Genomic DNA, 72,089 nt, shown 5'->3' with positions numbered 1-72,089 from the left:
CGGCAAAGAGGAGAGATTTGTGGGTGCAAATTGTGTTGTGTAAGTTATAGATGAGTAGGAGGCTGAAAAGGAATAGGTTAGGGGAATGATTAAGGCTAAACCTTAGGCTATTACTTTAAGTAAAGTAGTCACATGCCTATGAGGGTAGGCCTTGGGCTCCAAGGAAAAAAAAACAAGTTGTCAACTTGCCATGTGCCTAGGTGATGAGGCAAATGATAATTCAAGGTGAAAAGAGGAATAACGAGGGTGGGTTTTGTTCGCGGATTTCTGCGACAGCCTTTCGTATTTCGGGCATAATTTCCTCTACATAACTCCGATTGAGGTGTTTTCGGTGGCGTTGAAAAGTTAAAAGAAATATCTACAACTTTCATTTTATGATCAAGAGCTAAATCTGTTCTTAAAATATCATAAAATTAGCATCAACGACGAAGAAGTTATTCGTCGGCATAAGGAGTGTAAGTTTAGGATGGGTATTTGGATATCATTGTCGAAAAATAATAGATTTTAAAGGATAAAATTTTATTGTGAATCATTCTTATTATTTAAAAATATGAGTTTTATTATTTAGGATGACTTGGAAATTGCGGGGTGTTACAACCCTACCCCCTTAAGAAAAGTTTCGTCCTCGAAACTTGAAATAGAAGGGTTACCCAAATCGAATAGTTGTGGATATCTCTCCCGCATAGATGCTTCAGTTTCCCATGTAGCCTCTTCAAACTTTTGGATGCGCCACAAAACCTTTACTAGTGGAACGACCTTATTCCTTAGGGTCTTATCTTTCCTATCTAGGATACGTACTGGTTGCTTCTCATAAGTGAGGTTTGGTTCCACCTCGACCACATCTGACTGAAGTACGTGGGAGGGGTCACTACGATACCTCCTTAATTGAGACACATGAAAGACATTATGAACCTTAGATAAATTTGGGGGTAACGCTAACTTATAAGCCACCTCTCCAATCCGCTCAAGTACCTCATAAGTCCCAACAAACTTTGGGCTCAACTTGCCCTTAATACCAAATCTCTTCACGCCTTTCATAGGTGACACTTTTAAGAATACCTTGTCTCCAACTTGGTACTCAATCGGCTTTCGACGCAAGTCGGCATACGACTTTTGTCGGTCCTGAGCCGCTTTCAACTTTTCCCGAATTAGCTTAACTTGCTCAATGGATTCTTGAATCATTTCGGGTCCGAGAACCGCAGCTTCACTTATATCATCCCTACACAATGGGCTTCGACATTTTCTCCCATATAAAGCCTCAAATGGCGCCATCTTAATGCTAGAGTGAAACTGTTGTTGTAAGAGAACTCAACCAAGGGGAGACTTTTCTCCCAACTGGCTTGAAACTCTAATGCACAAGCTCGAAGCATATCCTCTAACGTTTGAATAGTACGCTCCGTCTATCCATCTGTAGCGGCATGAAATGCCGTACTCAACTTTAGCTTACTACCCAACGCCTCTTGAAGTTTCCTCCAAAAATACGAACAAAATCGTGGGTCATCACGATCGGAAACTATATCTTTCGAAACACCATGTAATCTAATAACTTCTCTTTGGTATGCCATCGCCATCTCATCCAAACTCCACGTTTCTTTCATCGGAATGAAATGAGCTACTTTAGTCAACCGATCAACCACAACCCAAATGGCATTCTTTCCTGTCGGCGTCCTTGGCAAGCCCATTACAAAGTCCATGGAAATTGAATCCCAATTCCACACCGGTATTTCCAACGGCTGCAAAAGACCACTGGGTCTTTGATGCTCAAATTTCACCTTTTGACAAGTGAGGCATTTGGCCACAAAATCGGCTATCTCTCTTTTCATATTAGGCCACCAAAAGAATTTCTTCAAATCCTTATACATCTTATCCCCACCTGGGTGAACAGTATGGTGTACTATGAGCCTCTTGCATAATCATTCTTTTGAGCACATCACAGTTAGGAACACACCATCTCCCATGAAATCTTAAACTCCCATCTGCCCAAATCTTGAATTCCTTAGCTTCTCCAGCCTTGGCACGCAAACCTTCGAGTATTGTATCCTCTCGTTGCTTCACTCGAATCTCATGATATAAATCAGGTTCAGCTGTCATGGCACTCAAGTTGGCACTCCCTTGACGGACCACTTCCAAATTCATGCTTTTGGAATTCACGGAAAAGTTCATCAGGCAACACTAAAGCCACATTTAGCGTGTGTTTTTCCTTCCTACTTAATGCATCAGCCACCACATTGGCCTTACCTTCATGGTAGTGTAGCTGAAGGTTATAATCATTGATCAACTCTAACCATCTCCTTTGCCTCGCATTTAGATCCCTTTGTGTGAAAATGTATTTTAAGCTTTTGTGATCTGTATAAAAGTTGCATGAAACTCCATAGAGGTAGTGTCTCCAAATCTTAAGGGCAAAAACTACAGCTGCCAACTCGAGATCATGAGTCGGATAGTTCTTTTCAGTTTCCTTTAGTTGCCTCGACGCATAAGCCACAACCTTTCCATTTTGCATTAGCACACAACCTAGACCATTCTTTGCCGCGTCACTATAGACATCAAATCCGACGCCTTCCTCGGGTAATGTTAGAATTGGTGCTGATGTCAATCTCCTCTTCAGCTCTTGAAACGCCTCTTCGCAGGCACTAGACCACGCAAATTTTGATTCCTTCTTTAGTAAAGAAGTCATTGGTTTTGCCACCTTAGAAAAATCTTTAATGAACCTACGGTAGTAGCCTGCCAAACCCAAGAAACTTCTAATCTTACTCACATTCTTAGGGCTTTCCCAATCCACTACTGCTTGAACTTTAGCTGGATCGACACTAACGCCCTCGCCAGAAATGACATGTCCTAAAAATGCAATTTTCTTAAGCCAAAATTCGCATTTCGAAAACTTCGCAAACCATTTTTTGCTTCCTCAGAGTCTCTAATACCAAACGAAGATGTTGTGCATGTTCATCCTCATTCTTTGAATAAATCAGGATATCATCTATGAACACAACTACACATTTATCCAAAAACTCGTGGAAGGTTCTGTTCATCTGATCCATGAATACGGCTGGGGCATTAGTTAAACCGAATGGCATCACCACGAATTCATAATGGCCATACCTTGATCGAAACGCGGTTTTAGGGATATCCTCCTTCTTTACCGGAATCTGATGGTATCCCGACCTCAAATCAATCTTCGAGAACATACTTGCTCCCTTCAGTTGATCAAATAGATCCTCGATTCTTGGGAGAGGGTAACGGTTCTTGATCGTCACCTTGTGTAGCTCTCTGTAATCATTGCACAATCGCATACTCCCATCCTTCTTTCTTACAAACAATACCGGAGCCCCCCAAGGCGATACACTTGGGCGAATAAATCCTTTCTCAATCAAGTCATCTAGCTGCTTCTTTAATTCTTGCATCTCGGCGGGAGCCATGCGATAAGGAGCCTTTGAGATCGGTCCGGCACCAGGGAGAAGATCAATATTAAACTCAATATCACGTTCTGGTGGGACACCTGGAAGATCCTCTGGAAACACGTCGGTGTATTCTCGAACAATTGGAATATCATCAATCTTAACCTCCATAGTGACATCCCGAATACTACATAAGTATAATTTGTACCCTTTTCTCCTCAAGTTCTCCATTTTTAATGCGGACACCCATTTAATCCCGGGTTTAGTCGAGATGCTCTTATATGAAACCCTCGTTCCTAAAGGACTTTTGAGAATGATCTTTTGGTCATGACATACAAACTTTGCATCAAACCTTGCTAACCAATCCATACCGAGGATAATATCGAATCCAGAGAGTTTAAAACTTATAAGGTCAGCTGGAAAGTTGGTTCCACCAATAGATATGGGAACATCACGAAAGACTGTTGAACATGGTATAATTTCTCCCGTGGGGAGAGATATAGTAGTGGTAATAGGAGCACTAGGAATGAGTTGAGTCTTACTAACGAACGATGTTGAAATAAATGATAAAGAAGCACCAGTATCAAAAATTACGAATGCAGGAGTAGAATTAGCAAGAAATGTACCAGTAAGAACATCTGGGTGAGCCTCAGCTTCCACACGGTTCATAAGAAATACACGGCCCTGGGCGAGAGCCCGCTTTGAGACCTATTATTCATGTTACCCGCCCCTGAAGCTTGATTTGTCCTTTGAGGGCAGCGATTTGCTGTGTGACCTAAACCTTGACAGTTGAAGCATCTTATATCCTTCCCGGAACAACTTTTTCCAGGGTGATAAGCTCCACCACAATGGTAACATTGACGGTCACCTTGAGGAGCAGGGTTAGAACGAGCCTCACCTGAAGTGTTACCATGCTTTACCCTTTTTGCTGGCCCCTGAGAAGAAGATGATGGAGCGGGGGTTTTCTTAGCCAAACGACGTTCATGAGCTTCTTGGTCTAAGACCGCATCATAAACACTAAGGGCACGATCATAAGCTTCTTGAAAGGTCCGTGAAGGGACTGCTGCAACTGCCGTACGAACCTTAGGAGCCAACCTCAACTCATACCGACGAATTTTCTCTCTCTCAGTCGGTATTATTATAGAAGCAAAACGGGCCAATTCTATAAATTTGCTAGTATATTGCTCCACCGTCATATCCCCTTGCTCCAAATCCAAAAATTCCTGTTGTTTCTTCCAACGAAGGGACTCTGGATAGAAACGAGCTTTCACACTTTCCTTGAATTGGTCCCATCCAAACCCGGGCTGAGCCTTCAGTGATTCTTTCATGAGATCCCACCAACGATCCGCTTCTTCACGGAAATAATAGCTAGCCATATCAACCTTTTCCTCCTTAGGCATGTGAGTCACGACAAACAACTTCTCCATTTCACGTATCCAACCCTCTAAGATGACTGGGTCGGTGACTCCCATGAATACTGGAGGTTGGTGGCGGTTGAAACGCTCAAAAATGGATCTCTTCCTTTCGTTTGGTTGGGCATTGTTCTCCTTCTCCAGTAACTTCAATAAAGCTGTTTCGATCAAACGAGTTCTCTCATTTTCGCCATTACCATTGTTGTTTCCATGTCGGGTGTTCATCTACAACAAAGCAATCTGATAAACCACGTGGTAGAAACCTAACTACCACTAGCAAACAACTACTCAGCCACAAGTAACGCATAATTAAAAAAAATACTCATATGCAAGTAAGAGACCTATAATATAAACATAAATAAAGTCCTTACTTGTTTCTATCCCACTCTCTTTTACTCATAATTAATCTTTGTTTAAGTCTTATTTCAATCCGAGAGTGTTGGGAGCGTACTGGCTCTGATACCAACTGTAACAACCCCGGATTTAATAATACAAATAAGCTAGATAAATATTGCATTTTATATTAATAAAAGTCCATGGTGGCGGAAACACCATGACGATAAATCCGGGTGCTACCGAAATATATAAAGTAATAGTTAACTACGCATACAACTACTCTCGGGAATGAAAAACCCGTCCAAAATAAAACAACAAGGTTCGATTACTAAACATCATAACTATTATTTATTATATCTCTCTCAAAACCCATCCATGACCAAGAAGCACATCAACCTGAAAAAAAAATATCAACAACCACCGTCAGTGGGGAGTAACTAGGAGTCCTCCCAGCCATGACTTAAAAAAATTCAAGAAACAATTATGAGCAAATAATAAGAGACAACATATAATCCATTCAAAATATGAAAACATGTGAACTTCATGGAAAATAAATATCAAGGTATATAATAACAAATAAGTGAGTAATAATGATACCACATGATTAATTAAAATGTGTAACAACTTACAAGTTTCATGTCACTTACATGATTATATGAAATACTGTAAAAGAAGGTGGTGATAATGAAAGAGAAATAACACCAATTTACCCGAATGACATATGAAATGAGTAATGATAATATACGAGTGGTAAACACATCCAAATCTTGGACCATAAATACATAGAATAACACGAGACAAGAACGAGCACCGTCTAGGGCCAATAACCTGAAACCCTAAACCTTGGTGTCAATAACCTTACACCAAAATAACCCTACGGCAGGACACATAACCGTGAACCCGTGTCTAAGACTGGCCAGACTCTCGAGGGACATAATGTCTAGTTAAGGCGTAAATGTGCGGACCCTTAACCAGTCAAGGCATAAAAGTGCGGACCCTTGACCCCCAAACGACATATCCATAGACTCATAAGAGTATCCAAAAAGGACGGTCAACCCATAGCAGGCCAATAACCTGAAACCACGCCAGGGTACTAGGTAGGCCAATAACCTGAAACCGACCCAGTTTGGTATTGCTCTTCTCAAGTAGACCAATAACCTGAAATCTACTCGATATCTTATACTCTAGCTAAACCATATATAAAATGGAACAAGGTCCAAAAGATAACAAATGTGCACCATGAATAACCTCATGTTAACATGCCAAAATGCTCGTAACTGAGCGATAAATAATATCAAATGAAATTCAATAATGGTCTTCAAAGCTAGAGTATAAGTTCAACTTTTCCAATATAAAACAAGAGACACTCATGTCAATATATAATTTACGAAAGGCAATATCACAAAAAGCATATACATGACATTTAGCATTGTAGAAGTGACAATCAATTCTTAACATATACATTATTGTAATCTCACATTATAAACATCTTTATGGAGAATATATTCACAAGACATGGTAACATCAAATATATTATTACTTATTTCCTTAATAAACATTTATTAATTCAAATAATTAAACACCTATTAATTCTAAACAATTAAACAAAAGTTATATTCTGCCCATGCAAAATTACTAGACATTTTAAGAAGCTATGAATTCAATAAAAACATTACCTAATAAATTATTTAACCTCATTTCATATATTTAACTTAAAATAGCATTTAATAGGCGATTTCATGCAAAAAAATAAATAAATAATTAAGCAAATTGTGTCACGACTATTAATAATTTATTTTTCATAAGTATAGGACAGAATATGCATAAAAATAAATTGGAAATATTTTATTTATATTTATTTATTATTCTAACACAATTAAACCTTATTTATGGACTAATTAGTTATAAAATTCAAAAGTGATTATAAAAAATTACAAAATGGACATGAAAAACTTTAATACACTAAAACAAGTCATAGTATGATAAAACATTTAATTTTAACATTTATTTAAATATTTTACATATTTACTTGAGATTAATTGCATAAAACACGAATATATATTAAATAAGAGCAATAATAATTATAAAAATAAAATAATCAATTTAAATATTATATAAATTATAATAGGGCAGAATAAAATTAAGGAAGTAAATTTGTCGAAATTATTTTATGTTTTATATATTTATTAGACGATTATCACATAAAACCGTGATTAAATATCAAATAACAACAAATAAACATATGATAGTTATAAAACTAAAATAATCACATGCAAACTCATAAATAATGATAATAAATCAGAATATAATCAAAAATAAAATTTCTATAATCATCCATATATTTTACATATTGATTAGATTGTTAAATCACATAAAAACACAAATAAATCATAGAAAACATTTAAATAAGTATATATTCATTACAAAATATTGAAAACTACTATTTATTATATAAATCATGAATCTCATATATTTCCATGATCTTAAACATCATATATATTATCAATCTTATTATAACCTCATAAAAGCACTTGAAATTCAAAAATCATGAAAAGGAGAAAACCTAGTTACTTGATAGAGATTAAGATTAGTAAATAAGAAGGATAGTGTTATAAGATCAACCCAAATGATCTCCCTCAACCAATGTCTCTTGATCACCTTCTTGAACAAACATAAGAATGAAAAACAATTAATTAAATACTACTCTAAAAAAAAAACTATTAAAAGGATGGGAACTAAATAATCACTTACACTTACTAAGGAATAAGATGAAAAAGATGTTAGAATGGAAGAAATAAAATGTAGAGAATTGGGGTAGAAGCTCACGGCAAAGAGGAGAGATTTGTGGGTGCAAATTGTGTTGTGTAAGTTATAGATGAGTAGGAGGCTAAAAAGGAATAGGTTAGGGGAATGATTAAGGCTAAACCTTTGGCTATTACTTTAAGTAAAGTAGTCACATGCCTATGAGGGTAGGCCTTGGGCTCCAAGGAAAAAAAACAAGTTGCCAACTTGCCATGTGCCTAGGTGATGAGGTAAATGATAATTCAAGGTGAAAAGAGGAATAACGAGGGTGGGTCTTGTTCGCGGATTTCTGCGACAGCCTTTCGTATTTCGGGCATAATTTCCTCTACATAACTCCGATTGAGGTGTTTTCGGCGGCGTTGGAAAGCTAAAAGAAATATCTACAACTTTCAGTTTATGATCAAGAGCTATATCTGTCTTTCAAATATCATAAAATTAGCATCAACGACGAAGAAGTTATTCGTCGGCATAAGGAGTGTAAGTTTAGGATGGGTATTTGGATATCATTGTCGAAAAATAATAGATTTTAAAGGATAAAATTTTATTGTGAATCATTCTTATTATTTAAAAATATGAGTTTTATTATTTAGGATGACATGGAAATTGCGGGGTGTTACAAAACTTGACAATGAGTGAGTAATTTCCTTAACTAGGGTTAATAGGTAATTAGGGGAAACCAACATGGGGGATGATTCATGCTTAATTTAATATGTTTTCATAATTTATTTGCTTGCTTATTGTGATCTCAACTTATGCACATGTTATGTTTGATGAAATGCGAGCCTATGAATCCTTGCATTTTTTACCCATCACTTACCTTTTCAATGTGACTTATAAGACATAAACCAAATCGAGTCTCATTAGACCATGCATATAGTTGAGTAGGGAGGATTAAGTCGACTTGTAAGTGTTGTACAATCTAATCGATTCGGCTCCTGGACCCATACCTTCCTAGGATTGTAAGATATAAACCAACTCGATCCTATCACAACAATAATTGCTTGCTTATAATTTGAGAATATGTTTTTATGATCAATTCCCATGAATCCGCTATGACCCCATGACACCCTAGTGTTTTAATCAATTGTTTACATCTCATTTTAGTCATCTTGCTTGCTTACTTTAATTCTTATTTAGTTTAGTGATCTTCTTATCTCAACCCAAATTGTGACACCCCTAGACACCGCTACTTGCAATCGAAAATCCTACATCAATACCCGTCCCTTGGGATCCGACCTTTACATGCCTCTTTACTAATAGTAGAGTTGTTTGTGAAGTTACAAATATTGTTTTGGTCTAGGTGCTCCTAACGACAAGTAACCGAAATCTAAGCTCCAAAGCGGACCGACCAAAAATGGCGCCGTTGACGGGGACGGTGTTAACTTGATTTGATTTTCTTAGATTGTTATTAGTTGTGTCTTTAGTTGCCTTGGGGAAGTAAAGCTCCTCAAGGTTTGTTCTAATTGTTTTCAAGTTGTTTAATATTTTGCATATCTAGAAGATCACAAGGTAACTTGTTACCCATTGATCACGAAATTGAAAGGACTTTGACAACCAATAGAAGACTTGCTAGAAATACTTTGAGAGGTATTGGTGAGGTTGTAGATATTCAACCAAATACTATTGAGTTCATCAACCCTTTTGCAAGAGAAGGTGAGGAGAACCCAACACAAAATCAATCACACAATCAACCCACAATGCCTAAGTTTTCATCACATTCCGGACCAACCGAGGAGAACCTACCCAATGGTACTCCCACACCACAACACTTAACCGGAAATTTCATTGCAAAATATGCATTTATCCAATTAGTCGAAAGAAGCCAATTTGGGGGATGCCTAGTGAAGACCCTCACTCCCATATGGAAACCTTTTGTGACTATTGTGATGCGATTTCACAAATCGGTGTAACTCAAGACCAAATTCGATGGGTCTTATTTCCTTTTCCTCTAATTGGTACCGCAAAACAATGGTTGAAAAGCCTTGATAAGGCCAATCTTGGAATAGACTCTTGGAAGAAGTTGGCTCTAGCTTTCTACTAAAAATTCTACCCTCCTGAAAAGACTAACATGCTAAGAGCTCAAATTACGGGTTTTAAGCAAAGGGATGAAGAATCTTTGTATGAAGCTTGGAGCGATTCAAAGGAATTTGTCGCTCATGTCCTCATCATGGACTTAGCGAGTGGTTCTTGGTACAACAATTTTGGAATGGTCTTTATGAAGACTCAAGAAACATTCTCAACATGGGATCAAATGGTATGTTCACCGAAGTTGACGATAATCAAACTTGGAACAAGATTGAGGAAATGGCGGTCCATAATTCACAATATAGTAGACCTCGCAAGGCTACTAGAGGAGGAAAGCATGAAGTGGACTCTATTACTCAATTGGGTGCTCAACTTAGTGCTCATATTGATACCATTAACTTGAAGTTTGAGAAGGCTATGGCTAAACTTGAAGAAGCCTCAAAATCACCAAAGCATCATGTTAATGCCATGGTAGCATCTTCATCAATCCCAAGTGAGATATGTGAGAATTATGGAACTTTGGGACATGACCAAAGTGAATGTAGGGGAGCAAATGAACAAGTGAATGCTTTTCAAGCATACAAAAGTGGTACCCCTTATTCCAACTATTACAATGAAAACACCAAATTCCACCCAAATCTCTCATACAAAAGCCAAAATGTCCAAAACTCTCAGCCAACATACACCCCACCTCCCATGAGAAACCAAAATCAAAGACCCTTTTTCAACTAAAACCAAGGTTATCAAAATCAAACTCCATACAATCAACAAAATGACCAAGGTTTTGATGTTCAAAAAGCGGTCCTCCAAATGCAAAAGAATCAACAAGAATTTTTTACTCAAATGCAAAAAGATAGGCAAGCAAAAGACATCACCATCAACAACATCCTAGCCCACACAAAAATGTTGGAAACTCAATTGACCCAACTAGCATCTTCAAACTCTCAAAGACAAAAGGGGCAATTACCACCTCAAAGTAATCCCCTAAGACATGAAACGGTTAGTGCCATCCCCTTAAGGAGTGGTACGAGATATGAAGGGCCAAAGAAGCAAGTTGAGGATGAAGTTGTGGAAGCTAGTGACAAAGAAGAAGTTGTGCAAAACTCCAAGGAAGGAGAACCAATAAATCAAGAAGTTTCAAGGAAAAGTGAACAAAAGGCCAAGGAGAAGGAGCCCATTGTGATTAGACTTCCATTCCCGAGTCGTCAAGCTAAGCCTAAGTTTAATGACCAACTCAGAAAATTCATGGAAATTGTGAAGAATTTAGAAGTCTCGATTCCTTTCACGGAATTAATCAATCACGTGCCGGCCTATGCAAAGTACATGAAGGACATCCTTACGAAAAAGAAGTCAATCCGGAAGTTTGAAACTATCGCCTTCACTAAAGTGAGTAGTGCAATCCTTTAAGGGAGTTCACCTCCGAAATTTAAAGATCCGGGAAGCTTCTCAATACCGTGTACCATTGGCGACATCACGATCAACAAGGCTTTGTGTGATCTAGGAGCAAGTGTGAGTGTTATGCCGTATTCGGTTAGTAAAAGGATAGGGATGGGAAAGCTTAAATGTACCAACATCACACTCCAAATGGCCGATAGAACAACGAAGACACCGTTATGGATATGGGAAGATGTTCCCGTGAGAATTGGCAAATTCTTCATCCCGGTGGACTTTGTCATTGTTGACATGGAAGAAGACTCCAATATTCCGTTCATCCTAGGAAGACCTTTCTTACACACCGCGGGTGCGGTGATAGATGTGAAGCATGGAGAGCTTACTTTAGAAGTGGGAGCAGAGACCATAACTTTCAATCTTGACAAGACCATGAGAGCTCCCCGTTTTCATGAACCATGCTTATGGCTGATCACTATAGCCGGAAGGATGATAGGAAGAAGTCAAAATTCCAATGGAAAAAGAAAGTTGATGACGCTCCGTTCAATGAGCAAGGAAATAGCAACAATGAGAGCTTGAAAAGCTCACCCATGACAAGTGAAGTGGATGGCCTTATTGGCCAAGACAATAAAGAAGGAGAGTTGTCTCTATCAACTCAAGAAATTTATAATGATCAAGTAGACGAAGTTTGCGGTCTTTGGGATGATGAGTTCGAAGGGATATTCAATCCCTGTATTGGTAATGCTATGAATCAAGACCATCAAGGAGAATAACAAGTGCAAAGATCTATTGAGGATCTTTATCATGATAATGAGCAAGCTTTCGACTACTTCTTCAAGGTGTTGAGTAACATCAACAACACCTTGAACATGCCCCCTTGACATATCACATTGGATGAGAGTGTGGTGGAGTCCTCCCTAAACCACCATTTGTAAATATTCTAACTCCCTAACTTGCATTTCAATTTTTACATTGCATTTTTGTCATTTTTGGATTTATTTTTGTGCCTTGATCAAGATATTCATCATTTTGAGAGAAGTGAGGGAGGGACTTATGATTTTATTGATGTGTAGTGCTTTACCTTAGTGTGGGGATAGCAATTGTCTAGGCAATCCATGCCTTTGTAATGCCCCTACAAGGAAGAACACGAGAATTGAAGAATGAAAATGACACGGGTTACGAAGTACCCACGGATGGACCTGAATCCGTGTGGTCAAGGAGGAATCCGAGCGTCCAAAGTCACCAGACGCTCATCTGGCAGAGCTGCAGAATATAAAAAATTGGTCAGTAAGAGAATCCGAGCGTCTCAGCTGAGAATCCGCTCGTCTCATTCTGGACGGCCATCCTTCAGAAAAGACGGTCGTCTTTTTCAGTAGCAAAAGTCTGGGAATTTCTCTGTAAAGGAATCCGAGCGTCCCTCCAGAAAGACGCTCGTCCATCAAGGAAGAATCCGCTCGTCTTAGAAACAGACGCTCGTCCTGTGGCGTCTTTTCCTGGGTTAAATATTGAAGAATCCGCCCGTCCCGATGCATGGTCCGCTCGTCCTCTGCTGCGTTATCAAATATAACGGGTCTTTTTTGCCCTCTTCCCTCATTCATTCTCACTTCTTCTACATTTAAACACTACCCAAAACCCAAAAACCCCAAAACCCTCATCCTCTCCATCAACAAAAATCAAATTTCCTCAACCAAATTCAACAAAATCAAATCCAAACTTCCTCACAACAAAAATTAAGCACTCCTTTTGCAACAACAATTGATTCAAACACCAAAGTCTTCAACTTTTGAGTTGATTTTTTTAGGATACCAAGCAACATTCATTCATCCTAAATCGATTTGGGCATCACTAAAAATTGAAGATTTCAATCTTTCATTGGTATACTCAACCAAAGGAGAATGGCAAGAACTAAAGGAGGCAACAAGGCACCCCCAAAGAAGACATTTTCCAAAAGGCAACAAGCTCTTCAAGCAAAACAATTGTCAAAGGCATTGGTAGTCCATGAGGCGAGGTTGGAGGTTCAACAAGGTCCCCCTATGGAAGCTACAACATCAACAACTCCGGTCATTGAGCAATTATCCAATTATCCAGAGGTAACTTTCACTTCCGACCCTCATAGGGAGAAATTCATTGTCTTTGCTAAGAAAACCATCATGCCTACTAAGTTTATTTGTGAAGATGCATTGTCAAAATTGGGTGTTCTTGAACAAACCAAAACCTTCTTTGAGTCTATAGGATTGGGTAAATTGTTTACAATGAAGGAATTGACATACCCATCCCTCACCTTGGAATTTTTAAGTTCTTTGAAAGTCACAAGGGTGGATATCGAACCAACATCGAGTTTCGTCTTGAAAATATTGATAGACGCATAACTTATGGCGAATTGGGTAAGATATTAGGCCTTAGTGATAACCCGAAATATACAAAGACTCCTATAAAGTATGACCCCGCTCCTCTTTGGATGGCAATTTTCGGGAAGAAATTTGTGCGTTTTCATGATTGTCGTACTCTATTAGTCCATTATCCGGGCATTAGAGTATGGCATAAGGTCATTGGGAATACTTTGATAGCAAGAAATGACACTAATCACCTTACCAAACTCGATTGTATTCTTCTTGAGTCGGCCTTGAACATAAGAAGGGAATTTACAAAGCCATATAATGCTCTAAGACTTTTGGTTGAATGATGGCTTAATGTCGATTGTGGCAAAGAAGGCACCGCCTTTATGGTAAATGGAGGACTAGTTACCCATTTGGCTGAGCATTTTAACCGGGATTTCAACAAAAACAACACCTATGTGTCGGTTAAAGGAGGCCATCTTGTTGATATGGACACCATGATTCACAAGTTCAAGTGGGTCAAGCACGACACTCTTGACGACAAATATGGGTGGTTAACCAATGAAGCTAGATCTTTCACCTTAACTTCCAAAATTTGCCGATTGAATGTTCACCAACCAAACTACCTTCTCCCACTCTCCGAAGAGACCGAGTATATCATTCAACAATAAAGAGGCGATATGGACGAGCCCTCCTCCTCCATTATCACCCCACCTTACCCATTTGAATACCAAGAGTTCAAACCCAAGGATGTCGAAGTGGGAAATGATTACTTGACACTACTCATGAGGGAAATGCACAAGCAAGCTTACAATGATAAAGTGGATGCTAACAAGGCCCAATATCCGCCCCTCCTACATCTACCTAGGCAAGGACTTCTTGATCCGTCTTGTCCTTTGCCTAGTTGGGCGGATAAGGAAGTATTCTTTCCTAGCATTCCTAGTGGTAGTAGACCGGGTGGAGAGGACATGGTTGTTGAAGAGGGTGGTGTTCAAGAAGAAGGTGTTCAAGAAGAAGAGGTTCAAGAAGAAGAAGCTCAAGAAGAGGAAGAGGAAAGTGAGGAAGAACAAGCAAGTGAAAGCGGGAGTGGACACGATTCCACATCTATGGGAGTTGATGATACCTCAAGAGAAGAGGATGTTCATGATGATGATACGATGGGTGAAGATTAGCAAACTTTGGAGGCTCCTACATTCTTATACCTCCATTATGGTTTGTCTACTTCCATTGTTCTTATTTTATCTTGATCATTTATTTTGTGGAGTCCTAGCAACATTGGAGGACTAACACCTTGGCTTAATTAAGGTGTTCTTTATCTTTGTTCCCAACTTGTAAAATCCAAAATGACAATCTTTAGTTTCATGCATTGCATTCCATGTGCATAAACTCCCCCGAAATTCAAGACATTAGAAATAATGTCTATTTTGGTTTGGGGAAGTTCATGCATATGCATTGGGAGCTAATTTAAATTATGCTCTCCGCCATAACAAAAACACAAGCATCATGTAGTATAGCTTAGTATAATTTGCATTTAGTTTAGAAATCATGCATATTCATTGCATAATTTCCTATCGTATTGGCCATTGAGGACAATGCCTATACTAGTGTGGGGATGGGAAATTCTAACTTGACTTTGATTCAAAATCCAAAAAAATCAAAAATTTCGAAAAATCCAAAAACATTAAAAAAATTGAAAAAATCAAAAACATGTTCATTCCTTTTTAGTGTAGACTTGTATATATTGTGTTTGTTCATCCTTGTTCACATTGATCGACTACGCCACATCCGAGACATGAGGATATTGAAGACCGCATGGTATGATCTTTCCATTCTCCTTTTTCCTCTTTATGTTAATGACTATGTTGCTTTATTTTGATTGATGCGGTATGAAACAACGTGAATTTGGGACTTGCATTTAGGTTATTTGGCATATTAGTTGGTAGAAGCATATGCATTAGGATGTATAAATGTTAGTTGCATCATGGCATATAGTTGCATTTAGGAAAAATTTTGTGAAACCGTCTACTTGGGAAGCTTGACAAGTGTATATAGGCCCTAGTAGATGTTTTTTATTCCTAAGACTTTGCTTGTTAGAATACTTGTAAAACACCCTAGGATGTGTCATGCTAGTATCTTTTGACCGATGGATTAAGGCCTAGTCAATAGTACCTTGTGGTGTGATAACTCCTTGGCTACCGTTTATTCCAAGGTGACCCTTGAAACCATGCAACCATCATTCATCCATGTTCTACCATACATTTTGACATCAAAAGGGAATGGGCACAAAAATTGTTCAAAAATTTGAGTTCAAGAAATGAAATGAAAGTTGAAAAAGTTTGCAAATTGCATCTAAAGAAAAGAGGAGCAAAAATAGACTCCTAATGCTTCAAATATAAGCACCCTCACTACATATGGGGTGACTTTGAAAATGTTCAAAAGAAAATGCAAAAAGTTGAAAAGTTGTCATGTATTGAAATGCCAAACATCAAAAGAAATGGCAAAAAGAAAGTGTTCTCAAATGTCCAATGCCACAAGAAATTGGGAGGAAAAACAACAACAAAAGCAAACTCCCAAATGAAACTCAAATACTATCAATCCCTTCATCCATCATATCCATTTTTGTGCATGGTAGAGAGGGGACGACCCTTCTTCTTGTCTAGGCAAAAAGGGGAATTCCGCGATCCTCCAGTGTTTCTAACACCATAGGGAGTCTACTCTTGACAAAACAATTTAACGATTGAGGACAAATGTACCCTAGCTTGACACAACTTGGAGGTGATTTATTGGTATCCTTCTAGGCTTAGTATTTTGAAGAAACCATATCTATGAAGGAGTGTGTACCATTGAATTGCTTCCCTTGTAGATAATTTCCGCCACTTAGATGAGGAAAGTGGCAAATCTTTTGTAGATGCATCAATTACTTGTTTTGTGTGCTTTAATGCTTGGATGTGTCGCCATTTTGGCAAGCCCCACCTTGCCTTGCAAGAAGGCATCCTACCTCATGGTTGTCTTGTTATGAGTTGAAGGGGCGGAGTGAGACCCGCTAATTATCTCATATCGGCTATCCTAGTAGGTTAGTTTAAATAAGGGTCATAGTTTTTGTCACCTCTTTACTCGGGACGAGCAAAGGTTCGGTTTGGGGATATTTGATGTGACCAATATTTGAGCATATTTAGTCCCCGAATTAGCCTCGTTCCTATGCTTTTTAGTACATATTTGGGTCATTTACTATCTTTAGTCCTTTGTTTTGCATATTCTTTGAGGTTTTGTTTCCTTGGTAGGAGAGGAGTGCAAACCTTGCATTTTCATGGAAAAATAAAGATAAATTGATCGAATCTAATGACCAAGCATCAAAGAGAAGACAAGACTAGAAGGTCTTTGTACATATTGTAGTAGATGGGCAATGATGAAGAAATCCTTGCATCTCCGACAAGATCCCGGAGGATTGTTCGAAGAAGAAAGAAGAAAAGAAGAAAAAGGAAGGTTGGGACAAGATCCGAGCGTCTTAACCATCGGGACACCCGTCCAAAACTGCCAGAATCCGAGTGTCCAAGCTTGAAGGCCGCTCGTCCAGCCACCTGAGAATCCGCCCGTCCCGACCCTTGGACGCTTGGATTGTGTTACAGGACAACACGTCCTCTTCTTCCCTCCATTGAAGATGCGCATATTTTTGGAAGACTAGCAAAAAGGAGACCCGCATCTTTTCTGAGAGAAGCGATTCCTCAAGGACTTAATCGTCATTTAAGCCCTTAGTAAACCCTAATTTATGCACCTAATCCCCAATATAAATACCCCATTAGTCTAATTAGATGATCATGTTCTTCTTATCAATCTTTAGTGTAGTTTATATCATTCTAATCCCTTCTTAATCTTGTAATCAACTTCTAATCAATTATTAATACAAATCTCATTTCCTTAATTTCTCTTTTGTTCATCTTTTATTTTGGGTAATTGAAGATTATTTGGGTTTATTGGGAGATTGACAACCTTTCATCAATCATCAAGTACTTCTTTATTCTTTGCATTATTTGGAATCATCATTAGGTATAACTCTCTTAATCCCTTTTTAATTATTGTTAATCATCTTCATTTATTCATCATGTTTTACTTTGTTAATATGATTGACAACCTTGTTAACATGTTAAACTTGACAATGAGTGAGTAGTTTCCTTAACTAGAGTTAATGGGTAATTAGGGGAAACCAACATGGGGGATGATTCATGCTTAACTTAATATGTTTTCATAATTTATTTGCTTGCTTGTTGTGATCTCAACTTATGCACATGTTATGTTTGATGAAATGCGAGCATATGAATCCTTGCATTTTTTACCCATCACTTACCTTTTCAATGAGACTTGTAAGACATAAACCAACTCGAGTCTCATTAGACCATACATATAGTTGAGTAGGGAGGATCAAGTCGACTCATAGGTGTTGTACAATCTAATCGATTCGGCTCCGAGACCCAAACCTTCCTAGGATTGTAAGATATAAACCAACTCGATCCTATCACAACAATAATTGGTTGCTTATAATTTAAGAATATGTTTGTATGATCAATTTCCATGAATCCCCTATGACCCCATGACACCCTAGTGCTTTTAATCTATTGTTTACATCGCATTTTAGTCATCTTGCTTGCTTACTTTAATTGTTATTTAGTTTAGTGATCTTCTTATCTCAATCCAAATTATGACACCCTTAGACACCGCTACTTGCAATCGAAAATCCTACATTAATACCCGTCCCTTAGGATCCGACCTTTACTTGCCTCTTTACTAATAGTAGAGTTGTTTGTGAATTTATAAATATTGTTTTGGTCTAGGTGCTCCTGACGACAAGTAACCGAAATCTAAGTTCCAAAGCGGACCGATTAGCAAGCAAGTCAACATCCTCAAAAAAATGCGAAGAGGCACATGTTGGACATCGTTGATTAGCATGGAACTAGAGGATATGGCTGCCAGCCGGTAAGTTGAGGAAGGTAGTGAGGTGCCCCACTCTCCGTCGCCACATCACTAATATACCCCTTTTTTCTGAGTCTCTAACCCCAAGTGCTCGACAAACTCGTCAAGGGTCAAGGCATGTATGGTGGTGGGGATTTGATGTATCCATGGGGCTGAAAATCGTTTGGAGTCGCCACCAAATTTAAGGAAATTTGGGAACCATTTTTGAAAATGAGATTTGTTGAAAGTACGTGGTGGGAAGTTCGTTAATAAAACACCCACCCGCGCCCGTTGCAATAACGACCTCTACTTGGGACTATGATGGCTAATTGGACAAGACTACGATTGTTGCATGAGAGTGCAAAATACCATTTTGATCCTAACATGTGAGCTTGGTTTCTAATCGTTTAATACATTTAATCTACTTTGTCCAAGTGATTTAGCATGTTAGGTTGATTTGAACTATACTAACAAGCATTCACGGCATGGCTTAGATGGGAGTGGGGGAGCCGTTGGGGAGCTAAACTATTACAACCCAGATGATTTTCGTCGACTCGATTCGCAAACAATTGAATTAAAGATACAACTCGATCTAAATACAATTGCTGGTTCGGTTTAAACTTGTCGCCAAAAGTTACCAACCAAAATAATATTTATAACTTTACAAACTACTCTTAGCAAAGAGGCAAGTAAAGATCGGATCCAAAGGGACGGTTATTGATGTAGGATTTTCAATTGCAAATGGTCGTGTCGTAGGGTGTCACAATTTGGGTTGAGATAGGAGATCAACTAAACTAATCAACAAGATAAAAGTAAAGTAATGAAAACAAGCAAGATGATTAAAAGGGGTGTAAACAATTGATTAAAGGCACTAGGATGTCATGGGTTCATAGGGGATTCATGGGAGTTGATCATACATACATGTTCTCTATTATATAGCAAGAACTTATTGTTGTGATGGGATCGAGTTGGTGTATAAGCTTACAATCCCTAAGAAGGTTTGGGTCCCGGAGCCGAATCGATTAGATTGTACAACACCTACAAGTCGACTTAATCCTTCCTTTTTAACTATATGCATGGTCTAATAAGGCTCGAGTTGGTGTCTAAGCTTACAAACCTCATTGAAAAGATAGGTGATGGGTAAAAAATGCAAGGATTCATAGGCTCGCATTTCATCAAACATAACATGTGCATAAGTTAAAATGACAACAAGCAAGCAATTTAATTATGAAAACATATTAGATTAAGATCATTCCCCATGTTGGTTTCCCCTAATTCGTCATTAACCCTAGCTAAGGAAACTACTCACTCATTATCAAATTTAGCATGCTAATAAGGTTGTCAATTATACTAACAAGGCAAAACATGATGAATAAAAGAAGGTGATTAATAATAATTAAACAAGGTTAAGAGAGAATTATACCTATGAAGATGATTCCAAATAATATTGCAAAGAATAATAGAAGTACTTGATGATTGATGGAAGGTTGTCAATCCTCCAAATAAACCCAAATAATCTTCTAATTGCCCATAATAAAGGAAGAACAATAGAGAAATTAAGGAAAGATTAAGTTATGATTAATATTAAGAAATTGGATTACAACTATTTTTAGACTAATTTGAGAGAATTACAAAGTGATTAAGGATGGATTAAGAGAGTATTAGAATTGATGGTAATCTAGGTAGTACAAAGGGGTATTTATACTAAAGATTAGGTACAAAGATTGGGGTTACTAAGGGCTTAAATGACTATTAAGACCCTAAGAAAAGTTGAGGAAATGCTCCTCCCGAAGGAAATGAGCAGATTCCTGTGCTAGTCTTGCCACGATCCGCCCGTCCTGTGCTGTGGCATGGGCTCTCTGACTTAGGATCCGCTCGAATCCAGGGGGAGACGCTCGGCTTCAGCTGCTGCATCCCGCTCTTCTTGGGCACAAAACGCCCGGGTCTTGGTGTTGTGAGACGCCCGGATCGTGCCTGATCTGCTCAGATTCCTAGGCAGACAGCTTCTTTTCTTTTCCTCCTTAACAATCCGCAAAGATCATTTCGGGGATGCAAGGATCCTTTCATCATTGCCCATTTCACTTTATTATCTACTTAGGCCTCTAGTGTTGGTCTTCTTCTTGATGCTTGGTCATTGGATGCGATCAATTTAGCTCCATTCTGCCCCATAAATGCAAGGTTAGCACTCCTTTCTTACCAAGGAGACAAAACCTCAAAGAATATGCAAAATGGGAAACTAAAGATAGTAAATGACCCAACTATGTGCTATAAAGCATAGGAATGAGGTTAATTCGGGGACTAAATGTCCTCAAATATGAGCCACATCAATTTCTAATCATGTCACTTGACACATGACACAAACTAGCCTACTTAGGCATTGAAATTCGTGCCATATGGTGAGGCCACGACTCACATGGACTTTGTTCTTGGCCTCATCATCGTTTTGCGCACTCACTTCGATTTAGTTAGTTAAATACTTCAATTTAACCAACTAAAACAAAGTTTTATAAAATCATTTTGACTCAAATTACATTTCTTGAAATTATAATGAAATAATTACAATGATTACATAACAATAACATTTGAAAGAAACCGCAATAATTAAACAACGGAAACAAACCGAACCCTCAAAGTGGCACGAAGGCCGAGATAAATGGGCACGAAGGCCGAGGCATCACACGGCCAAAACGGGTGGTCAAAATTGACTATTCTAGTCATCGAGTGTCATGAATCGGATGTTAAGCATGCGCAATTCAACTAGCGAGAAATCGTCATAAGAAAAGATGAATTCATTTAAACTTTTAAAGATATCCATTTAAAATCCTATGTCGAGTTTTGTATGACCTATGAATGTCTAATTCATTTAACATGCTTTCTACATATTAATTTGGCCAAGTTGCGATTTAACAACGATAACGATACAAATAAATATACATGCATCATAAATCAAATAAAACAAATCAAACATATGAATTAATATAATTACTTCGTAATTAAAATTAAACAAATGCAAATCATGTGAGAATGAATTAAACTAACTAAAATTTCATTTTAATCAATTTAAAACATTTTATCGTCATAGAATTGCAAACTATTTCGTATTATGATATTAAACATGATAATTATTCTAACTAAGCATGTTATCGTAATAAATTGAAAGCAAACATGTGATTAACATACTATTTATTCTAAACAGCAATTAAACATCATTAGTATCATAGTTACAAAATACATTAACTAACATGAGAGGATAATTAAAAGACGATAAAAAACAAACAAAAAGGGCCTTAGGCCGGGCATACACGAGTAAAAAGGAAGGAATTGAGACGGGATTTTGTGCACCCTTAACTTACATGTAGACTTGGACACCACTCTGGGACCCGAATGCAAGTGTTGCTTAGAAGGCACTTCTTCGACAATTGTAAAACAAATATCGAAATAATTTAACAAAATCAATTTCGAAAAAGAAAAATAATTTCTCGATTAAAAACCACTTCGTGCAACGATTTTCAAATGAAGATTGTGACTCCGTTTCTTGCTCACATTTAAATCCGAAAGATGTTCTGGAATCCTTGAATTCCAAATTTTAAAAATATGATAAGAAACATAAGCAAAAAGTACTTTGAAATGATTAAAAACGAATGAGAACAGGTGCTGTTCCCAAGTTCAGAAAACACGATTTTGTTGCATTTCATGCAACGATTTTCAAACAGTGATTATGACTTCGTTACTCGATGTAAATTGATTTTGAAAGATGTTCTGGAATCCATATACTCCAAAGATTTGATTTTTAACAAAACACTAGACCAAAACCGATTGTAAAATGATGAGATTTGGACGAGAACAAGTGATGTCCAGAACGCGAGAAAACACGAATTGGAGAGCGAATTCACGCTCTAAAATTCGTCTAACCTTTTGTATGAACCTTGTACTAGGTTTCTAGGTTTGAGAGGAGTTTAGGGTTGCTTTGATACGTGAGAAAGGAGGGCAATTGCTAGGGTTTTGAGTGCTCTCAAAACCGTGTTCTTCCGTCCCCTTTTTTGGTGTGTATGTGTATGTTTATATAAGAAACGGGAATGGGTTTCTATGGTTAGGTTATTTGGCTACTTAGTAGTTGGCTTATGAATGGGGTAAAAGAGTTTAGTCGAAATATGGAGAGTAGAGAGGATAATGTCGGTTTTGGAAAGGATATGGAAGGAGATTAAGTTTTGGTTTTTAGAGGGATTTCATGAGCTGTTTGGATGGGGTAAATATTTTCTCTTACTTGGGGAATAAGTAAGAGAAACAAGGGAAGGGAAAGGTCTTAGAAGGGGGTCGAAATTTGGACGGGAAGCTCCCTGTTTTGAACTCGCAAAACAGGGGCTCGGGTGCGAGTGTGGTTGGGGTTTTTGGTACGGGTTTGAGCATGGGTTAGGGCTAGGATAGGTGTTGGTTTGGTGGGATAGGTGATGGGTGGATGTCTAGGCTAGTTGGGTTCGGACTGGTGGCGTTTTGGGTTGCGGGTAGGGCTCGAAAAATAGGGGAAGGGGTGTTGTAGGTGGGGTGCTTGGGTGTCGGGTTTGGGGAAGAAAAGGGAAGGGGATGGGTGGTGGTATGGGGAATCAAACCCGGGACCGCGGGGATGTATTTTTCACCAAAGCTACGCCTCAAAACTCATGCTCAAAACCGTTCAAAATTCGAGCTTAAAATCGTCTAAAAAAACCTCGTTTAAAACCGCTTGAAAAATCAATTATTCGAATTAAAATAAAGCGATAAATTACGAAACCGTCACACATTTTATTTCAAATAAATTCAAAAATAAAAAATTTGAATAATAATTTATTTTTCAAATAAGTTATAAAAGCTTTCAAATTTTAAATAAACTTGAAAATATGAAAACCGATGAAATAAATTTCATTTAAATTATAAAACCGTCAAATAACGCTTGTCCTGCATCACAAAAATGAATCCACTAACGAGCGATGTAAGTAAACATGTGTCCTATCATCATCAGGTGTTTTGTCAGGATTTCTGTAAATTCCAATATCGACGGATACGGGTATCTACAGAGCCCCTACTTTGACTGAGGCTTGGACAAGGCGAAAGTCAAAGTATACCCCAGGTCCCTCTTGACCTGAGGATTTCGCGGGTCGTTTAGAGTCCAGAAGACTTGCGTATATAAGCTCGCCATCTATAAGAAGAGATCATACCTGAAACTTTGCTGGGGATTGACTCTTGCTTCAGTTGCGTCAAATTGTCATCATTGGTCGTGGACCCATAAACTTGCATATATGGTGGGTTGAGCCTTATCCTTAGGTGCCTACGTATCCGTTGTGATGGAATCAAACCCGCATCATAGTTCGGCATACCTTGGCCTTGGCATTCTGCAGTCTCGGCCCAAAACGGAGCTTTCCAAAAGAAGGTTGCCGTCATACTTTGGAGATACCTCTCCCATGATGTCTATACTCTTCGAGTTGCATGTGAATTAACTCACTTGAGCTGCGATTCTTCATCATTGGTGCCCAACATTTGATCAACGTTGTAGTAATATCATTGGTTGCATTCTGCTAGGGAATATTTTCATCTTAGTAACCCGACACAGATTACTTTACTTGCTGGAGACTTCTCCGTTCATCATTATGGCGGTCTCTGGAACTTGAAAGCGACAGGTCCCCCAGTTGTATTGGGTCTAAATTTTCTGACTTTAGGGCGCCTAGCTGAAGCGTACTTGCTTAAACTTTGATATATATCATAACAGAAATCACATAATGCTATCCCGAACTTTCGGAAATCATAGCTAAAACATGGATGGGCTCGAGGCCCAAACTCAAACATTGAATTGGGTTTCTCACGCGATTTGACATATAGAGATGGGCTTCACTCGGGATTTGACATTTCATTTTGAAAAATGGGTTTCGCCCAGAATTGACATTTGAAAATGGGCTTCACCCGGAACCGTTTCATTTTGAATATGGGCCTCAACCGGAGCTAAAGTTTCACTTTGAAAATGGGCTTTGCCTGGAATTAACATTTCATTTAAAGACGGGCCTCGCCCGAAACTTGAAAATGGGCTTCGCCCGGAACGTTTCATTTTGAATTTTCGAAATTTCATAGGAAAAAAGGATGAGTAGACATGTTTTGAGTTCCTGACTCGGGGATTGACCTGTAAATAATATGGGCAAGACATAAGCCGTAAAACATAAAAAAAAAATCCGTAAGTGTGTACGGTTTTTTTAATTCAAGCATGGACTCGCTGGGGATAAAAAAATGTAGATTGGCCATTCTGGCCCGCGAAACACAAATAAAGCCCGCGACAACGAACTTTGGTGCAACAAGCGATAAAGGGCGACGAGGAAGCCCGGAGGCACGCGCCCCAAGGTCCTTGGCCGTGTTACTTGGGCGGCAAGCAAGGGTTTCCTAAAACCCTTGTTAAAACTCTTCCCTTATTTTCCTATATAAGGATATCATAATAAGAGGTAAACCATCACTTTATATTCTTTTCTTCATAAAAACTTTTTGTTAAACATTAATTCTCTTCGAAAAACAATGTCATCTTGGGCCTCTGATTTCAAAGGATTGGAATCTTCAAATACTTGTTGATACGGGATTGACACAACTAGTCCCGCTGAGGCAGGTCCTGCCCGAGAAAGTTTTTCCTGATAAGTGCTTAAAATTCTGGGACCCTACCCATCATGTTTTTGCCTCTCTAGAAGGAGAGATTTGTCCCATTCCGGAAGCAATTGCCATTCTAGGAGGTTGGAAGATTGGGCTAACTCCTGTTATTCCCGAGTTTCAGAAGGGATGGTCTAACAAGTATCGTGATTTCCTTGGTTTATCACGTGATGAGGCGCGTGCCTTCGTCGATGGGGAACGAGTAACATACTCACCATTGCTCAGAAATTTGGTCGTTCTGACGAACCATTGATTCCTACGGCGTTCCGTCAGAGAGCTTTTGGATTGATTATGCTTCATCTTTATGCTTTTGAAGGGCATATTGAGGTATCAACTTGTTACGGTAAGGCGAAATTCATCCGAATTGTTGAAATGATGAAGCAATGTAGGAGCCCAACTTGGCTCATTCTTGCTGAAATCATTGCTGGATTAGATGCTTGGAAGGCCAACCCAAACCTTGCTTATACTAGATCAACCCGTCTTCTACAGGTATGTCTTTTCCGCTGTTTCTCTTTTTTCTTTTGCAGCGTTTTTTTTTCTTATTTTTTTTTTGTTTTTTTCTGCCCACCTCCTTTCTTTTCAGTGGGTTTGACATCATTTCCTGTAGTCTAATTCATTTTCTCGGCCCTTTTTCACATATCTGGCTATGTGAAAGACTTGACTTGGTTGATCCGCCGAAGGTTACGGATACATATGAGGTGAGAAGCTTCACTTCTCGTCACCATCGGTTTACTACTGGGAAGAAGGGGCCTTTCTGGCGACAGCGGCTTCTTCCAATGCTGGGTTATATGTTAGATGGGCCTTACCTTGGCTCCGCCTTACTGCAGTTACTGGTTTGTCTGAAACTGATAGAACCAGACGTCTCACTCTTTTGGGCTTGGAGTGGTCCACCCATATTTACCCGGACCGTGTTCTTCGACAAGTCGATCGTCAGCAACGGATTCTTGCCATTGAGCCTGTTCGCGGCCAAGTCAAGGAAGTGACTCTCGCGAGGTGCAACGCATGGTTAGGTTCTTGGACTCGGAGGACTATTTGGCATATTTCTTAGCCGTTTGCCTCTAGTTGGGTGTCAACCTCTTATTTGCAGTGGACTATTGAGCCTTCTTTCAAGGCCCGAAGGGAACTTTACAAGGACGAAGCTGTTGACTACAAATACCACAAGGAAGGGGAGAAGAACCGAGAATTCTTTACTGGGATGACCCCGATTTCATCTAGGCCCGAAACAGAGACTGACTTTGACTCTTTGTACTGACTCCTTGGTTTTAGATGTGTGGAAGAGGTTAGGTTCGAGAAAAGAAAGTGGGTTGACACTTAAAGAAAGACTTGGTCCTCGACCTAGTGTAAAAGATAGATTGGGCCCTCGTGAAGAATTGATGATTCCTCCGAAGAAAAGAGCCCGAGTGATGATGGGTGAGACTTCGTCTCGTCGTAATGGGGCGTGCGGCCCGGCTAAGGGTAGCAAAGAGTAGTCTTCGACATTACTATCTACTATTACTATTACTGTTTGTGTGCTTTCCTTTTTAGTTGTGTGTGATGGGCTTCGCCCGGAATAAAATATTGTAACGGGTTTCGCCCGGAATTTAGAATAAATAAAAACTTATTATTTATTAGAAATCCCTAGTTTCTGCATCAAAAATTTCATTTTTGTTTTACATGTTTCGGTTGTACTCTTAACTAAGAGTTGCCTACGTATCTGCTTTGCAACATAATTAAAATGTGTCTGTAGTTCTCACATAAAATATTTCATGCAGTGTTGATAAACAACTCACAACGTTTTCTAAAAACATTTTCAATTCAAAAGTTATTTCATAAAATTTGAGAATGAGGTCATCAAGGATAATATTTCTTTAGCTGGTCCAAAGTCGTAGGATTTGTGAAGTCATTCCCATCCAAATCTGTTAATCGAATAGCGCCTCCTGACAAAATCTTCTTTACCAAATAAGGGCCTGCCCAATTTGGTTTAAACTTGCCCCTCGGGTCAATTGGTAACAAAGCTCTGACGGACTTGAGAACCAGGTGTCCTTCGCTAATTCCCCTTGGTTTCACCTTTTTGTTGAAAGCCCTCTCTATCCTTTTATGTTAGAGTTGGACATGGTACAATGCTTTCAAACGTCACTCGTCGAGCATGCCTAGTGAATCATATCTTGCTTGAACCCAATCTGCTTCAAGAACCTGGCTTTCCAGTAGGATCCTTAGGGATGGTACTTCCAGCTCAACCGGTTGAACCGCTTCCATTCCATATACCCAGTAATACGGGGTTACACCCGTGGCTGTTCTAATTGAAGTTCTATACCCCCATAATGCGAAGGGTATCTTCTTTGGTCACTCCCTATAGTTGTCAGACATCTTCTTTAAGATGGTCGTGATTGTTTTATTAGCATCTTCTACTGCGCCGTTTGTTTATGGTCGGTATGGTGATGACTTGTGATGTTTGATTTTATACTTTTCAAGTATAACCGCAGTCTCGGCTTGGAAATGAGTTCCATGATCGCTGATGAACTCATGTGGTACTCCGTACCGGCAAATGATGTCATTCTGAATGAAGTGTGCTACGTGCTTCGCTTTTAGCACTTTGTAAGACTTAGCCTCTACCCACTTCGTGAAGTAGTCAATTACAACAAGGATACAACAGTGGCCTCCAGTTCTTGATGGGTTTACTTTTCCAATGATGTCAATTCCCCAGGTTGAAAATAGCCATGGTGACGTCATGGTGTACAACATAGAAGGTGCTACATGCTGTACATTTGCGAATATCTAACAGTTGTGATAGTGCCTGACATATTTGCAACAATCTGTTTCCATCGTTGTCCAGTAATAACCAAGCCTTATGATCTTATGGACTAACATATGGGCATTCATGTGTGGCCCACATTTGTAATACCCCGTATTTTGATAATAATTTTTGAGAATAATTTATGTAATTTAATAATTAGTTAAAGGCATTTCTAATAATAATTACAAGTAAGACGTTAATTAAATAATAAATTAATGATTCAATTCGGGAATTGGGTTTGGCTAATATTTGTGCTTTGGGCCGTGTGCTATTATTATATGGGCCGAAACTTATTAAATTAGTACGAGTGTAATCGGGATTTATATCGGGAAATTTATAATAATATAATATGGAAATGTAATAATAATTATATCAATAATAATAATAAAGTTATGGCAATAATAAATTAGTAAATATTATATGAGAAAATCCTATTTATGGTATGATTAACACATGTAATAATAATAATAATAATATAATGGTAATTATAATAATGATAATTCCTATACTAATTAGAATAAGGTAAATTATATAGTTTCCTAATTGACCTCGCATTCTCTATAATCCTACCTGACACGGCTATCGCAACCCTATCAAATATAAAACCTAACGGTCTCAACTAAAATGTAGCAGAGGCAGTCGAGTATCGAATCCACAGGGAGGTAATGTAATTATAGCTGTCTATTCTAATCCTATGGTAACAATTGGGGGGTTTGATTAAATTTGATTCTAAACTAAGAGTAATAAAAGCAATAAATTACGATTTAACTATCAAGAAGAGAGGGACATGTCGGGATTTCGGTTCACTACGGTAGTCCAACAACTCAGCAGTAAATGACTCAGACGAACTAATGTGAGACGGATGTTAGAAGGTCCTTTCGGTCCACTTCATATCCTAAAATACCACTAACTTAACTTTCGTCCTCATTAGGGCGGTCTCATCGTTTATAGCAGGCCTATTTAGTCCAATCTTTCGATCCAGGATTAATTGTAGCCAGTTTAATGGGTGACATAGAAGCGTGCACTCAACTAGGTCGGGAATTACAGTTAAATTGCTATAGTGACAGAGTCTCTTATCAGTTCATCTAATTCATTCACTACAACGTCATTTTCTTACCGCAGATTCCCTAATCCCAACATGAAAGGGTTTAGTTACTCATGTTTGTAATTAATCTAACAGCAATTAGGTTCCCAGCAGAAGACATAATGAAATAACAATAAAATGCAATAAAGGAAATTAGGGCAAGGGAGAATGATAACATAAACAAGAAATTAAAGCAACAAGCGATTATTATTAATAAAGAGAAAGGAAGGATTACAATCTGAGCAAATCCGGCGTAAAGAACACTGAATCCGAGCGATAATAATCCGAAAATAAAGGTAGCAGTCGAAGAAAAAGCTACGTACTAAGGGTTCTAGTAGAAGTTTTTTTAGTATGAAAGATAGATAAAAAAGGTTCTAATAACCTAATTAACTTAGGTTTAAATAGAAAAACAAACAATGTTTAACGAAATAATTAAACACACGGACTGCATAAAAAGCCCATGCCCGTGAAAACCTCTCGATCGAGTGGATTAAACCACTCGATCGACCAACTTCTCAGCAAAGAATACTCGATCGACCATCAGGTTACTCGATCGAGGACTAGTCTCGGTGCGACTTACTCGATCGATCGGGAAACCTCTCGATCGAGCATCGAAGGGTGTAGGAACCACTCGATCGACTGGTAAACTCCTCGATCGAGTGACTGTGTCTTCATTTCAGCTCGGTCTTCACCCAAGTGCCTCGTAGTGCGTGCCATGACGCTTCCAAGTGCGATCTCTTACTGGGGACAATCCCGTCTCCTCTAAATGCATGCAAAAAGGGCAAAAAGGGATATGGTTCCACTACTTTCGCGAACATTCCTACAAAAAGGACAAAATACACCAAAGTAGCCAATTCGGGGCAAAATACCATAAAAATAGTATAGAAATGCATAGAAATACGTGCAGAAATAGGCCAAAAAGACTATACATTAGGCACGTATCAAATCTCCCCAAACCAAACCTTTACTCGCCCTCGAGTAAACTCAAAACTAAACTAATGGAACGGAAATGATAACTCAGAGCTAGCTTAAATTGTCTACTTGAACCAATTTAATGCAACGAAGATCAACAGTTAAAGCCAAGCAGTCAGTACGCAAACGAATTATAAGTTGTTCATAAATAAAGCTGACCTATCGACCTTGCAAGACCAACAAAACTGGACTCTCACGTGATCACTCTTCTCTCATGAAGCAAAGGGCAAATGTAGTATGTAAAAGAGAGAAGAAAAGACAGTCACTCACCCAATCATGACCTACATAGCATGCATGCAACAAAAATGAAAGACAATTCAAGTACTAATGCACAAACTCCAACCAATAATGTCCGTCACAGCCGAGGGTATGCAAATAATATGGGAATAGTGAGGTTCAGGTGAGAAAAGGCAAAACAAGTTATGGAAATGTGGAGGTAAGAGCGTCAAGCTAGTTCCTAACAGGACCATAATGAAACCATCCGGATCTCAAACTGACTGAAAAACTAAGTACTAGTGCCCTTCACTTGGCACAAAACTCACTAGACTCAAAGCACAATCTCCTCAAAAAATATGGGATAGAACGGAGGAGTTAGACGGTCGCAAGCTTCCCTTTTAAAGACACCGTCTGAAATAACTAACTGAACAACAACCCTTGTCGATTGTACATCTTCGAACATCTTCACAACTCTGACAAGAGGGTACAACTTTTTTCACAATCTCTCTTTCTTTCTTTTTCATATCAGCTCTTTTTCTGTTTTTTTTTTCATATTTTTTTTTTCTTTTTTTTTTCTTCTTTCACCTTTTCTTTCTTTTTCTTTTTCAATGCCTTTTTTTTTTCTTTCCTCCTTCCTTAATACAGATACCAACTCCCAACAAGAATGACAGGCCAAACTGCAGTTGAAAACATACCACAAAAGGACAAACTAACTAGCTTGACTAAGCATGCTTAGTTTGGAATGTAGCTAATGGGTCAAAAAGGCAAGTTTTGGCTAAAGTGGAGCTAAATGGGTGAAAGATATAAAGAAAGGGGAATTTGCAAGACCCTCCCTGCATGTGACACCAACCACAAACCCGAATATGTGCATTTGACGAGAAATTGAATGTCATAAATGTGCAAAAGAGACGATCATGCTATGCAAGGAGTACTACTCTCAAAATTCCTAATGAACTGGTCATGAATGTCACCAGTTATGGCTCTAAAACTCAGAATTTTTAAGTAGTTTGCCAGTTTATAGGTCAAGTCTAAACAGCCAGCTTATATTTGAACAGAAATTCGTAGATTATGCGTACGACAAGGCTAATAACTATCAATGAAAGTGCAAGGCTCAAGTAAAATGACAAGTTATAGTGCAATTTCATCACGGGAATCTACCGTTCCGACTCAACCTATAAGCAAAAATAAACGTGAAATGTTTTTGAATTTTTGAAATTTTTGAAATTTTTTTTTGGTTTTTTTTTTTAAAATAAACAACAATGCAAGCGGGAAGTTAAACGTGAATGCAAAACAAATGCAGATGCAGACTCAAAAGGATGCAATACCCTCCCCAAACCAAAACGGACAACGCCCTCGTTGTCCTCCAGCATACACCAGCAGAAAGATGGGGGATGGGGGTATACAACCAGCAGAATAAAAATAAGGGAGACAAAATGAAAAGAGTAAGAAGTACATACAAAAGCGAACTTCCCCAAACCAAATAAAATCGGGGAAGTGAGTAGACCAAGAGCTACTCGTCGTCGGCACCGCCATCTCCCGTGTACTCCGACTCAACAAAATGGTCTCCCAAACCAAAGAACAAACAAGGGGGACCTCTAATCGTCATCTCCAGTGATCCTCCTGACCGGGTGTGAACGGGGATCGCTCGCCTCCTCACCGACAGCTCGGCCGTGTCGCCGCTGCTCGGCCAGTAACCGCACCTCTCGTGCTACGGTGTCTCCTCCGCCTCCTCCTCCGAGTCGAAGGTAGTGGAGGGTACCCGTTCTTTGGGTATCGGTAGAAGGAAGGATGCGGCCACCCCTCTGGAATCGGTCGCCGGCTCGGATATGGAACTCGTAGAGCGAGAATACGACCAAAGCCATATCCCGTCTCATCTCGCAAATGTACCCGCACATATCCAAAAGCAAGGCATCACGACGCCCTTGGTCCATGACCTCGGGCGCCCGTAAAACAGGAGGGCAACAAAATTGGCGGAAAGGCCTAGGACCGTTAAGGAGGTGGAGTGAGTGAAGGTGTAGGTGTGGGAGTCTCGTGGGGTCCGGGCGAGTCCGAGCCGAGTCCGAACCCGAGGGGTAGATGACTGTCCGGCCTCCCGCTTCCTCTTCCTAGAAGAAGAAGTAGGGGTGAAGGTAAGGTGGTAAGTGGGTGGAGGTGGCCTCGCTCCCTCGGAACAGACGGGAGCGGTAAGAGTGGAGGAAGGGTAGGGCACGGCAAGGTAACAGACGTGGAACTACAAATCTTCCACGTCCTCGCGCCCTTCACCTTTGGGAACCGGTCAAGTCGGCCATGGCGCCAAGTCAAGGTAGGCCCGCCTATCGGGTGCGATAAGTCCAGCTCGGTGGGGTAGAGATGGCGGGCAATCCTAGTCACTAGCCCGCCGCAGACAACAATGTCTTGACCCGAGTCCCAATTCCGTTCCAATGCTTTGAGCTACCAAGTAAGCAATGTTTAGGACAAACGGTACCGTAATCAATGTTGAGGTACCTGCGAGAATCGCTAGCTCGGTGTTGGTCACGTTATTGGGCTCGGTCGCCCAAAAATGGTCTCTCCTATCGCTCAAAAAGTAACGGGAGCGGGTAAGTGTCGTGGGCTCCCTTCCGTGTGGGGAAGGGAGTGTGAGAAAGTGCAGCCCAAAGTGGTTGAAGGAGATCTCGAGGTGGGTCGGTGGGACCGTCACTAACGAGGCCTAGAACCTCCCAAACCCGGCCAAAGTCCAAAGGTGCGACTCATTACGAGTCGAAAGTGAATTGCAAGAAGTGGAGTGGTCAGCAGTATAAGAGTCGGTGTCAAAAGAGTAGGAGCTGAAAAACTCGTATGTAGGGATACGAATAGCAGCTTCCTGCATGGTAATCAGACCCGACATACCCGTCCCGTTCAACAAACGACAGACCTCCTCATAAATACATAAGGTCTCTAGGTCAGTCCGTGCAAGGAAACGGGTGGAGGAGAGAGGGCAACGAAGTAAAGCGGCTAACCGAGTCCGGTGAGCCGTGGAAACGAAACGTACCGTAGGTAACGCCGGTAAAGGAGTAAGAGTGCCCTCTCCCATAACAGCAGCCCCAAAAGAGCTGGGAGTAGACACGACTAGCTGACTAGCCTGCTCTCTCGGCCTAGGTGGCAGCATGCCAGGCGTCGGGAAATGAGGGATGAATCCTCTTTCCAGCATAGTGAGGGGCCTGGTTGGGGTAGAAGTAACAACTGAAGCCGCGGTGGTGACTAAGGCGGAGCTAGTGGCAACAGCAGGGACCACTGACTCGCTCACGGGCGGACTGGAAGTGGTACTAGTGGAGGGTAAAGAGCCACTATCCATCCTGCAAAGTATTAAAGGGCACGATAAGAGAAGATGGCTGCTAACCGTGGTTAAAACAACCCGTTAACCAACATGTGACAGCAAATAATGGCCCTATCATTCGAAAAATTCGACTTACAGCAAGCAAAACTCAACAATTCCTCAAAACTTCAAAATACAGCATGCGAGTGCTAATAAAGTGACATAGTTATGACTGCTAATAGAGAGTAAAATGAGCAAGAGAACTGCATATGGCAACATATAGGACTACTAGCAGGCGAAAAAGTCGACTCACAGAGCAAGATACCACTAGTTTATAGCATGTAATAACGACAGGGGACGGAAAAACGGTTAACAACAGCAGCAAGGAAGCATGGACTGAAGTTAAACAAAGCAAGACAACATAAGACCGTCTAACATCGAAAAACTCGACTCAGGAACCCTAATCGCGGAAATCTTGTGTAAATTTCGAATTAAACATGTGGAAACAGTGAGGAATTGGGATAAGATCATCAACAAGCTAATTAAGGGCATATAAATACAATTAAATCAAAAAAAATCGACTAGACATGGATTTTTCGAACCCTAATTCAAAATCACCTCAAGAAAATCGAATTAATCGAAGAGAAATTGCAAGGAGTGTGAATGAAACACTTACTTGATGATGATGATCCTATAATAGCAATTAAACTTCAAATAAACAAGCAACAAAGGCGGATTTTAATCGAAAAAAACCGCAAACCCTAATTCCCTTTAAAAACAGTGAAGATGAACACAAATAGAGGGGGAAACAAGGGGCTATTGAAGATTAAAGTGCTAGCAATGGAATGTAGGTGACGGATTTGGTGAATTTGGGCAAGAAAATGGGGATTTGGGGGAATGAAAATCGCAATTAGGGAGGGGGTTAGACGGAATTAGGGTGAAATGAAAATAGAATTAGGAAAATAAGAGTTTTAAGAAAGAAAACTCCCGTGTCCTATTCATACCACTCAATCGAGTGGTTTTTAAATCACTCGATCGAGGACTTTTGATGTCCCTTCTGCTCGATCGAGTAAGCATCCCCTCGATCGACCTGTTCCTCTTTGGCTTTTCTCGATCGAGTAACCAGACAGCTCGATCGACCCAATTTCCACTCGATCGAGTACAAAAAGTACTCGATTGAGGACTTCCTCTTGTAGACTCTTTGAATTTCGTCCTTTCTTCCTCGAATTGCGTGAAACTTCCCCAAACCTGCATAAAACACATCCAAACACATCCCAAAATACCAAATACGCAAAAAACACAGTCTATAGTCTTATGCTATGCTAAAAATTGTCTAAACTAATTGTCCTAATTAAAACGTAAATAAGCAAATTCAAACGAATTGTCTATTACAATTTGTTACACGGGGCATTTCCCCGTTTAGTTCTCATCGCTTTCGAGCCCCTTCGTGGGCTTCGATCGAGGACGTCACCTCGACATCTTGACCGACCTCTTCATCTTCCATGAGCTTGAATCACTATTTGCAACAGTAGGAGGAATGTAGTTCCAATCTATGTAGGTTCGAACTTTCTTCGTTCTCGCTCCTCTGTCGTCTTCTTTGGCATCCTTGCTTCCAATTTGATTGATAATGGCCATACCATGTCCCTTGACAAATCCCATCCTTGCTTTAACTGCACTGCAGAAGGACAACAGATTTAACTTGCCTCCTTCTTGCTCTCAATCTGAGGCGGAGGGTTAACAATAATAAAGAATATTCTCCAAATTTTCATCTGGAGTGTCAATAATAGGAATAATAGAAGAGAGAGCATTGCAAGGTTGGGCTTGCATGGGAGCTCTCCTAACTTGACCGATGAAAATCACTCCTCATCCCCCACCCGAAATGTCAAAGTCTTCCCACTGACGCTCTATCACCGCACGGGCAAAGTGGATAGAAATGGTCTCCCTAAAATAATAGGGGTGTGTGCATCTTCTGGGATATCTAAGACAACAAAATCGACGGAATAAAGAACTTCCCTATCCGAACAGTACGTCTTCTACAATACCTAATGGCCGTGATAGACTACGGTCGGCCATCCGGATACCATGTTGGTGCAACTCGGTTTTGTCAAACCAAGTCTCTTAGCCAGAGACAAAGGTAAGACACTTACGCTAGCACCTAGATCGCATATATAGCGCATTATCAATCAATCGCATACCGATATGACACGGAATCGAAAACTACCCGGTCCGATTGCTTAGGGGTAACTTATTTTGAAATAGGGTGACCCACCTCGATCAAAGCTACGGTCTCATTGTCATTAATAGTCCTCTTACGTGCTAAAATTTCTTTCATAAACTTTAAATAAGAGGGTACCTTAGTCAACAATTCAAAGAACGGCACGGAGACTTCCAAGTTCTTCAAAAGTTCAACAAATTTGCCAAACCGTTGATTAACTTTGGTATTCTCGTAATTTGGAAGGGAACCGTGATTGGTATCTCAAGCCCCTTGTTTCTCGCTTCCAAAGTGTCGTGCAAGTTCGGTATCCTTTGGACGCCTCTTACCTCTAGAACGAGGTCTTTCCGGTGATTTCTCGCTTAAACGAGCACTAGCAGGCTCTCGAATAAGCTTCCCGTCATCAATATCACTCGATCGAACAATATGCTCACTCGATCGAGCAGTCTCCTCATCAAAATCAGTCGATCGAGTAACATTACCACTCGATCGACCACCCTCGCTTTCTGTTCACTCGATCGAGCGTAACAACCACTCGATCGAGGGCTTTCTTCACCATTTTCACTGATCGAATACCACCTTTAGTCGATCGAGTAATCGCTTTGTCGTGAGCCCTTTTTTCTTGACGAACACCGTTCATCATCGATTCTGACTATCGTCGGGTCTGATTTCTTCACTTCTGGTCCCTCATAAGAAAGACCGCTTCTCAATTCGATCAGGTTTACCGTCTCATGTGGGTTCTTCTCATTTTGAGTCGGTAAGTGACCCGGCTTCCTCGAGGATTGATTTGCAGCAAGTTGGGCAACTTGAGTCTCAAGTGCCTTATGTGTCGCGATTTGCTGTTGGTTTTGTTGATCATTCAGCTGCAATTGCTTCGATATGGCTTGCATCATGGACTTTAACTCGCCCAATTCACTCACCCCACTAGAGGATGATGCACCTTGGTTAGGAGGGTTAAAGGATGGAGGCTTCTGATAGCCTTGTTGCTTCTGGTGTGGAGGAATATATGGTCGCGCGCGTTGGAGGAGCCGTGGGGTTGAGCACGTTCTCGATTGCTCCACCTCAAATTGGGATGGATATTCGCTCGTAGTAAATCGTTGTTCGCGCCTGTAATGTTGAAAGGCAGCGCATTGCTCAAAAGGACTGGGACAATGATCTGAGACATGTCCCTCTCCTCCGCATCTTCTACAGACGAAAGGACCGTCTGTCACAGCATTAACCTGGTACATGCCCCCCTTAGAAATCCCTCCTAGCTCATACGTGTCGAATCTTGCAGTGAGGGCTTCAAGTGCCGCGACAGAAGTAGATTCAGCGGCTCTTCTCTGATTTCCTCTCGAGTTCCCATATTCAGCTTTGTGGGTGGCTAGATCATCAATGATCTTCCACCCCTTGGTTGCTCCCAAGTTTTCAGCAAATCGGCCATTGGCAGCAGCATCTAAAACGGCCCTGTGATCATCATACAAACCATTATAAAAATGGTTGCACAAGCTCCATTTTTCGATCCCGTGGTGCGGTATGGTGCGCACTAGCTTCTTGAATCGAACCCATGCCTCGTGGAAGGTCTCGTCAGGCCCTTGTTTAAAGCTCGTTATCTGAGCTCTAATGGCAATAGTCTTTGAGGCGGAGAAATACTTCTTATAAAACGCCAAAGCTAGCGAATTCCAGTCAGTTATCCCCTCAGCTTCCCGGTCCAAATCCCTATACCACTCCCTTGCGGCATCGCGGAGTGAGAACATGAACATGGTTTCTTTCACTTGGTCAGGAGTCACGCCAGCTGGTGGAGACATGGAACTGCAATAATCAATGAATATTTCCATGTGCTTGGCTGCATCTTCATTTGCAGCTCCCCCAAATAGATTCCTCTCGACCAAATTTATAAGGGACGACTTTGGCTCAATTTTTTTTTGCCTCCCCTGGTAACGTGAATCCCTTGTAGAGATTCACTACTGTAGGTTAAGAGTGACTAGCAATGGTCGCTTCTTCGGCCATCTCAGGAACGTCTGGAAAAGTAACGGTTTCAACTGATGAGGTAGAGACTGGAGAAGACGGTGGGTTGTCCTCGAACAGTTCGTTCTCGTAGAAATTGGAACGAACTCGACTCTTCCTCTAACTGTTGTTCTTGAAATAATCTCCTCTTTACGTGCAAACATCTTTCAATCTCAGGATCGAATGGTAGTAGTGGACCACCTTGCGACCTGCGCATAAGAAGAAACTACAACAGAAAATGAGAATAGTCCAAGGAACGGGTGTCCCTTAGACCGAAAAAGGACTAAAATAAAACAACTAATAAATTGAACAATTGCCTCCCCGGCAACGGCGCCAAAATTTGACACGGCTATCGCAACCCTATCAAATATAAAACCTAACGGTCTCAACTAAAATATAGCAGAGGCAGTCGAGTATCGAATCCACAGGGAGGTAATGTAATTATAGCTGTCTATTCTAATCCTATGGTAACAATTGGGGGGTTTGATTAAATTTGATTCTAAACTAAGAGTAATAAAAGCAATAAATTACGATTTAACTATCAAGAAGAGAGGGACATGTCGGGATTTCGGTTCACTACGGTAGTCCAACAACTCAGCAGTAAATGACTCAGGCGAACTAATGTGAGACGGATGTTAGAAGGTCCTTTCGGTCCACTTCCTATCCTAAAATACCACTAACTTAACTTTCGTCCTCATTAGGGCAGTCTACTGTTTATAGCAGGCCTATTTAGTCCAATCTTTCGATCCAGGATTAATTATAGCCAGTTTAATGGGTGACATAGAAGCGTGCACTCAACTAGGTCGGGAATTACAGTTAAATTGCTATAGTGACAGAGTCTCTTATTAGTTCATCTAATTCATTCACTACATCGGCATTTTCCTACCGCAGATTCCCTAATCCCAACTTGAAAGGGTTTAGTTACTCATGTTCGTAATTAATCTAACAAAGAATTAGGTTCCCAAAGTGAAGACATAATGAAATAACAATAAAATGCAATAAAGGAAATTAGGGCAAGGGAGAATGATAACATAAACAAGAAATTAAAGCAACAAGCGATTATTATTAATAAAGAGAAAGGAAGGATTACAATCTGAGCAAATCCGGCGTAAAGAACACTGAATCCGATCGATAATAATCCGAAAATAAAGGTAGCAGTCGAAGAAAAAGCTACGTACTAAGGGTTCTAGTAGAAGTTTTTTTAGTATGAAAGATAGATAAAAAAGGTTCTAATAACCTAATTAACTTAGGTTTAAATAGAAAAACAAACAATGTTTAGCGAAATAATTAAACACACGGACTGCATAAAAAGCCCATGCCCGTGAAAACCTCTCGATCGAGTGGATTAAACCACTCGATCGACCAACTTCTCAGCAAAGAATACTCGATCGACCATCAGGTTACTCGATCGAGGACTAGTCTCGGTGCAGCTTACTCGATCGACTGGGAAACCTCTCGATCGAGCATCAGGGGGGTGTAGGAACCACTCGATCGACTGGTAAACTCCTCGATCGAGTGACTGTGTCTTCATTTCAGCTCAGTCTTCACCCAAGTGCCTCGTAGTGCGTGCCATGACGCTTCCAAGTGCAGTATCTTACTCTGGGACAATCCCGTCTCCTCTAAATGCATGCAAAAAGGGCAGAAAGGGATATGGTTCCACTACTTTCACGAACATTCCTACAAAAAGGACAAAATACACCAAATTAGCCAATTCGGGGCAAAATACCATAAAAATAGTATAGAAATGCATAGAAATACGTGCAGAAATAGGCCAAAAAGACTATATATTAGGCACGTATCACTACCCTATAAATACCCTATTATATCTGAGAAATAAATCACAAATTAAATAGGAGGAGCTTTAGGAGACGGAAAGAAGAAGAATTAACAAAACCAATTAATCGCCTCAAGGTAATATTTCAGACCGTCTTATGTATATACTTTAGCATATTATAACTCGATAATTAGACCACCATAGGACTCGGGATTTGGACCTAGAGCAACCTTGGACTGCCAAGATTAATACCTGACCATTATTGACCGTCGTTGACTAGGGTTAGGGTTGTTTTGAGACGGCTAAAGATGGTTGGTCAGCAGGGGTGCTGCGGGTTTGACCGTGGGTTTTGGATGGGTAGTTGAACCCTTATTTCGACCCGTCGTGACCTGGGAAAGGGTTGGTTGTGATGGTGGACAATGGGTGGTCTGGGTGGTGGTGTCTGGGTGGTGGCAGGTGGTGGTTTGTGCGGGTGGTGGCCGGAAATCGCAAAGAACAGGGGAGAGCAGGGGTTTTGACGCAGCTGTTTTAAGACAAGCATCGGGGTCGCATTTCTAACCGTGGGTGAGGTTGGAGGGTAGCTTTAGAATCGTCATGGACTAGGGGTGAGAATGGTGGTGGCTGGAGGTGGTGAGGTTGGGCGTGGTTGTCGGGGTTGGTCTGTTTTGGGACATGGGTTGAATGGAGTGCTGTTGGTATCAGGTGTTTAGGGCGTGCGTTTCTGGGCTGCCGGGGGTGGTTTGATGGGTGGTTAGGGGATTATTGGATGGGCCGTGGTGTAGGGAAGAGGTTGGCTAACTGGGTGGTAGTCGTGGTGGTCAGTGGTGTCGGTTTTGGGTGTGTTTATAGGAGGGTGTGTACACGGTTTCTAAACCATGTATTGGAGGTTTTGTGTGTTTGTTTTTTGACGGGTTTTAAGTGGGTAATTCGGGTGACTCGGGTTTATTTTGTAAGCAGGTTTTAATACCGTAATAATTATAATAAATAAATTGATTTGAATAATTTATATACTAAACGGGATAAATAAATAATTAAATTAAATTGAATTATGATATTTTGATTAGGTGACGGTTGTGAAGAATTATATTTGGATTGCTTTAATTATTTGGATTGCTTAAGCTGCTTAATTGGAATCGCTTGCCAGGTAGGGATAAATCCTACTCAACTTTTACCCGATAATGTTTGTTGGATGATTTATATTGATCATATGAGAATTATGTTGGTTGATATCATTGAAATTGTTGGAAGGGATAAGTTATATTGTATATGTTGGTTGGATTAGTTATGATGGAGTTACTGTTATTGCATTGGTTATTCAGTTTAATACTGGCAAACATCCCTTCGTGGTGATGTATATTATTATTAAGGTTATATTGGCAGACGTCATGGTAAGAGCCTTCGGGTGACGTATTTCAGATTTATTCTGGCAGACGATTTAAAATCGTAATTACTCGAGGCAGGCCCCAGATTGGTCTGCAGGCCATCTAGTGGATATTACTCAACTATATGTTGAGGCAGACATTACCTTTTGGTAATGTAGTGTGTGTTTACTCACCTTCGGGTTGAGGCTGCCTCGGCCAGGGATTGGCGGGATGATTAGTGCAATGTGTAAGTAAAAGAAAGGAGCACGTTGTCAGGGAGTTGTGTAATGAAAAAGGAAATTGGATTATTTATCGTATGTTTTTGTTGTTAGTATTTATTCCTACTCAACCTCGCGGCTTACTGTGTATTCGTAAACACCTGCGGTGAACCGTTTTATGGGGAGCAGATTTGATAGGTACAAAAGATTAGCTGACTTGGGAGCAATGGGATGAGAGCTCGACATGGACCATAGTTGAAGTCTAGATCACATAGATTAATTATATCACTTTATTTATTTCTGCTGCGAGTTGTAAATATTTTTATATTAAGTGTTAGTTGATTCATTTGTAATAAACATGTGATCGCTAATTTTTAATTTAAAGTACTTTGGTATTGTTGTACTTTGTTATTCACTACCTCGGGAAACCGAGAGGGTAACAGTCCTATTTATTTGGGAATGTCTAGCTAAAGGCTCCTAAATAAATGGGGGTGTTGCAACATTCACCGTCATGGACTTCCTCCATAACCTTTTCAGCTGTCGGTTTATCGATGCATCGCAACAAAACACCTTTAGCCGTCTTTTTGTACAAATACCCATCATTGGTCCTGATGAATTGGGCGGATAACATTCGCAGAGCCCGCTTCCCACGCATGTCAAGGTCGGGAGGCTACTCTCCTGTTTCCTTGAATTTCAAAATGGCTGTGTACCAGGGTTCAGTTTCACCATCCTCGGTATCATCGATTGTATTCACATAGGCCGGTGATGATCTTCGTTTGAGACATATTGGCATACTGTCTATGTGTTCGAGAATGTTGATTTGGTCGGCTAGCTTAGACAACGCATCTGAAAACTGATTTTCCTCTCTCGGGAGGTGAACATATCGAATATCCTCGAAGTACTTCTCAAATTCTTCGATTCTGGTTTGATATGGGGCCAAAATTTGGCTCTTAATTTTCCATGACCCACCCACTTGATTTATCACTAGGGACGAGTCTTCAGGTCCTAACAACTTCTTGACACCCAAGTCAAGAGCACTGCGTAAACCAAGCAAATATGCTTCATATTCAGCGGCGTTGTTTGTGACATTGAAATCCAGTTTGATGGATACGGGCACGTGTTCACCTGTTGGTGAGATAAGAAGAATTCCCACTCCATATCCCATATAGTTCGATGCTCCATCGAAATACAAATCCCATACGTCATTCTCAACCTGTACCACGTCTTCGTCGGGAAATGACCAAGTGTAGACGACTTATGTTTCTTTGATTGGATTGTCGGCGTGGAAATCGACAACCGCCCTTCCCTTGATCACTTTAAAAAGTACATATTTGAGATCGAACTCTGATAACATGAGGGTCCACCTCGACATTCTTTCATTTAGCATTAGGTTTTTAAACAAGTACTTGATCGGATCCATTTTGGAGTAGACACTCACACTGTAGCTAAGCATGTAATGTCTTAATTTCTTCGTTGCCCAGACTAGGGTCAAACACGTCTTTACAAGAGGTGTATACTTTACTTCATAGTCTAAGAACTTTTTACTGATGTAGTAAATAGCTCTTTCTTCTTTGTCGACTGTTTGGGGTAACATAGCCCCCATCGCTGTATCTGTAACAGTTAGATATAGTGATAATGGCAGCCCGACTACTGGTGGGCCTAAAACTGGCAGAGAAGACAACACTTCCTTTATTTTATCGAACGCGGCCTGAAACTGGTCATCCCACATTTCATGTTCTCCGACCTTCGGTTTCTTGATGATTGGTTCACAAATCCTCGTCAACTTCGCGACGAAACGGCTTATTTATTGAACTCTTCCTAGGAAACTTCGAATTTCTTTCTCGGTCTCGGGATGGGGCATTTCCATAATAGTTTTGATCGTTGATGGGTCTACTTCGATGCCACAGTGGCTAACGATATGACCCAACGGTTTGCCAGAGGTGACCCCGAAAGCACACTTCTGCGGATTCAGTCTCATATTATACTTTCGCAATCTTTGAAAGAATTTTCGTAGCGCCCCAAGATGACCACTACGTTCCTTTGAATTAACCATCATGTCATCGACATAAACGTCAACTTCTTTGTGCATCATTTTGTGTAACAACGTCGTTGCCGTTCTCTGGTACGTCGCCCCGACATTTATCAAACCGAAACGCATTACTGTGTAACAATAGGTTCCCCATTGTGACGTAAATGTTATCTTATTCATGTCTTCCTGGACCATCTTAATCTGATTGTAACCGGCATATCCATCCATGAAGGACAGTAATGCATGATTTGCGGTATTGTCAACCAAGATATCGATGTGAGGGAATGGAAAGTCGTCCTTCAGACTAGCTTTGTTCAGGTCCCGAAAGTCCACACACACGCGAACCTTACCATCCTTTTTCGTTACTCGCACTACATTGGCGACCCAATCCGAATAGTCTGACACCTTGATGAACCCGACTTTAAGCTGTTTATCAATTTCTTCCTTAACCTTTAAAGACCATTCCAAACGCATTTTGTGTAGCTTCTACTTTACTGGTTTGAACCCTGGTTTGATCGGAATCCTTTGCTCTGCAATTTTCCTCGCAATTTCTGGCATGACTTTGTAAGACCATGCGAAAACAGGATTTAAGGTTGTTCCTATCTTAAGCTCATGTGGTTCAAAGGGTGGTTCCCACATTGATAGTTTTGGTATCTTCGATCACCGAGTTTCTTTGATCATATTCTTCTAACCCTCTAACCAATTGTGGAGGTGGTTCTACCTCCTCTTCTTCTTCTTCTTCAACCTGCTCGCCTTCGGCCTCATTCTCAATGTCATTACTAAAACAATTATTTTCAAAAATTGAACTTCAATGTAAATAAAACAAGTCGTAAGCAAACTGGTTCATCTTATTATTATTAATTTGAAACTGCGTGAAATAGGCTAACATTTGAGCCAACTGATCATAGGTCAGTGGCGAGACAATGGAGGTACCCAAGACAGGCCTCAGGATACCATAATTAGAAAGGGGTGCATCGAAAGGAAATACTTGGGAGGGGGTGGCTTTGACACCTGACTCCTTAGACTCGAACTTAGGACTCTTATCAGACTCGGACGCAGACTCAGACTCAGACTCAGACTTGGAACCATCATCCAGCTTAAACATTTCTCCTTTTAAGGGAAATAGAACTTCTAGTCTGTGATGCAGTAGTAATCTATACCCACCCTCGTTTTCTCCTCTAGGTACGACATCCTTCTTGCTGATCTAAACCACCACTGATGTCAGGCCTTGGTTACCTTGCTCACCTCTGTGGCGTCCCAACCACAACGTGGGAATACATATCCTACCATTAGGTCTTTTAAGAACCCAACCTTGTATACGGGTGAGTTCTCGGCCGTGCCATTCAGGACTATGTATTTGGGAGGATACTTATTGAATGCTAGATAGTTCGAAGTTAACTTCTTCCTGTTTTCTTCTCTCTCTTGCTCAATTTCAAAAACCAGGGTTGGGAATATCTTTCCTTCATTACCTTGTTCATCTCTTCATCGATTCTCATTGCCAAATTTCGGATTCCTAGGAAGTTCATGGCAGTAGTAAGTTTGCTAGTGGCGTCTTCCATTGTTCGGTGTTGGTTTTTAAGATAACCCGAGATCGGTTTCCCAGTAGTGTCATCCGTATTAGTCTTTTGGAACTACTAAAAGAAGGAAGCCTCCGAGGTTGACCCTTCACTAAGTGCCTCGACTAAAGTAGGTTCTTTTGAGGATCCCTTATCTGGAACATCCTTAGCAATAGAAGTGTGTCTTGCCTTCTCAACTTGATAGGGGCGCCCAGATCGAGTCAAATGATTGGACTCGAGGACATCCTTCCTTAGCTTCAAGATTTCATCTTGGGTTCATGGAACAATGTCTCTTTTGGTAATATAGATATCATCTTCATCATTGACTTTGTCCTCATTTCGAACTTCACTTTCTGGGCTTGGAAGATACTTCGGGCAACCCACAAGTATTTTCCCTACAAAGAGATTTTTGGACTGATGGTGGTCCTGGGCCGGAGGGTCATAGCGGATACGTTCCGAGAGTTTTAGTTGACTTTGCATGAGGTCGATTCGTTTCTCAAGTTCAGACATTTCCGATGGGGTAGTTACAACTTTTTCCCCACTCATCTTTTCTTCAATAGCATCCAACTGAGCTATCATTAACTCCATAGTTTCACTCAGCTTAGTGACCGCGGCTTCCATTGCTTTATTTCGGGTTTGAGGTGGCCTTTCTACAAGAAAAATCCCGAACCAATCAATACTCGAATCAAAATCCCCTGCACAAATAAGGACGCGACTCGCAGACTTGACCTTTTACTCAAACTTGACTCAAAGACAGAACTAGATCCATGAAATGAGCTAAGTAGCTCACTTGTAAGGGGTCACATGGGAGAGGGGTCTAGACCTAACAAGGGCTATGACTCGACTCAACTAACTTCTTGACTTGGACTTGACATCGACTTGGTGTGACTAACCCGTAACTGAACCAAACATGGTTTATGGGCTCATGGAAAATGTCCTAGGTGGTCTATAATGGACGTTTTGGTGGTTTGACTTTGACCAAATGGTTGACACGCTTGACTTGGACCCAAGAGGTGACTTGGGTGACCCACTAGGGCCATGTACTTGACTCAGTTCACTTGAACCCTTAACATGACTAGACTTGACTCGAAACATATTCTATGCTCGATAAAGGTGAGAAATCATTTCGAAATTGATTTGAAACTGAGATTTTAAATGGGCAGCATGCCGGCTATAAAAAGCTCATTTTGGTCGAGAAACCTACATCTTTTTCGGCAACATACCGAGTTTGAAAACATGCTTGATTTGAAGATGGTTTTCGAAAAAACGGTTTTGACAAAACAGTTGAGATTTTTGAAAAAAGCATGGAGGATGAACACATAGCACATAAGCATTCGCATTTTAATCGTGCATGAACCTAGACTCTTCTAAGTCTCGGTCGGTCCTATAATTAGGTCTAAGACAATGATCCACCTTATCAAAAAAAGTCAAGCCTCCCATAAGCAGAAGTGTGCAATATGGTAAGAGCAAGTACTTAAAGATCTCGGCGGTTCCATCTTGATATTTAAATCGGCATTGTGGACCTTACCTCCTAACCATTGAAATCGACCCAATGGGTGAGGTGGTCCTCCTAAAGTCTCAAATGGGTAATGCATGTATGCAAAAGGAATCATAGTGTTAGTCCTATTAGCCATCATTTTCCTTTAAGTTACAACTCCCTAGCGAAGTCGCCAAAATGTGGATGTGGGGATTTGATGTATCTATGGGGTTGAAAATCTTTTGGAGTCGCCACCAAATTTAAGGAAATTTGGGAACCATATTTGAAAATGAGATTTATTGAAAGTATGTGGTGGGAAGTTCGTTAATAAAACACCCACCCCCGCCCGTTGCAATAACGGCCTCTACATGGGACTATGATGGCTAATTGGACAAGACTACGATTGTTGTATGAGAGTGCAAAACACCATTTTGATCCTAACATGTGAGCTCGGTTTCTAATCGTTTAATACATTTAATCTACTTTGTCTTAGTGATTTAGCATGTGAGGTTGATTTGAACTATACTAACAAGCATTCACGACATGGCTTAGATGGAAGTGGGGGAGCCGTTGGGGAGCTAAACTATTACAACCCAGATGATTCTCGTCCACTCGATTCGCAAACAATTGAATTAAAGATACAACTCGATCTAAATATAATTGCTAAATATGTCACTTAACACACGACGCAAACTAGCCTACTTAGGCCTTGAAATTCGTGCCATATGGTGAGGCCACGACTCACATGGACTTCGTCCTTGGCCTCATCATCATTTTGCGCGCTCACTTCGATTTAAGTAGTTAAATACTTCAATTTAACAAAGGTTTTATAACATCATTTTGACTCAAAATAAAGGACTAACTAGACCCATATTTAAAGTGAAAATTACGTTGTTGAAATTATAATGAAATAATTACAACGATTACATAACAATAACAATTGAAATAAACCGTAATAATTAAACAACGGAAACAAACCAAACCCTCAAAGTGGCATGAAGGCCGAGATAAATGGGCACGAAGGCTGAGGCATCACACGGCCAAAACGGGTGGTCAAAATTGACTATTCTAGTCATCGAGTGTCATGAATCGGATGTTAAGCATGCGCAATTTAACTAGCGGGAAATCGTCATAAGAAGAGATGAATTCATTTAAACTTTTAAAAAAATCCATTTAAAATCCTATGTCGAGTTTTGTATGACCTATGAATGTCTAATTCATTTAACATGCTTTCAACATATTAATTTGGGCAAGTTGCGATTTAACAACGATAACAATACAAATAAACATACATGCATCATAAATCAAATAAAATAAATCAAACATGTGAATTAATCTAATTACTTCGTAATTAAAATTAAACAAATGCAAATCATGTGAGAATGAATTAAGCTAACTAAAATTTCATTTTAATCAATTTAAAACATGTTATCGTCATACAATTGCAAACTATTTTGCATTATGATATTAAACATGATAATTATTCAAACTAAGCATGTTATCGTCATAAATTGAAAGCAAACATGTGATTAACATACTATTTATTCCAAACAGAAATTAAACATCATTAGTATCATAATTACGAAACATATTAACTAACATGAGATGATAATTAAAAGACGATAAAAAAACAAACAAAAAGGGCCTTAGGCCGCGTCATACATGAGAAAAATGGAAGGAATTGAGACGGGATTTTGTGCACCCACAACTTACATGTAGACTTTGACACCACTCAGATCCCGTATGAAAGTGTTGCTTAGAAGGCGCGTCTTCGACGATTGTAAAACAAATATCGAAACAATTTAACAAAATCAATTTCGAAAAACAAAAACAATTTCTCGCGTGAAAGGCACTTTGTGCAGCGATTTTCAAATGAAGATTGTGACATCGTTTCTTGCTCAAATTTAAATCCGAAAGATGTTCTGGAATCCTTGAATTCCAAATTTTTAAAATATGATAAGAAACAGAAGCAAAAAGTAACTTGAAATGATTAAAAATGAATGAGAACAGGTGCTGTTCCCAAGTTCAGAAAACACGATTTTGTTGCATTTCATGCAACGATTCTCAAACAGTGATTAGGACTTCGTTTCTCAATGTAAATTGATTTTGAAAGATGTTATGGAATCCTTAGACTCAAATATTTGATTTTTAACAAAAAAACCAGACCAAAAACGATTGTAAAACGATGAGATCTGGACGAGAACAAGTGTTGTCTAGGACGCGAGAAAACACGAATTTGAGAGCGAATTCACGCTCTAAAATTCGTCTAATCTTTTGTATGAACCTTGTACTAGGTTTCTGGGTTGGAGAGGAGTTTAGGGTTGCTTTCTTATGTGAGAAAGGAGGGCAATTGTTGGGGTTTCGAGTGCTCTTAAAACCGTGTTCTTCCGTCCCCTTTTTGGGTGTGTGTGTGTGTGTGTGTGTGTGTGTGTGTGTGTGTGTGTGTGTGTGTGTGTGTGTGTGTGTGTGTGTGTGTGTGTGTGTGTGTGTGTGTGTGTTTGTATAAGAAACAGGAATGGGGTACTAGGTTTAGGTTATTTGGTTGCTTAGGAGTTGGCTTATGGAAGGGTTAAGAGAGTTTTGTCGAAATATGGAGAGTAGAGAGGATAATGTCGGTTTTGGAAAGGATATGGAAGGAGATTGTGTTTCGGTTTTGGGAGGGATTTCGTGAGCTGTTTGGATGGGGTAAATATCTTCTCTGACTTTGGGAATAAGTAAGAGAAACAAGGGAAGGGAAAGGTCTTGGATGGGGGTCCAAATTGGGACGGGTAGCTCCCTGTTTTGGGCTCGCAAAACAGGGGCTCGGGTGCGGGTGTGGTTAGGGTTTTTGGTACGGGTTTGGGCATGGTTTAGGGTTAGAATAGGTGTTCGTTTGGTGGGCTCGGTCATGGGCTCAGTCATGGGTGGATGTCTAAGCTAGTTGGGTTGGGAATGGTGGTGTTTTGGGTTGCGGGTTGGGCTCGAAAAACAGGGGAAGGGGAGTTGTAGGTGGGCTGTTTGGGTGTCGGGTTTGGGGAAGAAAAGGGAAGGGGATGGGTGGTGCTATAGTGAATCGAACCCAGGACCATGGGGATGGGTTTACACCAGAGCTATACCTCCAAACTCGTGCTCAAAACCTATTAAAAATTGAACTTAAAACCGTCTCAAAAAACCTTGTTTAAAACCGCTTGAAAAATCAATTATTCGAATTAAACTAAAGCGATAAAATTTGAAACCGTCACACAGTTTATTTCAAATAAATTCAAAAATAAAAACTTTGAACAATAATTTATTTTTTAAATAAATTATAAAAGCTTTTAAATTTTAAATAAACTTGAAAATATAAAAACCGATGAAATAAATTTCATTTAAATTATAAAACCGTCAAATAACGCTTGTCCCGCATCACAAAACGGAATCCGATAATGAGCAATGTAATTAAACATGTGTCCTATCATCATTAGGTGTTTTGTCGGTTTTTCTGTAAATTCCAATATCGACGGATACGGGTATCTACAGAGCCTTTGACGAAGGCTTGGACAAGGCGAAAGTGAAAGTATACCCCAGGTCCCTCTCGACCTGAGGATTCCACGGGTCGTTTAGATTTCATTAGACTTGCGTAAGTAAGCTCTCCAGCCATAAGAAAAGATCATACCTAAAACTTTGCTGGGGATTGACTCTTGCTTCTGTTGCATCAAATTGTCATCATTGGTCGTCGACCCATAAACTTGCATATATGGTGGGTTGAGCGTTATCCTTAGGCGCCTACATATCCGCTATGACAGAATCAAAACTGCATCGTAGTTCGACATACCTTGGCCTTGGTATTCTGAAGTCTCGGCCCAAAATGGAGCTTTCCGAAAGGAGGTTGCCGTCATACTTTGGAAATACCTCTCCCATGATGTCTATACTCTTCGAGTTGCATGTGCATTAGCTCACTTGAGCTACGATTATTCGTCATTTGTGCCCAACATTTGAGCAACATTGTTATAATATCATTGGTTGCATTCTGCTAGGGAATATTTTCATCTTAGTCACCCGACACGAATTACTTTACTTGGTGGAGACTTCTCCGTTCATCATTATGGCGGTCTCTGGAGCTTGAAAGCGACAGAGCCCCCAGTTGCATTGGGTCTAAAGATTCTGACTTTAGGGCACCTAGCTGAAGTGTACCTGCTTAAACTTGGACATATATCATAACAGAAATCACATAATGCTATCCCAAACTTTTGGAAATCATAGCTAAAACATGGATGGGCTCGAGGCCCGAACTCAAACAATGAATTGGGTTTCTGACCCGATTTGACATATGGAGATGGGCTTCGCCCGGGATTTGACATTTCATTTTGAAAAATGGGCTTCGCCCAGTAATGACATTTGAAAATGGGCTTCACCCGAAACCGTTTCATTTTGAATATGGGCCTCGCCCGGAGATAAAGTTTCACTTTGAAAATGGGCATTGCCCGGAATTAACATTTTATTTGAAAATGGGCCTCCCCCGGAACTTGAAAATGGGCTTCGCCCGGAACGTTTCATTTTGAATTTTCGAAATCTTATAAGAAAAGACGATGAGTAGACATGTTTCGAGTTTCTGACTCGGGGATTGACCTGTAAATATTACGGGTAAGAGATAACCTGTAAAACATAAAAAAAAATCCATAAGTATGTACGGTTTTTTTAATTCAAGCATGGACTCGCTGGGGATAAAAAAATGTAGATTGGCCATTCTGGCCCGCAAAAAAAAAATAAAGCCCGCGACAACGAACTTTGGTGCAACAAGCGATAAAGGGTGATGAGGAAGCTCGGAGGCCCGCGCCCCAAGGCCCTCGGCCGTGTTACTTGGGCGGCAAGCAAGGGTTTCCTAAAACCCTTGTTAAAACTCTCCCCTTATTTTCCTATATAAGGAGATCATAATAAGAGGTAAACCATCACTTGATATTCTTTTCTTCATAAAAACTTCTTGTTAAACATGAATTCTCATCGAAAAACCATGTCATCTTCGGCCTCTGATTTCAAAGGATTGGAATCTTCAAATACTTATTAATACGGGATTAAAACAACTAGTCCCGCTGAGGCAGGTCCTGCCTGAGATTGTTTTTCTTGATGAGTGCTTAAAATTCTGGGACCCTAACCATCATGTTTTTGCCTTTCCAGAAGGAGAGATTTGTCCCTTTCCGGAAGAAATTGCCATTCTAGGAGGTTGGAAGATTGGCTAACTCATGTTATTCCCGACTTTCAGAAGGGATGGGCTAACAAGTACCTCGATTTCCTTGGTTTGTCACGTGATGAGGCGCGTGACTTCGTCGATGGGGAACGAGTAAACTTACTCGCCATTGCTCAGAAATTTGGTCGTGCTAACGACCTATTGATTCCTACGGCGTTCCGTCGCAGAGGTTTTGGATTGATTATGCTTCATCTTTATGCTTTTGAAGGGCATATTGAGGTACCAACTTGTTACGGTAAAGCGAAATTCATCCAAATTGTGGAACTGATGAAGCAATGTATAGCCCAGCTTGGCTCATTCTTGCTAAAATCATTGCTGGGTTAGATGCTCGGAAGGCCAACCCAAACCTTGCTTATACTAGATCAACCTGTCTTCTACAGGTATGTCTTTTCCGCTGTTTCTCTTTTTTCTTTTGCAGCGTTTTTTTTTCTTATTTTTTTTTTTGTTTTTTTCTGCCCACCTCCTTTCTTTTCAGTGGGTTTGACATCATTTCCGAAGAAAAGAGCCCGAGTGATGATGGGTGAGACTTCGTCTCGTCGTAATGGGGCGTGCGGCCCGGCTAAGGGTAGCAAAGAGTAGTCTTCGACATTACTATCTACTATTACTATTACTGTTTGTGTGCTTTCCTTTTTAGTTGTGTGTGATGGGCTTCGCCCGGAATAAAATATTGTAACGGGTTTCGCCCGGAATTTAGAATAAATAAAAACTTATTATTTATTAGAAATCCCTAGTTTCTGCATCAAAAATTTCATTTTTGTTTTACATGTTTCGGTTGTACTCTTAACTAAGAGTTGCCTACGTATCTGCTTTGCAACAGTATCAAACCGAGTCCGTAGTTCTCACATAAAATATTTTATGCAGTGTTGACAAACAACTCACAACTTAATCTAAAAACATTTGCAATTCAAAAGTTATTTCATAAAATTTGAGAATGAGGTTATCAAGGATAGTATTTCTTCAGCTGGTCCAAATTCCTAGGATTTGTGAAGTCATTTCCTTCCAAATCTGTTAATCGAATAGCGTCTCCTGAAAAAATCTTCTTTACCAAATAAGGGCTTGCCCACTTTGGATTAAACTTGCCCCTCGGGTCAATTGGTAACAAAGCTCTGACTGACTTGAGAACCAGGTCTCCTTCGCTAGTTCTCCTTGGTTTCAGCTTTTTGTTGAAAGCTCTCTCTATCCTTTTTCTATTAGAGTTGAGCGTGGTATAATGCGTTCAAACGTCGCTCGTCGAGCATGACTAGTGAATCATATATTGCTTGAACCCAATCTACTTCAGGAACCTCGCTTTCTAGTAGGATCCTTAGGGATGGTACTTCCAGCTCAACCGGTTGAACCGCTTCCATTCTATATATCAAGTAATATGGGGTTGCACCCGTGGCTGTTCAAATTAAAGTTCTATACCCCCATAATACGAAGGGTATCTTCTCTGGCCACTCCCTATAGTTGTCAGACATCTTCTTTAAGATGGTCGTGATTGTTTTATTAGCAGCTTCTACCACGCCGTTTGTTTATGGTCGGTATGGTGATGACTTGTGATGTTTGATTTTATACTTTTAAAGTATAACCATTGTCTCGGCTTGGAAATGAGTTCCATGGTCGCTGATGAACTCATGTGGTACTCCGTACCGGCAATTGATGTCATTCTGAATGAATTGTGCTACTTGCTTCGCTTTTAGCACTTTGTTAGACTTAGCCTTTACCCACTTCGTGAAGTAGTCAATTGCAACAACGATAAAACAGTGCCCTCCAGTTCCAGATGGGTTTACTTTTCCAATGATGTCAATTCGCCGGGTTGAAAATGGCCATGGTGATGTCATGGTGTACAACATAGAAGGTGCCACATGCTGTACATTCGCGAATATCTGACAGTTGTGACAATGCCTGACATATTTGAAACAATCTGTTTGTTGAAGTAAGTGTCCTCAACAATAGTGCGATCACATGATTAAATCTCATAATAAGAATACGAAGGGGATGATTCAATAATATTATCAACTGATCAATATTAATCGGTAATGATTGGCTAACTAGAGTTTGACATTACTGTCGTTTGACGGTGGTGATCAGTTGATCCCTTAAGGTCACACCTATAGGACAATTCCCTTAATAGATAAGTTAATTAATTGTATGTCGATACAATGTAATTAATTCCTTAAAATTGAACAATTTATTTTATGAGTGAGAATTCGTATCTTATGGTAATATGATTAAATAAGAGTTGTTTTTGTAGTTAAAATGTTTTATTACTAAAATTGATTATTGTTTATGAAACAATTGAAATAAGAATGATTCATTAATTATAATTACAAAATGTTATAGATTATATTAACATGACACATTTTATTTACATGTAATTATGAATTACTAGTTGATTTATTGTATGTGATTTATTTTTATAAATAATGATATTTAATAAGTTAAGTATGCATTAAAATGACATATGACCAATTATATGTCACATATCACACAATAATACAATTGACAAAGTTGACAGAATAGAATGGACTCCATTTTAAATGGATGACCGAAAAAATGGAGGGTTTTATGGGTTAATGGGTGTTTTTATTTAATTGTTAAATAAAACACAATGATTTTCTTGTGAAGAACAATATGAAAAGTGAAGGTCATGCATTGGCCTTCTCTTGACCCTCCAAACCGGTCACCCCCTCCCCCCTCCCCACCCCCACCCCTCCCCCCTAAAATAAGACTTGTCTCTTATTTTTCCATTCAACCAATTCACAAAATTGTCTTGTATAATTTTTATTCTTTCTCACTCTAAAATTAGTTTTAGAAGTTCTAAATTATTGTTCTTATATTTTCTAATAACAAAATATACTACTACTAATAGTAGTAGTAACATTAGATTAGAAATATTATTTAAGGTATCTAATTTATTATCTAGTTAATATATAAATTAGATTTAAGGGAAAAAGTCTTGGGTGCAATTTTTAAGGAGTATCTCTATACTTGAGGTTGCAGGATCATCCACTATTTTTAGCTCAAGAACAAGTGAAGGTAGGAAACCTTACTTGTGCCCATTTTTGGACCTTACTACAATGTAAGGAAAATTATTTTCTTCTTAATCTCTATATTTTGTTATGCATGCACTAGATCCATCACTAGTTTAATGAGTAAATTAGTTTTATTATTAGAAGAGTCAAATAAAATGGTTTATTGAAACTTACAATTAGTATTAGAGCATAGGATGTTGCATGCATAATTGATTTATAGTTTTTTCGAGTTATTAGTAACTTAAATAAAACTAGGATTTTATGATTTATTAGATAAAGTCAAGAAATCATTTGCATGTTAATATATTCTGGTCCTAATGTAATTTTAGGTCATTTTGATGATTTATGGTATATATTGCTCATTTTAATGATTTTTAGTGATTTTATTATATTTTAATGAGTAAAATGGTGTTTAAATAACTAAAAATAGTTAAACTTTGAAATTTTAATTTATTGTCACATGCACGTTTTACTCACTGTGTGCAAAATTTCAGATGAACACGATTTATTTGCATGATTTATGAATTTTTAGTGTAAAAATGACATAAATAGTGACTATTTTAGCAAAAATAGCTAAAATGAATTTCATGGCATGAGAAAATTATTTTATGTTTATTTTATGTCTCACATATCAGATCTAAATTTGAAAATTTTAATATATTGATTTTCATATGCTTTAGATATTTTATTTGATAAAACCGATAAATCGTAACTATTTTTCCCGAAATAAAATCGATTTTCTTAAACTTGATTTTTGACATTATGAGTGTCATGGTAATATTCCAGAATGTTCAAAAATTTAAAATTCAAATTTTGAAGTTATTGTAATTTAATTTGGATTTATTTAATAAAAGTTATAATTTTAAGGTCATATATGAGCATAATTGTAATACCAAGTTGAATTGTTGTCAAAAATTGAGTGATGACTAATTTTGAGTCCTAAGAGAGTTAGGATAATTAACTTGGGCTAAAATTTGATTTTAGTATTATTTTGCGATTTTAATAAGTTAAAGATCGCGAATATCCATATAACTGGGATGCATTTAAGATATAAGTTTAAATAGGGCGATTTGGCACATAACTTGGCATGTTAGATACATATTATAATGCTGCATATTTCATTGATGAATGTCATGTTTTATTTATATAATTTTGAATTATGTAATTTTATCTTAGTATGGCCTTAGTTTTATTGATATTTCACGTAATGTAAGGGGATATCGATACGGTTGTAATTTAATGTGATCTTGTATCACTTTTACTTTTACTAAGTTTTTCAATTTTATATGTATAATGCAAAAGCTATGTAATTTCATTACTATATTTTTAATTCCAGAGTTCCTTCAAGACGGTGCCATTCGGAAAGGCGTTCCGAAGAAGACGGTGTTCTTGGGAGGCGTGCCACTTGAAGATCAAGGGACCAATGGAGTTGGTTTCCGAATTTGTAATAAATTTTTTGATTTTATTTTTAATTGGTCTCCCTTGTGACGGGTTACCATTTGTGGCGGATATTTTGTGAGTTAAAATGGTAACAAAATGGGTTAGTGGAGAAAGGGGACCACATGAATAGTGTTGTAGAGAGAGAAAAAGTGGGTACTTTGTGAGGTAAAATGGTATCCGTCACTCAAGAGTGACGGATATGTGCCGTCACAAACAAGAATTTGTGTTTTATTTTTTAGGAAGGCCATACTAGGAATTTATTATTTGCTTTGCATTTCTCTACATATGTTGCATGCATTGCCAAATCGCCATAACTTCACATGCATATCTTTTCTTATTGAGTCATCGACCGTGTCAATTAAAATTATCACCGATTTAGTTCACTAAACGAGATAGATAATAAATTGACATGACCTCTCACTAAATTTAAAATTGAGAATAGCCTTACCAAATAGTAGGACCCGTGAATCCCCGTGACATTTGGGGTAGGTTCGGTTTTCCCGGGGTGCTTTCATTTTTCATTGGGTAAGTGGGGTAATAAAACGTTATTACACACGAAATTTGGTTGGTCTCAATGGGATATTATGACTAGTCTTATGTTCCGGGGCTATAAGATGGGTTTTATGAAATTCATCAACCGAGAGTTCTAAAGTAGAATCAATTAAATAGTTAATTCACCAAATTTACATAAGTATGGGATGTATCGGTTTTCCGGTGCCCATATTTGTATAAAGATGGATCTCGGAATCATTTATTATAGTTGGGTAGAGGTCACTATATAAATGCTAGACTTGTTTAAAATGTTTGCAAGATTAATTAAAACGATAAATGTTTTTGATTCCTTCATTTTCTATTTTGTAGTCAATTTGATTAATAAGCAATGACAACTCCTAATTCATCCGCATCAACTAGCACAACCGCTCCACCACTCACCAATGCTTCTTGGCTCCGATCCTTTATGGATCGATGTAAACTTGAAAAGAATGGGTCTAACTTCATGCGATTGGGACGCGCAACTCCGCTTGCCGCGAAAGGTGACGACAAGCTTCGTTACCTTACCGAAGCCGCTCCCGCTGCACCTACTACTAGGTCTACCCCCGCCGTGAGGCAAGCCTCTGAGGCTTACCTAAAAGAATCGACCGCAATCAAGAACGTCTTGATTTTCTCAATGGAAGCCGATCTCCAAAGGAGTGCTATTAAAATAAGCACGGCCTATGAGATCTACACCAAGCTTGTGACCATGTTTTCGCAAGCTCCAAGGATCATCCAATATGAGGCGGCCTCTGTATTTTTCGAGATCAACATCAAAGAAGGCCAAAAGGTTAGCCCTCATGTGCTCAAGTTGATTGAGCTTGTTGAGACCCTTAAAATGCACGGGGTTGACATTCCCGAACAACTCGTTATAGACCGAGTTCTACATTCCTTGAACAAAATCAAAGCATATGTACAGCTTAGGGTAAACTAAAATATGCAAAATATGAGGACTACTCTCCATGAGTTGCACAAAATGCTTGTGCAAGCCGAGAGAGACATGGGTCTAAATGTTAGCTCAACCAAGGATGTGCTCGTTATTAACAATAAGAGCAAAGGGAAGTTTAAAAAGAGTGCTAGCAAGAGTAAGAAGCCCACTCTCTTCAAGGAAAAAGGAAAAGCTATTGAGAAAAGCTCTTCCAAAAGAGGTGCTACTTCCGAGGACAAATGCCATTATTGTAATGGCGTAGGATATTGGAAGAGGAATTGCCCGAAGTATCTTGGAGATCTCAAAACCGGAAAAATTGTTCCAAAGAGGTAATATATATATATATATATATATATATATATATATATATATATATATATATATATATATATAATATATATATATATTTCTCCCTATCATTCATGTTTTGATTTCAATCTCAACTTTGGTATTTGGATACAAGTTGTGATTCTTACCCTTCTTTTAATTGTATTTAAGGGCATTCGAGCAAAGACAAAGGCAAAGACAAGCAAGCTTAAGGAGACTCTTCAAGGGAAGCTAGAGTAGCCGCCCATAGTAGAAGACCTATGGAAGCTTGGCCCTTATTTTGATGGTCTTCTCTTTATTGTTGTATTTTGAAATGTTGTTTTAGAACTTCTTGAAATTTCCTTGTTTGACATGGAAATTAGTTTATTTCCTTTTGTTTTCAAAGACAGAGGTTGTATTTGGATTTTGGTGACTTGGTTTTTAACCCAAGTCACTCATTTTATGGAATATCTTTGATCTAAAACTTGTCATTATACACTATTTGCATCAAAAACATAAATCGTATTGACTCAAATTGATCCTAAAAGAATTACAACGATTGGATCATTGTAATGAGTTCATAAGCTATGAATTTGATTCTCCCTTATGCTTTTATAAGTAAATGTCACATCTTGTTTGATATAAGAAGGATCGATGGTAAAGTCAAATAGAGTTATTTGAACTCAAAGTAGGGAATTTTACATACCAATTGGCTACACCACTTGTAAGTTGTAACTAAGACTTGTAACCACTTATAAGACTCCATAAGAGATATGGTAGGGCTTAGGGTCATCTATTAAGGTCAACATGTGCGATATTTTTCCTCCTTCAGAATCATAAGTATGAAATTGTTTGTAGCTCATGAGGCTATCTTTCGAGAAAAATAGATATATTTTTCAAAAGATAAAGTGGGAGAAAATTAGCAACAAACATAAAAAAAACTAGTTAAAGACTAGTGAGGAGACCAAAAGAAAGCGTTCTTAGGTTAAAATAAAAACTAGTGAGGAGACCAAAAGAAAATGTTCTTCATATAATAAGATTATGATCTATGAAGTGGATGTATCAAGTAATTTCAATTCGTTTTTACGTAAGAGCCTTATGAACCAAAGTGAAATTTGTGCAAAAAGATAGATTTATTTAGAGTTACATAGATAGACATAAAGATGTCTACAAAGCTAAGTTAACATGTAACTATGCTAAGATCCATGTCATCATTGCTACACCTCATAGTGTGTATGAACAAGTTAGATGTTAAAACCAATTTCTAAATGGGTATTTGGAAAGGGGTGTGTGTACGACATAAGCACACGGTTTTAATTAACACTTAAAGATTGCAATGATCATTTCAATCATGTGATAAGAGAATGGTTTCACTCGAATTGTCGAGAAGCCATGTGTATACATGGATTTGAGTGGGAGTCAAAATTGCCATGTTTAAACATGAAGTTCAGTGGGAGAAATTCTCTTCCATATTAAAGTCATATTACTCATTGAGAATGACGTGCTAACACTACCATCTACGAAGGAGTGTTTTGGTTTTCAATTCTCGATGAAAGAAGACATAGTGCATTCTACACTTCCAAATCTATTATGACATAGGGAATTTTAGATTGGCACTTAGATAAGTATCTTATATTGATAAGATTCTTTATCTGTTTAATATCAACAAGGTTGAGAAGGTTATTCATATTGATGAAAGTGGAATTACTATGGTAGAGTCATAGTCATTCACTGAACCTAATGAGTTGTCGATCATATGAAATCGATTGCTAATGTTTCCGCCATTAGAACGATCATGTATGCCATTATATGCACATGCCCTGATGAATCATATGCTTGGAGCATGATATGTCAATGACAAGTTAATTCAAATGAAGGTCATTTGAAAGCCTTCAAGAACATCCATTAAATTTCTTAAGGAGAATTGAGGATACGTTCTTGTGTTTGGATGAGATACCAAGTTGTGTGTTAATGGTTGCACAAGCTCAAGTTTCCGAATTTATAAGGATTTATCGAAATCCTAGGCTGATTTTATTGACTTAGGAGTAAGTGACTAGAAAAATGTTTTAGTATCAATCATTGCAAGTTCTACAAATAGAATCTGAGTACATTATGGTAAAATGGTTAACATAGGGACTATGAGTAGATCCCTCTACCATAGATTTCATCACAAGTTATATGATAACAGTGGGAGCGTCTTTCAAGTTAAAGAGCTCATGTCTAGAATGAAGTGTTGACATGTATTTAGAGAAGATCATGTTGTTAGACATAACATTGATTAGAAGGAATTAAGCGATTCATAACATGGTATATCCACTAGCCAAGCTTTTATTGCACTTTGACAAGTGAAAATATATACTTTAGATTATGAGATATGAAATGGTAATATGGTATTGACTATTCATATCGCATTTATCGTTTGAGTTTCTTTAAACTCATCCATTACTTTGTTATATCCTAATGGGTTGTTGAGACAATATTGAGCCCCATTCAAGTATCTGGACTAACATAGTATTGGCCCCTAGTTACTTACATGAGGTGACGTCTCCAAGTAGTTTGATTCTGAGTCGATTGATGGCTAGTTCAAAAGCCATAGAGTCATAAGGGATGACTAGTTAATTACAAAGGCAGACTGTATGGGACACTCTGTCGGGCAGTGACCGCTTATAGAGTTCTGGCAATTTTTATATAGCCTGGTCGTGGCGAGAGCTACTATAATATTCTTTTGAGTCAATTCTTAGACTAAAGACTGTTCGCCTAAGGTGGCACAGTTTCTAAGTGACTTTGATTTTTGCTCTACGACTTTCGTAACTGAGGTAAAATGGGCATCTTTTGGGTTATGATGAGCTGTGGCTAATCGAAGGGAGTAGTGCGATAGGAATTGTCCACCCCTTGTCAGGGTTATTTAAAATCTCAAGGCCACTCGAGGAGTAGTGAACTGAAAATGCATGGCCACGCTCGGAAGGTATCCACGGTAGATAATTTCGGTCAGACAGTTACTCTCCAGATTGAGGAAACCACTCAAGATATGATCAAATGCAAGTACGACCTACAAGACACCTTGCATTGAGTGGGAGATGATATAATAGGACAAGAGAATTGGTGACGCACACTTGTCTCGGACAAGTGGGAGATTGTTGGAGTAAGTCTCCTCAACAACAGTGCGATCACATGATTAAATCTCATAATAAGAATACGGCGGGGATGATTCAATAATATTATCAACTGATCAACATTAATCGGTAATGATTGGCTAACTAGAGTTTGACATTACTGTCGTTTGACGGTGGTGATCAGTTGATCCCTTAAGGTCACACCTATAGGACAATTCCTTTAATAGATAAGTTAATTAAGTGTATGTCGATACAAGTTAATTAATTCCTTAAAATTGAACAATTTATTTTATGAGTGAGAATTCGTATCGTATGGTAATATGATTAAATAAGCGGTATTTTAGTAGTTAAAATGTTTTATTACTAAAATTGATTATTGTTTATGAAACAATTGAAATAAGAATGATTGGTTAATTATAATTACAAAATATTGTAGAATATATTAACCTGACACATTTTATTTACATGTAATTATGAATTACTAGTTGATTTATTGTATGTGATTTATTTTTATAAATAATGATATTTAATAAGTTAAGTATGCATTAAAATGACATATGACTCATTATATGTCACATATCACACAATAATACAATTGACAAAGTTGACAAAATAAAATGGACTCCATTTTAAATGGATGACCGAAAAAATGGAGGGTTTTATGGGTTAGTGGGTGTTTTTATTTAATTGTTAAATAAAACACAATGATTACCTATTACTAAGTAGCCTTCACACCTAGTTTTATTGTGAAGAACAATATGAAAAATGAAGGCCATGCATTGGCCTTCTCTTGACCCTCCAAACCGGTCACCCCTCCTCTAAAATTAGAGCTTGGCTCTTATTTTTCCATTCAACCAATTCACAAAATTGTCTTGTGTAATTTTTATTCTTTCTCACTCTAAAATTAGTTTTAGAAGCTCTAAATTATTGTTCTTATATTTTCTACTAACAAAATATACTACTAATAGTAGTAGTAATATTAGATTAGAAATATTATTTAAGGTATCTAATTTATTATCTAGTTAATATATAAATTAGATTTAAGGGAAAAAGTCTTGGGTGCAATTTTTAAGGAGTATCTCTATACTTGAGGTTAGAGGATCATCCACTATTTTTAGTTCAAGAACAAGTGAAGGTAGGAGACCTTACCTGTGCCCATTTTCGGACCTTACTACAATGTAAGGAAAATTGTTTTCTTCTTAATCTCTTTATTTTGTTATGCATGCACTAGATCCACCACTAGTTTAATGAGTATATTAGTTTGATTATTAGAAGAGTCTAATAAAATGGTTTATTGAAACTTACACTGTTTCCATCGTTGTCCAGTTATAACCAAGCCTTATGATCTTACGGACTAACATATGGGCATTCATGTGTGGCCCACATTCACCATCATGGACTTCCTCCATGACCTTTTCAGCTGTCGGTTTTTCGATGCATCGCAACAAAACACCTTAATCCGTATTCTTGTACAAATACCCATAATTGGTCCTGATGAATTGGGCGGATAACATTCGCAGAACGCGCTTCCCATGCGTGTCAAGGTCGGGAGGATACACTCTTGTTTCCTTGAATTTCAAAATGGTTCTGTACCAGGGTTCGGTTTCACCTTTCTCGGCATCATCGATTGTATTCACATAGGCCGGTGACGATCTTCGTTCGACACATATTGGTGATGGGACTCGTATTTGCACACATTTAGTCCCCGAACTAGCCTCGTTCCTATGCTTTCTTGCATGCATTAGGGTTGTTTCTTATCTTTAGCTTCCTACTTTGTATATTCTTTGAGGTTTTGTGTCCTTGGTAGGAGAGGAATGCTAACCTTGCATAAATGGAGTAAAACGGAGCTAAATGGATCGCATATAATGACCAAGCAACAAAGAGGAGACCAATACTAAAGGCCTAAGTCAATAAAACAATTATTTGGGCAATGATGAAGGACCCCCAAGGCTCCTCAACGACCCCACGGATCTTAAGGCAGCCAATTGAAGAAGAAGCCAAAGTGACCTATGAGACGGGCGTCCCAAGCTCAGCCCGAGTGTCCTGAAGATCAAGACGGGCATCCCAAACTCAGCCCGAGCATCCTAAAGATCAAGACGGGCATCCCAAAGACACAACCCGAGCGTCCCACAAGCTGGACGGGCGTATCTCCTTACAGTATGGGTGTCCAACAAGGGCAGGTCGAGCGTCTTCTTAAGGGACTTGCAAGGCGTTAATCTTCATCTTAGGGACTTAATCGTCATTTAAGCCCTTTTACCCTAATACTTGAACTTAGAATAAATACCCCATTGTATTAAGAGCTTAATCACCAAGTTTTTACCAAGCTTTACTATCAAGTTGTAATCAAGTTTTATTAATATTAATCAAGTTTTTTTACACAAATTCAATCTTAATCACATCTTAATTTTCCTTTAATCATTCAAGTATTCTTAGATTTAGTTGGGTAATTTGAAGACTATTTGGGTTTATTGGAGAATTGACAACTCTTCATTATTCATTAAGTTTTCTTCTATTATTCTTTGTTTTATATTGGATCATCCTAAGTTGGTACAATTCCTTTTACCCTTTGCTTAATTATTGTTTATTTTTTTACTCATCCATCATGTTTAGACTTGTTAATGTGATTGACACCTTTGTTAGCATGTTTTCCATGATCATGAGTGAGTAGTTTTCTAGCTAGGGTTAATGGGGGATTAGGGGAGTTAATCATGGGGTATATCTTCACTTAATAAGTTCATATGATTGCTTGCTTCTTGTAGTTTAAACTTATGCACATGTTATGCTCGATGAAATGCTTGATTGAGAACCTAGCATGAATCTCTTATCCATTAAACAAGACTTGTAAGACATAAACCAACTTAAGTGTTGTTAGACCGTGCATATAGTTGAACAGAGTGATTTAAGTCGACTTGTAGGAGTTTTAAAGTCTTGACCGACTCAGCTCCGAAACCCAAAACTTCCTAGAAATTGTAAGATATAAACTAACTCGATTCCACTACAACAATAAATTGCTTGCATCTATGAAACTTGTTTGTATGATCTCACCATGATTCCCTTATGAACCCATGACACCCTAGTGTCTTAATCAATTGTTTAAAAACCCTATTTACTTTGCTTTATTTTGCTTTCATTTGTTTACATTTCCTTTGTTAAGTAGTTTAGATTGCAAACCTCAAACTCAACCCAAATTGTGACACCCTAAGACATAGCTTTCTACAACCGGTAAATCAATACAATACCCGTCCCTTGGGATTCGACCTTTACTTACCACTCTAATAAGAGTAGTTTGTTGAGATTATAAATTGTGTTTTGATTGGTAAGCTTAGACGACAAAGTTTCAACCGAATCAAAAATGGCGTCGTTGCCGAGGACAGTGTTCAATTGAATTGTTTTCATTTGTTGTTTTTAGTTGTGTCTTTCTTAACCTTGGAGAAGTCAAACTCCTCAAGGTAGTTTTAATTGTTTTATAGTTGTTTTATTTTTGCATGTCTAGGAGATCAGAAGGCGGTCTTTTGCCTATTGATCCCGAGATTGAAAGAACTTTGACAAATATTCGAAGAACCGTTAGAGGGACTTCAACAATTTTGGGTATTAGAGAACTTGTGGACATTGGTATTGTCCAATCGGATAGTGTTGAGTTTACCAACCCTTTTGCAAGACAAGAAGAGGAAAACCCAATTCCAAACCAACCACAAAAATCAACTTACAATGTGTAATACCCAATATGTTTAAGGACCCTTTGACCGACCCTTTGACCACGGAAGACCCTAAGAGGGGATAGGTGAGAGGATAAGTGATGATAAGTGACTTACGCGGTTGGTTGCTCGACCTAGTAGAGACTACTCGGCCGAGTAGTGGGAACACTCGACCGAGTAGGGCTTACTCGGCCGAGTATGAGAGTACTCGACCGAGTATAGCCGCCGTTGACGCGTTATTATAAAACTCAAGTTCGCAAGTCTTATTTCATTTTCGACGGTGCATTTCACTTTAACCCTAATTTATCCCTCTCTCACCTATCACCCACCTTTTCCCTACACTCTTATCTAGCCTAGACATTAACCATAGAAGGGGATGAGATTACACATGAAGGATGCGTGTGAGGATATCGTCGTTGTCGCCGTCGGTCCGCGTCACTAGGTAAGTCGCTATTTTGTTGTCATTTTCAGTAGGCTTTTGGGGTAGTCTTATAATAGGATATGGTTACCGTTTGTAGGATGCGTCTCAGAGTCTTGCTTGGCTAATTGTGGATGCATTTTCATGGTCTGGCGATAAGGTAGGGTTTCCCTACTCAGTTCCTATTTAATTGATTTGAGATTATATTGTATTGTGTATGATTGATTGTCTGCTGATCTTTGTGGGAGTGTTTGTGTTGGTGTTGGTGTGGTGTTGGTGTTGTGATGATTGTGGTGGAGTCACTTGCGGGAGTGGCTTCACACCCTAGTTCGCCCTCCGTGGAACCCGCCACGGGAGGGGATGTACACATTAAGGGACAGGGATATCGCACGTTGATGAGCGGGGCTTAGGTGGGGATTGGTTACGGTCCCCCACTGGGGGCGAGGATTACCTATTGCGATGGGTAATCTAGCACGGCTACACACTTTGGTGTGTAGTCGGTTACTGTGTGAGATCGGGAGACCGGAGGTGGACGATGCTCAGCTGGTTGCCTTTTTGTACTTGTCTTGCTTTGGTTATTCAATAACTGACCCCGTGTTGTGTTTTCAAAACTGTGGTGATCAATTCGGGGATGGTGAGCAGTTGGTTTAGCAAGTACAGTTGGTATGTTTGTTGACGGGCTTGGAAGGGAATCGAGTCACCACGTTACCAGAGTAGGTGTCCCGACGCATGAGCTTAGGAGTTGTCGTAGTTATCACTTTGTATCTCGTTACGTTGTTTTGGGTTTTAAAAGCTTAAAGTATTATAACGTAAATGTTCTTCTATTGTTTGTTTGATCTACTACCTCAGGTAACCGAGATGGTAACACCTTCATACACTGGGATGGCCTTGGTAAGGTATCTTGGTGTACGGGGGTGTTACACAATGCCTAAATTTTAATCTCATTCCGTACCAACCGAGGAGAACCTACCAAATGGTACTCTAACACCACCCCACTTGACTAGTAATTTCATTGTCAAATCCGCATTCATACAATTAGTTGAGAGAAGTCAATTTGAAGGGATGCCTGGTGAAGATCCTCATCTACACATGGAGAATTTTTGTGACTATTACGATGCAATTTCCCAAATGGGGGTAACTCAAGACCAAATTCGATGGGTATTGTTTCCTTTTTCCTTAATCAGGGCCGCAAAGCAATGGTTAAAGAGCCTAGACAAGGCCACTCTTGGAATTTATTCATGGAAGAAGTTAGCACTTGCCTTTTACTAGAAGTCCTACCCTCTGGAGAAGACCAACATGTTAAGAGCCCAAATCACCAGGTTCAAGCAAAGAGATGAAGAGTCTCTATATGAGGCTTGGGAAAGATTCAAAAATAAATGTCGCTCTTGTCCTCATCATGGACTAAGCGAATGGTTTCTTGTTCAACAATTTTGGAATGGGTTGTATAAAGATGCAAGGAATGTGCTCAACATGGGTTCTAATGGAAGATTCACCGAGGTAGATGTCAATCAAACTCAGGCAAAGATAGAGGAGATGGCGGTTCACAACTCTCAATATTGTAGGCCAAGAAAAGCTACTAGGGGAGATAAACATGAAGTTGACTCCGTCACACAATTGAGTGCCGATTTGGATGCCCAACTAAGCTCCCATATTGACACAATGAACTTGAAATTTGAGAAAGTCATATCCATGATGAATGAAGCCTCTCAATCATCCAAGAAACATCAACATGTCAATGCCATGGTGGCAACATCTTCTATTCCAAATGGAGTGTGTGAGAATTGTGGAACTTTGAGACATGGTCATCAAGAGTGTAGAGGCACAAGTGAGCAAGTGAATGCTTTCCAAGCATACAAGAATGGCACCCCTTACTCCAACTATTACAATGAAAACACCAAATTTCACCCAAACTTCTCATACGAAAGCCAAAATGTTCAAAATCCCCAACCAACATACACCCCACCTCCAATGAGAAATCTTACCCAAAGACCCTACTACAATCAATCCAATGACCAAGCTTTTGATGTTCAAAAAGCGGTCCTTCAAATGCAAAAGAGCCAACAATATTTCTTTGCTCAAATGCAAAGATATATCCAAGCCAAAGACACTACCATCAACAATATCCTTGCTCATACCAAGATGTTGGAAACAGAAATGTCCCAATTGGCCTCTTCAAGTTCCCAAAGGCAAAAAGGACAATTAACTCCACAAGGTAATCCTCCTACAATATATGAGACCATAAATGCTATCCACTTGAGAAGTGGTACAAGATATGAGGAACCTAAGGTGCCAATTGAAGAGGATGTTATTACGGAAAGTGTCAAACAAAGAGATGTGATGGAACCATTGAGGAGAAATCCTAAGGTAGTGGAACCAACTACCAATGAATCATCAAAGAAGAGAAATGAAGAGAAGGCCAAAGAGGTTGATAAAGAGCCTATTGTGATTAGACTTCCATTCCCAAGTCGCCAAGCCAAGCCCAAGCTTGATGAGCAACTTGGAAAGTTCATGGAGATTGTGAAGAACCTAGAGGTATCCATCCCATTCACGAAGTTGATCAACCATGTTCCGACCTATGAAAAATACATAAAAGACATCCTTACCAAGAATAAGTCCATAAGGAAGTTGGAGACCATCGCTTTCACAAAGATAAGTAGTGCAATACTTCAAGGGAATTCCCCACCTAAGCTCAAGGATCCGGGAAGCTTCTCCATTCCGTATACCATTGGTGACACCACCATCGACAATGCACTATGTGATCTAGGTGCAAGTGTGAGTGTCATGACATATTCGGTATGTGAAAGACTAGGAGTGGGAGAACTCAAGTGCACTAACATGACCTTACAAATGGTGGACCGAACAACAAAGAAACCACTTGGAGTATGGGAAGATGTACCCGTGAGGATTAGAAATTTTTTCATACCGGTGGACTTTATTATTGTTGATATGGAGGAAGATTCCAACATTCCAATCATCCTAGGATGACCATTCCTACACACCGCCGGAGCGGTGATTGATGTAAAGCACGGGATGATCACACTTGAAGTTGGTGATGAAACAATTACCTTTAATCTTGATAAGACAATGAGAGCTCCCAGCTTGCTTGAGCCATGCTTTATGGTTGATCACTATAACCGCGAAGGTGACAAGAAGAAAGTGGAATCCCCATTCAAGGGTCAAGTGAAATATGGAAATCTTAAAGAGAAGGGCAAAGACACACCGCCCAATTGGAAGAAAGAAGTGGATAATGTTGAAATGGCTCTATTCGGAGAGCATGGAACTTTTCACAACAAGAATGAGAGCTTGCAAAGCTCACCCATGACAAGTATCAATGGAGGCCTCATTGGCCATGACAACAAGGAAGAAGAGTTGCTCTTGCTAACTCATGATCCTCCCAACATAAGGAAAGAAGCAAGGGAAGTATGTGGAGTATGGGATGACGAATTTGAAGGACTTGTTAATCCTTACATTGGAAATGCTATGACTCTAGACCAAGGCTTTGTAGATCCTTGACACCTCTTTGACTCGGGTTAATACATGAATGAAGATAACAATGTGCCAAGGTCTATGCAAGACCTTTATTATGACAATGAACAAGCCTTTGACTACTTCTACAAGGCGTTGAGGAACATCAACAACGCCCTTGCTTTACCCCCTTGACACCTCTCAAGAGAAGGAGAGTTTGGTGGAGTCCTCCCTAAACCACCATTTGTAAATATTCTAACCTCTTAACATGCATTTCATCTAACTTGTACATTATTCAATTTTTGCATTGCATTTTATATGCTTTGTTGTAGAATTTTTGTAACATGAGAGCAAGTGAGGGAGGGATTCTAATGTGTTTTAAAAAGTGTAGTGTTTGATGATCAAGTGTGAGGAAGAAAGTGCCTAGGCTAGCCAAGCCTTTGTAGTACACCCGTGATGGAAGATTAAGAAATGAAGAAGCAAGGATTGCGGGAAAGGGATCCCCACGGGCAGACCTTAGCTCATAGGGGGCTGAAGCAAGGAAGAAAAGAAAAAAAATGAGCTGCAGCAGAATCCGCCCGAGCTGGCATCAAGATGGGCGTCCCAGCACTCAATCCACTCGAGCTGAGCTTAGGACGGGAGTCCCCAGAGCTTTAACAAAAATTCTAAAGCGAAAATCGCCCGTCCCCATATGAAGTCGAGCGTTCCTACCTGTTATAAGAGCATAAACGCGGGATTTTCCTACTTCATTCTTCATTTCTTTTATTCCCTAAACACAAGCACAACACATTCCCTCACTACAACAATCAACCCAATCATTCAAAAACACAAATTTCTCAACCAAATCCATCCAAATCAATTGCAAACTTGCTCAAAATCAAAACAAATCACTCCTTTGTCAACAAAAATACCTTTAAACATCAAAATCTTCACAAAATCAATCAAAACCTCTAGGGTTAGGGTGAAATCCAAAAACCACAAATTGATTGGAAATTTGATTGAAATTGGAAGAAGAAGAGAGCATTCAAGCATACTCAAGGTTTATTGATACAGATTTGGAGGATAAATCAACAATGGCAAGGACAAAGGACAACACCAGAGCACCCAAAGCCCCAACTTTATCCAAGAGGCAAAAGGTTCTAGCATCTAATGCTTTAGTGGTAGTTGAGCAACCAAGGGTATAAGCAAGGGAAGTCGTTGAGGCCATTGAAGAAGTTACTACCATTTTACCGGAGATTGAGCAACTTAAGGATTATCCGGAGGTAACTTTTATTTCTAATGAGCATAGAACCGCTTTTGAATCCCTTGTTAAGAAGAAAATTATCGCCACTAAGTTTGTATTCCAAGACACTTTGGGGAAATTGGGGGTGCTAGACCAAATAAGAGCATTTTTCGAGTCCATGGGATTCTCTGTGACACCCCGCGATAACGCGGAAAATATAACTAATAAATTAAAGCGGAAATTTGTGATATTTTAAAAACTTTTTGGTTATAAGTTAAAGATTAACACGCGGGTGCCAAAATGAAATGAAACAAATACAATAATAGACAAAATTAGGTTATTACAACCCAAGTCTAGAAGGCGGGGAAAAGATATCCCACGAATAAACATATAAAGGGTTTCTAAACTAGAAACTAAGGTCCAAGGGTTTAGTTCTCGCTAGCCCACACGTCTTCCCCACGTAAGCATCTTCACAACCTGTCATTCATGTAAACATGAATGCCACAGTCAGTGGGGAGTAACTCAAGGTTCTCCCAGCCACAATATGTCGAAACGAACATAACAAAGAACGTAAACAAACAATCATATTAGATAAGACATGAGTGAATCGAATCATAACTAAACATGGGATTATACGTGTTTAAACCAACAAGAGTAAAAGAATTGATGGAATAAACAAGTAAGGCATAAGCAACAATAAATAAATGGAAAAGAAGGACAAGGAAACCGACACGGCCACTTAGCCACGAGCACGTATTTCAAGGAGATATGACCAAAGTAACCATCCAAATAATGCAAGACATTTATTACTCTTAGACTATAATTTCCCCAGGTAGGACTACGATAATAATACGGTCCTAGTCTAAATCTGCAGATTCTCGGGTGTACATCCCGATTCGACGTGCGCCAGCACAGCATGCACCCAAGACTCGACTACTAAGTAGACCGAGTACCCCAATCGCCAGAACAACACGAAAGTGGCGGAAAGACTAAGATAAGACTCACTTGCCAGAACAGCACAAGTGGCCAAAAGCCGTACTTGCGGAACAAAGACAAGTAGGCCAAAACCGTACTTGCGTAACAAAGACAAGTAGGTCAAACCCGTGCTTGCTGAACAAAGACAAGCAGGGCAAAAATGTATGTCAAGCACATACGATGGTAATATGGCATTTCTACAAGAATACGACTCTTACAAGTAATTATTTATAATAACCTTTTCATGCACATGGGACGGGATTATTAATGTCACACTCATACTTATGGCTTGCATCTCACCATAAGTACGGATGGGAACATCAGTCCCGACGATCATATCGCAACTAGAGGGCCTATGGCTCACCCCTAGTGTCCGATAGGACCAAGACTCTCACAACCGAACCATACAAGACATTAACAAGGATATGACTCTTCACAACTAATTATTTAACAATAAATATCTCATACTTGTCTTATGCAGCTAAATATTTCATTTTATAATTTATCATGCCGGTTAAATAAATATAATGAATGATAATGGATAATTTTACGTTATATGAAATATATGGGATAAAACGTGACCAAGTCCAAGTGACCCATTTATGAGCCCGATAAATAAATCATGTGAAATCCAATGAATGGACTAGGATAAGCCCAATAAAAGTGACATAGTAAGCCCAAAACAATGAATATGTTAGGTCCGTCATCGAAAGCATGTGAAAACCAATTAGTCCAACACGACAAGTCCAACAAAGACTCAAGGTGAGTCCAATCAACAAAATTAAATGGGCCCAAATGAATAAATATATATATATATATATGAGAACGATAGTTAATGAATTACGTTATAGAAAATACGAGACGGTTATTTAATCATATTCTAAATAAACCAAACTAGCACCACCACAATTTATAAACACGACTAGCCCCGATTACCAAACATAGCTAGCCCATTTACGAAAGTCAAATGAGCCCAACAAACTAAATCGAATGAGTCTCACAAAATAATTATGTGAAAGGACGATGTAACGAATTATCGTTATATAAAATACGAGACGGAAATTTAATAATTTCAAATGACCAAAATATGCGCCAAGGGTAATATACCACGATACATGGGCTGTTGCTCAACCCCGTACCCGTCACCAAACAACCCGCCATTACTCCACCCAATTGACCACCAACCCAGTCACTATAACCAGTCAAGTCAGCCACAACGACCGTACGACACCGTCACCAATCCAGCTTAGAACAGACCATGGGCAGCCCCCCCGCACTAGAACACCCACCGAGCAAGACGGTCCATACTTGGGGTCGCTCAACCCGACTCAAATACTCCGGCGGAACCAGAATTTAGACGGCCTGACTCTAATCAAAATCGTTTGCGCATACTACCTAAAACCACCCACGACAAACCAAGAACGACCCACAAAACAACCATCTAAACACACCAAGCACGGTCATGTCGGGTAACCTGCAAAACCATAAAAGCTTGATCCAACAATGACCATGACCATGGTTCACAACTCCTATCTTGACTGCCCCGAACCCGCAACACTAGTC

At 39.3% G+C, this 72,089-nt stretch overlaps 1 protein-coding gene, 1 long non-coding RNA gene and 2 other non-coding genes across 4 annotated transcripts in view; all 4 read right to left on the bottom strand.

Annotated features, from left to right (window-relative positions):
• LOC141621450 (uncharacterized) overlaps positions 1–52 on the bottom strand; it is a 2,694-nt gene extending 2,642 nt beyond the window's left edge. The window contains exon 1 of the long non-coding RNA XR_012532341.1: positions 1–52. This exon is cut by the window's left edge and continues 74 nt beyond it. This is a non-coding gene — a long non-coding RNA (uncharacterized LOC141621450).
• Positions 53–10,010: 9,958 nt separating this feature from the next.
• On the bottom strand, positions 10,011–10,116 carry LOC141624649 (small nucleolar RNA R71). Its single transcript, XR_012534454.1, has one exon. It is a non-coding gene; the product is annotated as a small nucleolar RNA R71 (small nucleolar RNA).
• A 31,708-nt stretch (positions 10,117–41,824) lies between these two features.
• LOC141617622 (uncharacterized) lies at positions 41,825–42,319 on the bottom strand. Its single transcript, XM_074434797.1, has one exon. The coding sequence runs from the start codon at positions 42,317–42,319 to the stop codon at positions 41,825–41,827; it is 495 nt and encodes a 164-aa protein (XP_074290898.1).
• Positions 42,320–66,160: 23,841 nt separating this feature from the next.
• LOC141625490 (small nucleolar RNA R71) lies at positions 66,161–66,267 on the bottom strand. Its single transcript, XR_012535268.1, has one exon. It is a non-coding gene; the product is annotated as a small nucleolar RNA R71 (small nucleolar RNA).
• Positions 66,268–72,089: the final 5,822 nt, after the last annotated feature.

Source organism: Silene latifolia, chromosome X, assembly GCF_048544455.1.
Source record: "Silene latifolia isolate original U9 population chromosome X, ASM4854445v1, whole genome shotgun sequence".
In the NCBI taxonomy this organism is placed as follows: domain Eukaryota; kingdom Viridiplantae; phylum Streptophyta; class Magnoliopsida; order Caryophyllales; family Caryophyllaceae; genus Silene; species Silene latifolia.
Note: the sequence above shows the minus strand (reverse complement) of the source record. Positions and strands in the feature narration are given on the sequence as shown.

Bases quoted from the DNA above. Each gene is read 5' to 3' on its own strand.
- LOC141617622 (XM_074434797.1), bottom strand. From the start codon at position 42,319: ATGGGATATGGAGTGGGAATTCTTCTTATCTCACCAACAGGTGAACAC.